The sequence below is a fragment of the Cyprinus carpio genome, chromosome B16, assembly GCF_018340385.1.
Source record: "Cyprinus carpio isolate SPL01 chromosome B16, ASM1834038v1, whole genome shotgun sequence".
In the NCBI taxonomy this organism is placed as follows: Eukaryota; Metazoa; Chordata; class Actinopteri; order Cypriniformes; family Cyprinidae; genus Cyprinus; species Cyprinus carpio.
The window spans coordinates 11358510-11430598 of NC_056612.1; the positions used below are offsets into that span (position 1 = coordinate 11358510).

Here is a 72089-nt window from a genome sequence, read left to right on the forward strand (position 1 = left end):
TGATTTGATTTGAGTTCTTTAATATATTTTGGGCTGCACCAACATGAAAGCTGGCAAGGTCATGCCGGAAACATTCAAAAATTCAAGATATGCATAACAAGTAAATAAAGGTGATGTTAAGTGATGCAGAAGCATTTACCTAAATACAGCATTTGACCTTTTTCCAAATGAAAATATGTGCATTTCTGAGTCTGCATATTTGTTCAGGCTTTACTGACTCAGACGTAACGAGAAGTTTAATAGTGACAGCACAAACAAGGTAAGCATTGACCTGAGCCCGATTGAAGTGATGGCCAATCCCACTGTGTTGCTTATGTTGGACCAACTTTCCAAGATTAGAATAATATAAGAGCATAAAGCCTGGGTCTGTTCCTCTCCACCTCTACTTTCAGCGCTTGCACCTCTTTATGTCCTCCCTCCTCCAAAAGGTTCAAAGAAGTATAATAAACAAACTTTTAGCATGCCAAACACTAATAAACATACAGTGGTGTAAAAAAGGTTTTGCCTCCTTCCTGTTTATTTTTTAATTATTATTATTTGTTTGCATATTTGTCACAATTAAAAGATTCAGATCATCAAACTAATTTGAATATTACACAAAGATAACCTGAGTAAATACAAAATGCAGTTTTGAAGTTATGATTTCATTTATTAAGGGAAAAAAGCTGTCCAAACCTGCCTGGCACTACGTGAAAAAGTAATTGTCCCCTAAATCTAATAACTGATCGTGCCACCCTTTGCAGCAACAACTGCAATCAAGTGTTTGCAATAACTGGCAATGAGTCTTTCACGTCACTGTGGAGGAATTTTGGCCCACTTTTCTTTGCAGAATTGTTTTAATTCAGCCACATTGGAGGGTTTTTGAGCATGAATGGACTGTTTAAGGTCATGCCACAGCATCTCAATCGGATTTAAGTCAGGATATTGACTTGGCCACTCCAAGACCTTAATTTTGTTTTTCTTGAGCCATTCAGAGATGGACTTGATGGTGTGTTTGGGATCATTGTCCTGCTGCATAACCCAAGTGTGCAGAATTCATGGTTCCATCAATTATGGCAAGTCATCCAGGTCCTGAAGCTGCAAAGTACCCCCAGACCATCACACTACTTGACTGTTGGTATGATGTTCTTTTTATGAAATGCTGTGTTGGTTTTATGGCAGATGTAATGGGACACACACCTTCTAAAAAGTCCAACTTTTGTCGCATCAGTCCACAGAATGCCCAAAAGTCTTGGGGATAATCAAGATATTTTTGGGCAAATGTGAGATGAGCCTTTGTGTTCTTTTTGGTCAGCAAAGGCTTTTGCCTTGAAACTCTCCCATGGATGCCATTTTTGAACAGTCTGTTTCTTATTGTTGAATCATGAACACTGACCTTAATTGAGGCAAGTGAGGCCTGCAGTTCTTTAGATGTTTTTCTGGGTTCTTTTATGACCTCTGGGTTGTGTCGTCATTGGGCTCTTGGAGTAATTTTGCTAGGCTGGCCATTCCTGGGAAGGTTCACCACTGTTCCAAGTTTTCTCCATTTGTGGATAATGGCTTTGACCATGGTTCGCTGGAGTCCCAAAACCTTAGAAATGGCTTTATAACCCTTTCCAGACTGATACATGTCAACTATTTTGTTTGTAGCTTTCTAAAATAATGTGGTTAATCACAGTTCTTGCATGATTTAACAGGAGGGGGCAATTAATTTTTCACGTAGGGCCAGGTAGGTTAGGACCTATATAATCTTTTAAAAACTGCATTTTGTATTTACTTGCATTATCTTTGTGTAATATTAATATTGTTTTGATGATCTGAATCTTTTAAGTGTCACAAATATGCAAAAAATAAAAACAGAAAGGGGCAAAAACCTTTTCACCGCACTGTAATACAGACAAACGCATCTTCTTGACTTTCACTGGAGATTGTATTAGACTTCTATTGATAAATGATTATTTTTGTGACATTGTGATGTTATGATTGCAAGACAAAGTGTAAGTGCATAATAGTACATTAGTGTGAATCCCATTTAAATTTGAGATAAAATCATTCAGAACAACAACACCACATGCACTCAGGATTGCATCATATTTGAATATTTTTTAATTAAAATACCATGTATCTTTAACCCACTTGTCATACTAAGATCAATAGGCAAGTCAGATTTTGGTTCAGTAGCAAAATTCAACAAGAGATTTGTTATACTGATGAATTGTTTTGGACAGTTTATTTAACTAACCGACTCTTAAGAGTCATTAATACAGAAATTGTAAACTATTGGTGCTTATGTAAAGAAGTATGTTCTATACTATGAATGTGTGTACTTTGACTTCTAAATCTGTCATGTAGCCATTTTCATGTGATCTATGGTGTCAGCTGCATCTTGGCAAATTAATTCATACATACGTATTATTTTGTGGGATCCTGTAATTTTATGTCCTCAACATTCAATTTAGACTTCAAATTTGTAAGTTGGATAAAATCTATCACAACCTTCATTTCTCCATCCCTAGCTTTCTTGGCACAGTGTTATCTGCTTATTTTGGTGCCTTCTGAGTGAAGGGTCTGATTTTTCACACTGAGTGGGCGATACTACCCACGGTTTGCTCCATATGGATTCTGTGACGCGCTGCCCTTTCAGCCTCCTCTTCAGCAGAGTGTGCGCTGTTGTACACGTATTCACCCCCGCCTGCCGCTCGCCTGCAGATGTTACTGAGTTTACTGTGAGCACAGAAGCCCCTCTCACACTCTCAACTGCCAAGTGAAATAAGTCTTCAAAAAAATAAATACACCTATGCTGGGAAGCTGAATCACTCCACTATAACGAACCAAGTCTTAAAGACTGGAGTAGCATGAAACTCCGCAAGAGGATGTGAAAGAGGCCTCAGAAGTGTGTTTTTGTATTCGATGTGTGTTGATTTATCTGTGTGGTCACTGTTAATCTGCTGAGCTGTCTCTTAAACACATAGAGTGTCTCTAATACTCAAAAGAAGAAAAATATTTAGCTTTGAAAATTATGGTTGTTATTGTCATCGTTTCATAGATACTGATTCTAAAATGTTTTATAAAGCACATATATTTTAAGACAGACTAAAGCCTCCCATAATCGGTAGCATAAAAAGAAAAGCAAGTTTACAATTCAGGATAAATGTAGATTCCTTTTCTGCTGCAGTGAGATGTTGAGTAATTAAATAACCCCCAAACTGCAGTTCAGACTACATGTTGCATCCATTAACTTGGTACTCTTTCACAAAATCTTTCAGTTCCTTGCAGAAACCCTTGTTGACTGATGCTCTGCATGTTGAGGGCGACAGCTTCTCCTCAACCCATGTTTTTGAATCCAACAGGTACTGCATGCTGAGAGAGAAAGAGTTCATGTCTATTAGCTTCAGGTCATCTATTGTCAAATATTATCATCAAACCATCATACTATTTTAGTATATTTTATAATGTAATTTATTTCTGTAATTATGAATTTTCAGCAGTCATTACTTTTGTCTACAGTCACACGATAACCTTCTGAAATCATTCTAATATGCTGACTTGGTTCTCTAGAAGCATTTTTTGTTGAAAACATATCAATGTTGAAAACAGCTGTGCTACTTAATATATTTGTGCAAATGTTGATACATTTCCCGCCCAAAAAGAACAACATTTTTGACCTGTGCTGGCAAAATGAGCAACATCGAGGAGTTTAAAAAAAAAGTATTTTCTCCTTCAGGAGAACTTTAAGATGATATATGATTTGTTGGAATCTGAAGTTGACGAAGTCAGCAAAGTAACTTTTAGAAGAAAAATCAAGTTAATGTTTTCTGAAGGTTCCAAAGCAAAATCACCTTGCAACATTGCATCATTTCCTCCACTTCCTATCTTAATATTAATTACTAAATTAATAGTCACAATATAGCCTTTTTTAAACTTTGTTATTAAAAATAAGAATAGATAGCATAAAAACAACAATAGAACAAATAAAAAACAAATAGTACATACTTTTTTTTCATTTTACATCTAAACAAAAGCATTTAAGAAAAACAAATAATCAAATGTAAAAACCACTTCAGTGTGTTTATTAAAAATAAATCGATTATTAAAACTATAAAAGAAAGCAGTATTCCAATTCCACCTTTATGTGTACGATTCATATGTCAGTGGCAGCGCAAGAAGGAAGCAGAGAAAAAGGTACTCCTCTTAGAAAACATACAAATAAAGATAATTTTAGATGTATAATTACTTATCAGGGCAATGGAGTTGCTAGACGAGGGCTTAAGGAACTCATTTTTGTGAATTAGTATTATTATTATTATTTTTTTTTTTTTGCCTGTAGCTCAAAATTAGCTTGTGCGTACTCCAACTCATTTTCCCAGCGCGGATCACATTTATTTAGCTTATATTTATCTTTTTTTTAACACTGTCTTAACTGCAATTGTTTATCAATTGAATGCATCTTTGCTGAACTTTTACACACTTTTACACCGAAAATAGAGCCCACAAATCCCAAATAATGTAAAAGACAAAAAATATGTGACAATTTTATTATTATCATTATTATTGTTGTAGTTGTTGTTCTTTGTATGTTGTCTTTCTGTAAAATGTAGGACTGTAAATGCAATAAAATAATTGATTAATCTTGTTTTTCTTCTTCAGTTAAACAATAATACTACCAAATATTATTCTGTACTACTAGCAAATAGCAAATCATAGTTTCTGACAAGAATACAGCCTATATTTAAAAAAAAAAAAGATTCATTCAAACATCCCATTTCAATAGGACATACATTGACTGTTAAATGAATCCATGTAAATGTACTTACTTTCCATTTAAGTCTTTGGTGGGGCCATCATTGCCCATGATGAGGTACGTCTTGCCCTCTTTTAGATCACTCTTGCAGTGCTTTCTCTTGGCAAACACCCGTGTACTGTCTGCGCTCACGCTCAAGTCTCCCGCTGAGGGTCAGAGATTAAACTCTTAATTTAGAGAATATCTAGTAGATTAATAAGCTCAGCACAGTGTCCTCTTTATCTAAAATGTATTTTAAAGTGCTCATGTCATGGTCTGTATTGATCATTACTACAATGCATATGACACTATAGATAAAAGTATTACTTACTATATCGGAGGACCACGGTCACATTTGCTGAATATAACATGAAATTGCTTTCTTCAGTAACTGAATTCACAATGACTTCAAATGCTGTCAGGGGAAAAAAAAAGGACAATAAAAGGTAAGATCTGCCTCAGCCACAATTTCTTAATGTTTTATTGAAAATATTTGACCATCTTAGGGTTTGTTAGTGTTTGTATAAATATGGAATCACAAACCATATTCAATGTTGGTGTGGAAACAAGCATATTCAAATCTTTTCTTTTTGGTGATTTCCATGTCAATTGTTTTCTTCTCTGTGAAACAACCTCCTGATGAAACAGACATTATATTTTATGATGTGTAAAACTCAGAGCAATTCTACAATAAATGATCATTGGTTAGTGTAGATATGCTCACTGGTTTTTATATGGGATTGTTTATTTGAATGATAAATGATTTACTGAGAACCTACTTTCTGCACATTGACACACATCATCTGAGCACAGGACAGAAACCGCCTTGCTCCTCTTGGGGGCGCTGTACAGCACTGAACATCTCCTGTCTGTGAAAATGATGGGTATTGGGTATCAGTGACAACTCAGGTCGTCCAAGATAAAGAAAACAAGTTTAATTTTTTTTTTTTTTTTTTTTTTTTTTTTTTTAGTTCTTAGGAACTTTAACCTAGTCACAAAGTTTTAAACGTTTATATGAGTTTAAAAGTTAAACTCATATAAACGTGACATGCCATTAACAAGTTCAATTGTTATGGTCCTGTAAAATACATTTTCTTATATAAAAAGAAATTAAGGAATAGCTTGCCTGGCTCATAGTAATCATAAAAGGTAGCAGGAGCTGGTTGAACTAAACCAATAGCCACACTTTGCTTGGCTCCGAATGCTATACACGCCTTACCTTCTTCTATCTGAGGGGTGACAGAGAGACAGCTTCAACTACTTTGTACGTAAGGGAGTTATGATTAATTATGACTGTGTTTGTGCTCATTTCACCTCATTGAAGTACAACAGCACTCTTCCTCGTGTGAGCTCATAGTGAGATATATACCTGTCCACCAGATCTTTTAGCTGTTGGAGAGAATGTTAGAAAAACAACAGAAATAATGGAGTAAAACAAAAAGATGAAAGACCTATCATAAGATACAGAAAGATAACTATTAAATGGATAGTTCACCCTCATGTCATTCCACACCCATAAGACATTTGTTCATCTTCAGAACACAAATTAAGATATTTTTGATGAAATTTGAGAGCTTTCTGACCCTCAAAAGACAGCAAGGGTACTACCACGGTCAAGGCACGGAAATGTAGTAGGACATTGTAACATCATTGGTTTAACCCTAATATTATGAAGCTATGAGAAATCTTTTTGTTTGCCAAGAAAGCAAAAACAAGAAGTTTATTCAACAATTTCTTCTCTTCCGTGTCATTCTTCACTGCCATTCACTAGAGTATCATGACACATGCGTGTGCATTCCTCTGTTTGAAAACAAGGCGAAACATCTTTTCTAGTCCTCCTTTGATTGATTGCACTTTATTCTCGCCATGAATATAGCCTTAGAAGCTGGTATGGCGTTTAAAAGAAAAGAAAGAAAGAAAGAAAGAAAACAAGGCGCAGCACATCCGGGTTCTATGTCAGAATGCCAGCTTCTGCAGGGAATGACATGGAAAAAAGAAGAATTGCTGAATGTAGTCGGTTTTTTTATTTTTTATTTGTGAACAAAAAGTATTCTCGTAGCTTTGTAAAATTACATTTAAACCACTGATGTCACATAGACTCTTTTAACGATGTCCTTACTACTTTTCTGGGCCTTGAACATGGTAGTTGTGTTGCTGTCTGTGAATGGTCAGAAAGCTCTCGGATTTCATCAAAAATATCTCAATTTGTGTTCTGTAGATGAACAAAGGTGTTACGGGTTTGGAACGACATGACGGTGAATAATTAATGACAGAATTTTCATTTTTGGGTGAACTGTCCCTTTAAAACAGAGGATAAAGACTAGGATTACACATTTTATATAATAATATTATAAAAATAAATATTGTGAATACAATTCCTCATTTATTAAAATAAAAATAATATTAATAATTAGATAAGTTTATGGCAGACCTTTTCTAGATCTGTACTGATTGCATCAAAGCCGCTAAGTAGAGTGATGTCAGCGATGGCCATTCCAGAGAGGTTCCTTCCCTGTGTGTGACTGTGAGAGAAGACATGATCCTGATAACCTCCAAAACAGCAGATTATGATTAAGATGACAAATGTTTGTAAGAAGTACATTCTCTCACCTGACACACACTGTATAGACTACTTCATCTTGTGTGTTTTGCGTAGTGTCTCTTTTTTGTCTGCTGCGAGCATCAAACCACTCGATTGCTGACCGGGGGAGATCTTCCTCCTCATTCCTCTCTTCATCTTGTTCATAGTCCTCATAGTAATTGTAAGTTTGTTGTACATAACCTCGAAAATATTTTTGTAAGAATAATTGCACATAATTCTGAATATTTACAGAAATAAGGTATGAATTATATGGATAAATGTGTTGTTAAATTAGGCCTGAATTTTGGCATGGATATAGTTCACAACTCACTTGTGTATTCCACTTTTCCCTCTACAGTCACATTTATTGACAAGTCAGCGCAGTTGGAGTCTTCCTTATGAGCATAATAAGCCTTTGCCACCTACAGTAACAGAACCGAATAAGATTAATAATAGAATAATAATAATATTGCTGTGGAAATTTTTGACCTCATGTATGCACACTGTGGAAATATTTGTTAAACTGCTTACTTTCATTTTAATTTTTCCTTTACCGGAAAGGTTTACATCTATTCCCGTTCCCACTAGTCTCTGAAAAGACAGAAGAAATACCATTACAAACAGATAAACTAAGATAACTAAGTCATAATGAAACACTGTTGATAAGAACTGTAAACTTACAGCGTCACCTGGAGGACAACATGCAAAATTACAGTAGCTGCTCAGTGTCCTCATCTCAGTGTATATGGACCCCCCTATTTGTGTGTGTGTGTGTGTGTGTGTGTCATGCCACAGTAGTTTAGATTTAGGACAGGACTTCCACATCAATCCTCATTCTCTTAAGCCATTTTGTTAGATTTCTGTCAGTGTTTTGTGTCACTGCCCCAGCTATTTAACCACCTTTTTGAACCTACATTTATTTTAATTTAAAAAGAATAATAATTAAAAACCTTATAGTTTTTCCACACATGATTTCCCATTAATATAAATGTGTTATATATCTAATAAAAAGCCTATAATTGCAGTACTCTCATTCATACATTTGTGACATTCTGTTTACCTTTAATTCAGTTTCCACTTTTTCACTTTTGTCCAAAGTCAGCTTTTCCATCTCAGACCTCCCTTGAATGGTGAACAGTGCATTGACTGTACGGAAGGGGGCTTCAGGTACACTCAGTGCGTACTCTGATAGGGCTTCCAAAGCCATGATAGTGTCCTAAAGTGTGTTTGAATAGTATAGTGTTATCATATAATTTTTAAAATATTGTTTGGAATTAGATTTAATGACATATAGTAGGCACCATTCCGTCTCATTAGACCCACCTGTGTTGATTTAAAACCTCCTTCATAATTCTCTTGTGAAGACAAGAAGCATGCGGCAGCATCTGCTGTTATTAAGTCATTCTGTACAAGTGCAGTCAGGAGAGCATATGCGGTGGTCTCTACTGTTAATGCCACTCCAGGGGGCACACGGTTAGTTTTTGCCTCATTTACCAGCCGAGCATTTTCATCATCTTGCCAAACAAGACACTCTTCCGCTAATCAGTTCAATAATAACAATAATAATAAAAAAACTAATATTAATAATGAATGACTAATATAGATATTTAAAGTTTACAACACTTCCATAAAGTTGTCAGTATGTGGTAAGATACCTGGTTTTGCAAGACTTTTGAGTTTCCTCCAGGCTGACAGTGACTGAGTTCGGTCAGTGAGGCAGACAGATAAACAGTACGCTGTAATGGCCAGTGCATAAGGTCTTTTAAGATCACCGACCCGTTTAAGGAGGAAGTTGGTGGCACGAGAGATGCTTTTATTCTAGTGAGCATAAAAAGACAGTGTTAGTTTTCCTTTATTTATTAACCCTCATAATGCATATTTTATTTTATTTTTTATTTTTTTGGACAATAATACAATGTCATAGATCATTATAGAAAAAGTATTTTTTGGCACCTAATGGTACTCCATACATATCCGGGTCCAAAATTACCCGGACACAAAACACTTAACAATTTTTATTTATTTCTTCTGTGTCAGAAAAGACCCGATTGCATAATGGGGGACAAAACATTCTTTCAGCAGTGCCTCTAACAGGCTTTCTATAAATATTATAGATATACAGTGGTCCCGCAAAGTGGACACTTTGGACACTTAAGTCACATTTTACAATGTCTGACTTTAAGTGCATTACATGCAAAATAGCAAACCAAGTGGCATCTGCAAACAAATAATGCTAAAGCTTGTCTCACAAATAAACATGTATTTATTTATTTAACTGCTCTTAAGGTGTTTTTTTTCCCCATGATGTTCACACAGGTGTCCTACAAGCAGTGTAGCTCATTACATCTGCAGTTTGACATTGTCTTCACTTTGACATTCTTTTTTCATATTTTGAAACCGAACAGAATCTTCACAGAAGTTTACAGTGCCCCTAAGTGGACATGTTTCCTTTATTACTTTGTCATCGGTTGATGTAGATACTTGTGTTCCCTGGTTCTTGTTTTCTGTTTGTTTCATTTATGAAATACTCCAGCATTCAAATCCTCCATTTCTGCCTGCGTTCCTTTTCTTTCCACTTTACAATGTTAGTTTGTGGAAGTTTAGCATTTTATGAGAGAATGATGGAAATAATGCCTTTTTAATGCTTTTGTGAATGAATGGAGATTTTCTCGGGGGAACACAAGTACTTTTGTGTTTGAAATATAATTTTTCCTTCCATATTTTTTTCGATCACCATGTCCCTTTAGTGGCTCTGTAAATTGTGGTTTAAGTGGCCATATAATTTTTGATGCCAGTGTAAATGATGCAATCGCTGGTTCTTACCACATCCGTTATTTCTTCATCCAAGTAAGGGAGGGAACGATAAAGAGCTATCGTGATAAATGCTGTTAAAGAGGCATCTTGCTCAACTCCTCCAATACCTCCCTACAACAGAAACACATTTATTTTAGGAATGCAATTCCTGTTTATACTATTTTGCAATGTTTTATGTCATGTGTTTGACAAGATAAAGCTTTTTGCAAAACCCTTTGGTGTACTGACAAATAATGGAAAGCATTTAGACCTGCATTTCCCTGTGAATAACTGGATTAGTATCAGTGAAAGACCCATCAGAGCTCTGTGTTTTAATCAGATATGTGACTGCGTGGCGAATGTCCATCTGTGAAATCATCTTCTCTGTTGTTCCTTGCTGTTCAAGAGTTTCTATCTGTCGCTCAGCCACAAGAGACAACACTTTCACCACCAGTGCAGTCAACCTAAGGGAAGTGAGAAACCAACTGATACTTTAAAAAGTTTGGGATTCTAAATTTAAACATTTTATCGGATAAAATAATTATTGGATGTAGAAAGTGCATCACAAAACAAGTCACATTTGTATGACTCTGCATATTGTTGGCATTTTTACCAGGTACTTGTGGGATAGTTTAGCCAAGCTCCATAGGATCCATCAGGCTTTTTGAATGTTAAAATCCGTTCATATGCTGCCAGAATAAAAGGTGTAGAAGTCAGAGCAAGGTATCACCTGACACATTAAAATTGTGTTAAATCATAGGCCTTGGTCAGGAAAGACAAAATATGAATTAATATTAATGCCAACAAGGCCTCACAGCCTCACTTTGATTTGAATTAAAATGACATCTACCCTGACTGTGGTCTATTGTATTGCAATTTTATAATTTAAAAAAAAATTCTTATGTGGCATGCAGATATACTAAACCTTGCTCAATGAAATCCAGTGCTTTGTCTCTGGATCCTGCTTCCAGTTCCAACCAACGTTGACTTTTGTCCAGGTAGCGGATTGATAAGGCAGTAGGAGACATAAAGATCATAGTCTGCTCTCCACAGCCTTTAGGAGCCCGGATCAGATTTTCCACTTTGGATGATGAGAGTAATGGAACAGCAGTGGACTTGGCAAATGCTTCTTCTGCATTCAGAAAAAAAAGGGGGGAAAAAATCAGTTTATTCTAAGAGAAAATCACAATAAATATTATTAGGCATGACCATGACCAATAAATGAAGTTACATAAGGATTATCAGTAATAGAGAATTTGAAAGCATTCACAACAACTTTAAACATGTTGCTTTGGACCTTCTAGTTTGACAAACAGGTTGACATCTGTTTCAGGAACGGTGTTGTTCGGGAAAAATCCATTGATAAAGAAGCGCCGGTCACTTCTACCTGATGAGCAGAGTTCAGGTTTTTATACATGGTGAGGATACTATGTCGCAGACTTTGTCAGATATGAATATGAAGTAAATTAAACGGGCAATTAAATGACAGCGAACAATCTCACCATCAAGATTAATAAAAAATGTCAGCTCTTCTCTCATTTCCACTCCTTCATTCTGAGACATGAGAAGAAAGACAAAAGATAGATATTAGAATCACTGAAATGATATGAGATAAATTTCCGATTCCTGTACCTTGACCAGAAGCATCTTTTGAATGGCATCCACTCTCAATTTTTCTTCTTCTTCAACTTCATAAAGTTCAATACTGATAGGGATTTCACCTATTTTCATGGGAACAGCAGGGAAAGTCACAGTTTGAGATGACTGTGGCTCCAGACTGATTTGGACAGCAGAAGAGGAGGATGCTGATCCCGGTGAACAAAGACCATCCACTTTTTGCATTTGCACAACGAGCTGACCAGGAAAGTGATGAAGAAGATATATTAATCTCAGTAATCATGAATCTACTGTATTACAGTGTATAATATAACAAATAATGTTATGATTACTTTAAATGAACAGGTTATTTCATAAACAATATGATATAATATGACTGAATCAACCTGACTACACCACTGAAGTAATTTTTAATAGACAGGCAGAAATATATTACTTCAGGTAACAACTTTTTACAGGTTGAAAGATAAATTTTAATTATTATAAATATTAATTTATAATAAGTTACATTTTTTAATGCATTACTGTAAATGCATATACTGTAGCAGCAATTATTACTAAAGTGGTATTTCAGAGAAAAAAAAACAAAAAAAACAAACCTCCCTTTCCATCTTGCCATAATTAAAGATCACTGCAACTATAGACAGTTGCTCAAAGCGTTTAACCGAATAGGGAAGCCTCAAGGAAATAAACAATGACTTAAATACAGTAAGGTCAATTGGCTCCGCCACACAAAAACCTGCAAACAATAAAAGTAAAAAGTTTAGTACTTTGGTGGATTTAAATTAAATTTGATAGCAGTGAGAGGGAAAATTACCATGGGATGGAGAAAAACTGAGAGACTGGATCTCCCATGTTGTGATAGAGTGTGGTAAATGGATTTTATGCCTGGAAGAAAGACTTTGTGCAATTAAAACCATTATTCAAGACCTTTGTAAATCTTAACACTGTTTTAATGGAAATCCAATGGAAACTTTTACATTTTAATAATTGTATGTGTATTTCATTGTAAAAAATTATATTTAAATAGTATTTACAATATTATTACAGGAAATGTGTGAGCACATTTTCCTTTAGACTTTAATATTTTATGCACATAAACAATTGTATATGCCTACTTTATAATTACAGGCAGACAACCTACTCACCTAACTTTTTCTTTCACATCAATCTGCTGAAACTCAAAGCTTGGAGGGAAATATCGGCGAATTGTTTCTATCCCAAAGTCGGAGAAATCCTCAACTTCATTAGAATTAACAGCTGTGGGAATATAATGATGAAGAATCATTTGTGGAAAAAAATAAATCAGATGACTTCATTGTACTGATTACTGACTTGTGCATGATAGCTTTTTTTTTATTAAGATGTTATACTCACTTCTGCCATGCCCTGTTCTTTGGTCCTCTTTCCTCTTTTTGTCTCTTAGCTTGGTTGCAAACTCACAGCACTCTTGGAAGACTTTCACACATTCTTTACTTTCCGTCTTGCCTACTCTTTTCGCTCGTTCCTCACAAGTAAACTTCATAGGAATCAGGGTGAAGCCATGGCGACAGCATTTCTGCAATTCTGCTTTCTTAAATGCAGCTTCTACACAACAAAAGTGATGAGCAGGAGAAACTTACAGTAATTGGACATCTTCGAGAGCAAAACCAGGTCAAAGCTGTGTAAGTTCTCAATCTGATTATAATACATGGCTAAAAAAGCTCCAAAATGCCTCCATATTGACAAATGAAATATATTAATACTGAGTGCACCTTTAAATTACCAAAACACAAGCTATGAGAATTGACGCAAAAGGTAAACAAATATTAATACTGACAATACTATACCTTTTTTAGCCATTTCGGCTTGAATATCTATAGAACGTTTGTTGCGTCTAAAACCAGACTCGCAGCTGAACCCTAGATGCACAGTGAATTTAAAAATATTATTTGCATATTGTAACAGCTCTTTCATGTACAGACAATGAGCCCAGTAAAACCCATCTGATTGTTTCTTGAGCATTATTTGGTACCTTTTCTCATCATTGATCGAAATGAAGTTGAGTGGGAGATGAAGGCCAGGCCAGCATCATTAAAAACAGCAGCTGCGTTCTCTCCACTACCATAAGAACACCCCAGATCATAAGACTGCATGGCGGTGAACACTTCACACAGGAATATGGGATACAGTAAAAGAACTCAAGAGCAGATCAAAAGATTCAATATCCAATTTTTTTTTTTTTTTTTTTACAGTATATGTCTAATTGGTTCAGAGATTTTGACTGAAAAACACACCTGTTTTGGAGTGAGTTTGTTTTGAGCACCCAGGGCGTAAATGGCTTTGTCCACAACTAGTAAGGCCACTTTTGCATTCTTCTGTGTTCCTACGTCAATGTCAAGCTCAGCGGTATCATCTGGTTGATAATTATGATTGCCATGCAGTTTTATCTCAAGCTAAATAGGAGATGGGACAGCAGAACTGTTAACATTTGGCTTTTTTTTATTTATTTTTTACCATACTGAATAACTTTATTATAAACTTACAAAAACTGTTAAAAAAGTGAAATGTGTACCTTTCCCTCACACTTGTCTTCTACATCTACCCATACTGAGTTTGCAATGGCGTCACCATTTGTGTCATAGTAATAGGCGATCACTCTGAAGGATGGAATCATCTCTGGACTGATACGAATGGATATTTTTACTACAGAACCTGATGCAGCCGAGCTTGCTGATCTCAGCATGCCTCTACTGAGAATCTGAAGAGACACACACACACATTTCATAAGAGTTGTCATGTTTATAAAACATTACTACAAAATCTTAATCAGTTACTTAATGAGAATTTTTTTCCAGTAAAAATATCTAAACATGCTTAAATCAGGATAAATAGAGAAGCAAGTGTGTGTGACATTATTGTTTTCAGAGAATATACTTTGTTATTTTTAAGCATAATTTTAACATATTGTGAAGTTTATGAAAAAAAAAGAAATAAAATAAAATAAAAATAAATAAAATAAAATACTGGAATACAAAGCAAAGATGTTTTATCATATGCAATGGAAATTCACTTCAAAATTGCAATATATTACTTACCATATAATATATTTGCCCATCTTCTGGATTGCCATTGACATAAAATGTAACATCCAAAAACTCTTCTGCTGACAGGACTTTATCAGTCACACTAATATGCAAGAAGCTCTTTGTTGAGGATTTCATTGGGCGCACTTCTTTTGTTGACATGAAACCATCCACTGTTGCCTGTTGAAATTAATAGATCAGAAATATACAGCTTACACAATATGGGACTTATTGGGATTTAAAAATATGGGAGTATTTTTAAAAGTAGACCTGTAGGCCTGGTAGGTATTGAAAAAGCTTTATTTTGGGATGTATTAACCTGAACTGAAACTGAAGGCGGTGTTCCTTCCAAGTTGAAATTCTGAAATGCGACTCCCTCTTTATTAGTTATAACATTATACTTTTCTGTGGTGCTTGAGACACGCAAGTTCACTTGAACACTGGCAGCTGGGGAACCATTTGGCTGACGGACTGTGACCTAGCCAAAAACAGAAACCACTGTTATCATAGCAAAAAAATCATAAAAAAAGTTTATTAAAGCTAACATTATGAATTATTGCAAGCATGATTCTTTATGACTGAATGGTATCATTATGATGCATTGTATTAAGAATAAAGATTTGACTTTATCAAATGGTGTTTTCTTTACCACTGCTTGAAGGGGGAATGTAGGTGTGTAGAACGATCTTGTTCGAGACAGATCCACGATGTATGGGCTCAAAACAATGGGAAGGAAAGCTTCTGATTCCTGTACCTCACCACCATGAGAGGTGCACAGTCATTTTAGTTTAAGAACTATCTTGTCAACTAAGAAATGTTGTACATTTTAACTAGCTAATCTTGGTTGAATTTTTTAACTCAATAAACATAATCTTAAAATATGATTACTTAAAATATCTGTGACAGTGACAGCAATGTAGAATTGGGCCTGAGTTGCTGCTAATTCTTCTAATGATGAATTCAGTTTTTGACTGAGGTCTGAGATTTTAACTGTAATCTTGGCATGACCTCCTTTCACCTAAAAAAGGGAAAGACACAATATAAAGTGGTATCAATGTGTATAGTAATCTGTTAATGTACTTATTTGTCTTGGAGACTCAAAAGTGCAATTTCTACTCACAGATCCAGTTTTCTCCAGTCCCTTGATGAATTCGATTTCTCCAGCATTATTCTCTGACTCATCCTTTTTTATCCCAAATCGACAGTGGAAACCACCATCAATGGTCTTGCCATATGTGTATCTTTCAAATGATAATAAAAAAAAAAAAACTTTTAACCTACTGTCTCAAATTTTGTAATTTCATACATACAGGTTTACAATATATAACCCCAATTCCAGAGAAGTTGGGACATTTTGTAAAATGCAGTAAAATCAAGAATCTGTGATTTGTTAATTGTCTTTAACTTATTATAACTTATTATAATTAATTGATAAAAGTACAAAGAAAAGATTTTCAAAGTTTTCACTGGCCAACGTAAATGTAATTTGTAAATATGTATTTTGTAAATTTGCAAAAACAAATTTTGTTTTTGATGGCTGCAACACATTCCAAAAATGTTGTGACAGAGGCAAAATAAAAGTGAAAGGTTATAGAATATCCATGTTAAACTGTTTGAAAAACAGTTCATATTAAGCAGGTGATTGGTAATAGGTCAGGGTATCATGAAGCATCTCAGTCTTTGCAAGCAAAGCTGGATTATGGCTCATCTCTCTGTGCCAAGTTTTACGAGAGACGTGTCAAACAAATCAAAAATCACATTTCCTAATGTAAAATTTCAAAGAATTGATGTCTTTAACCAAGTACCATACATAATATTGTGAAAAGATTCAGGGAATCCAGAGAAATCCCAGTACACGTAGGGCAAGGCAGGAAACCTCAGATGAATATGCTTGACCTTTAGCCCTCAGATGGAATTGCATAATAAACTGTCATGTTAAATATAGCCACATGGGCTCAGGAGTACTTCAGAAAACCACTGTCATTTACCACAGTTTGCTGCAGATAGTCAAAAAGACTATTGATTAGTGAAAATGTGTGTTGTACTCAGATGAGTCAACATTTCAATTTGTTTCCGGGAAAAATGGATTTTGAGTTCTCAGTCCCAAAGACCCACGGGACCATCTAGACTTTCATCAGCAAACATCTGTCATGGTATGGGGGTGCAGCAGATCAAACAGCATGGGTGACTAGCATATGTACGAAGGTACTATTGACATGGAAGCATATATTGGGATTGTACAGAGATATATACTGCCATCAAGATGATGTCTTTCATGGGAAGTCCAAGGTTATTAGATCAAGACAATGCCAGCTCTCATTCTGCATGTGCTACAGCAGCGTGGTTTCATAGACAGAGTGAATGTGCTAGACTGGCCTACCTGCAGTCCAGATCTGACTCCTATTGAAAATGTATGACCAGTCATGAAAAAGAGAATCAGACAATGACAATCACAGAGTGCTGAGCTTCTAAAGTCTTGTTTCGAGAGACTGGACAAAGATTTTGCTTGCAAAACTTTAATAATTAGTATCTTCAACTCCCAAACAATGAAACATTGTAATTAAAAGGAAGGTTGATATGACACAGTGTTAAACGTGCCTCTGTCCCAACTTTTTTGGAGTGTGTTGGAGCCATCAAAATCAAAATTTGTTCACATTTAAAAAATGCATTTATGCTGACCAGTGAAAACTTTGGAAATCTTTTCTTTGTACTTTTGTCAACTGAATAAAAGTTAAAGAGAATTAATAAATCACAGGTTCTTATTTTATTGCATTTTACAAAATGTCCCAACTTCTCTGGAATTGGGGTTTTAATACAGGTTTGGAATAGCATAGGGATGAGTAAATAATGACACAGTTCATCTTTTGGGGTGAACTATCTATTTAAGACCATTATTTGATCTGAATATGAACTTACAAGGCTTTAATGGTGAATGTATATGTCTCAGCACTCACAAGCAGAAAGGTTTTCTCTGAATGAATAGAAACCTCAAAGCTGGGAAGAACTGACAAAAAATGCATTGTATTTGAGTTAGATGCAATACAATATCTGTAAATAAAGAGATAATTATTTTATAGATATTATATATTTATATATATATATGACTTACCAAACTTCTGGACCTTGAATTCACGCACTGCAGCATTTTCCTCGTCACCTTTGTAGTGTGCTGTAATCTTCCATACACCAGGTCTAGAGAGATTGAATTAAAAGTCTGATATGGACTGAAATAAATACTGCAGATTCACAATGGTGTCATAATAGAGCGAAGAGCATGTTAATATTTATTTCCATAAACAGCACTTGTTTATGCTACAAGGTTTTGATATTGACTTGATATTGAGATTGAGATTGAGATTGACTGTACTTTGAGATATCAGGGATGTGGTAGTCCTTGGACAGAACGCCACCTAAAACTTTGTATGTTGATTTCTTGATCTTATTCCCCTCAGCATTCTGGGGATACAGATAAAGGTCAGACAGGTTAGAGAGGACACTCCAGTTTCTTGATTTGCTCAATAAATGATGGCAAGAATTTAAGCTGAAAACACTTTACTTTACAGTGTTCTTATTACACATGTACTTGCTATAGTAATAACAGTAAATGATGCATAATTATGTGCAACTATCCCTAAACCAAAGCGTAACCCTAATGCTAGTAAGTACATGTTGTTAATTAATATTATTCAGTCCTTAAATGTACAATTAGACTGTAATTAGGACAGTATAAAATAAAATGTAACCATACTTTCTTACTTACGTATATATAGACATAAACTATCTCTGACTTTGGTCGCATGGAGTGGTCGAAAGTGAAGATCCTAAATGAAACTGGGAAACACACATAGGTTAAATATAACAGTAAAATGCACACAATGGAACAATGACATGCTAAACTCATTTTATGTAAGAGGCTAAATAGAAATGTTTTCATCATTAACACCACAGGACTATTTGAATTAGAAAAGGAAAACAGATAAGAATTGTGGATCAGTCATTTAGAAACTGTCACAGCTATATGACAGTCACAAAAAATGACTGATCTTGATGTTGATGAAAAGAAAAAACCATGGATACTTTGTCATCTACACCAAAAAAGAAAAATCCATGGATTTGCTGTGTCAACTACCCAAATAGTTTTAAAATTGCAGTCTATGTAGACAGTTATTAACTCAGTAAAATGTAGTTTGTAGGGGAGAGTGTGTTATTCCATTAAGTTAGTGATGTTATTCACATATATAACTTTTATGAATCCTTTTGAGAAACTATGAGAAACAGGCAAATAGAGGACAACTTGAATATTCAGGAAGTATTATTTAAGAGATTTGAAGCATTTTTACTGGCTTGTTTATTTGTCTGCTGATTTGAGAGCTGTATATGTGTTCGGCTCTGTGTTTTTCTGAATATGTGTTTCTTCATCTGTTTGCACACACTGTTTTGCCATGTGTTTTGTGGCATGTTCATTTACTTAAAAAGTAAGTAAAATTAAAAAAAGTAATTCTTTTGTATAAAAAGATAATAGTATTTTGTTGACAAAATATTTTAGTCTGTCTTCTATTTGTTGATTCAATTACATAACATTTTAAGCTGTCAAATGGTCATGCTACAACATGCCCCTCACCTTTAGAGCATGTTGCCACATTTCACTTTCATTCTTTTGGGGTAAATAATGAAAAGTATACACTAAAACATATTTGTACTAGACATATACTGTACAAAATTAATGTGGAAAAAAAAATACATTGAACCCCAAATGGATTTTCACAAACTGAGCTTGCACAAACTTGTGCCCTGCTCCCCCTTACCAGTTATTGTGACAGCCCCAGGAATTGTGCAAACAGCAAGGAATATTACATATTTTATTGTAACTTAAACTAAACAAAATGATACTGGTCTTGGAAAAAAAGTCTCATTCTTATGCTATTATAAGGTGGAGACTTAGTGTCACTGATATTATTTTTCACGCACATTTTGAAGATGTCACATGTTAATTGTACCTTTCTGTTTGGGGTTGTATATAGGTTGGTTTGTCTGAATAAAGATGTAGCCACTGTGTTTGGAGACCAGGACTCGGGTCTGCCGTTTCTGACCATCAACTTCACATGCCAGGTTGAGATAGGGAGGCTCTCCATTGATTGATTTCAGTTCAGAACTTTTACTTTCAAATATCTTGAAGAGGAAATACACAGAAAATGAACTTCATAAAATTTTACTTATTTAAATGAAAGGATGAGTATAGAATAGATGCTTATTCAGTTTTTTGTCTATTTTGTCTATACATCTACTGTAACTAATTTCAAAATGGTGTTTAAACAGCTACAGCTAATTATTCTGTGCATTTATAGATAACGACATCCTGCTAAAAAAAACTTATGGTCTTGGTATTAAATTACATGAAAATGTTTTTTATACATTTATTTTCTTTACCTCAAGGTTCACTGCTTCAAACTGCCCCTTTTTGGTGATTGTTTTGGTCTCCCGTGTAGACATGGGAACACGCATCTCTGTTTCTAACTGACAGGACACGGGTTTGCCAAGCAATGCCCCTCCCACCTGAATCCATACTGGCTCTTTCACACCAACATGAAAAACACTCGGAGCGGTGATTAAGAATCTGACACACACACACACAGAAACCATTTAAACCAAATTCAGTTTCTTTAAACAAATTATTTATAAACATGGGAACGGCATTCAAAAACCATCTCATATCTAATGTGTTCACTTTTCTGAGTAAAACTACATAATGAAAGAGAAAATATGTAAATCATGAAAAGTTTTCATTTCATGGTATAAATGAAGCTAGACCTGAAAGCAGGTTTGGGTTTGTTTCAAGGTGACATTGTTACAGTGTAATTACACAGGAACACTTAAAGGGTTAGTTCACCCAAAAATGAAATTTAAGCTGTGTTTTACTCACGCCTGTGGCATCCTAGGTGTATATGACTTTCTTCTTTCAGACGAATCCAGTAGGAGTTATATTTGAACAAAGGCCTCCTGTAGCGAATCGATACGCTTTTGTAAGAAAAATATCCATATTCTAAATGTAATAATCACTTTAATCTAGCTTGCGCTCACTGTTGTAAATGGAAGCAGCTCCGAGCAGATGACGTATGAGGTCCACTTTGCGCATGCACCGCTCAGAAGTGATGCACGCGGAAATGCAGCGGAGAGATCAAAGCAAAACAACGGTCACTAATTAGAAATACAAAACGAGGATTTGTAAAGAAGAATGTAAGAGGATTTTGATATAAGCCAAGAGGAGACTGTTTTCTATTGCTAAAGTAAGGAAACTTGCTTCCTTTGATCCTGTAAACAAATGTTTGTTTTTACGAGTCTCACCGGCGCAATGCATACTTCATCAGCCTGGAGCTGCTTCCATGTTGGTGCAAGCTACATAAAAGTGATTATTATGTTTTGAATATGGATATTTTTCTTACAAAAATGCATTTTTCCTTTGTTCACCCCCCCGGAGCCGTGTGAGACACTTTTTATGGATGGGCGCTTTTTATTTAACTTCTTTTGGACTGATTAAACAGCTTGAAAGATCAAAGACAGTTTTTACTATAACTCCATCTGGATTCATCTGAAAGAAGAAAGTCATATACACCTAGGATGACACAGGGGTGAGTAAAACACAGGCTAATTTAAATTTTTGGGTGAACTAACCCTTTAAAATAAGGTTTGTTAACATTAGGTAACTACATTAACATGAACTAACAATGAAAAATGCTACAAATGCATTTATTAAGTCTTAGTTTATGTTCATTTCAACATGTACCTTACTAATACATTATTAAACTCAAAGGTTGTATCTGTTAATATTATTTAATGGACCTGAACTACAATGAACACTGAACAGCTGTATTTTTTAAATTAACATTAACAAAGATGAATAAATGTACTGTAACAAATGGTATTGCTGTTTGTTAGTTAATTAATTTACTAATATTAACTAATAAGACCTTACTGTAAAGTGTTAACAATTACACAAATTTGTACTGGGTAATATTAATTAATTAAGTACTTATTATAGGGCTAAGGTTAGGGTTAACTACAAATTGTTTAGGCTTAGTGGCTTGTAATTATGTATAATCTACTGTTATACTATAGTATGTAAATACATGTAACTTGATGTACAGTGTGGCAAAGCCTCTTCAAAAACTGCTATTATGGCTACAACTTTTATTACATTTAAAGTCAACTGCCATTAAATTGTATTAATTATCGGCAAGATATTGGAAAGGATACATTATGTACAACAGTAGCCTAAAACAATACCTAAATACCTACATTGGTATTGGTTAACATTATTATTATTATTATTATTATTATTATTATTATTATTATTAAGGTGCACAGCCTAGGTGTCATAACTATTACTACTGTATCTACTCCTACAAGTTAATATGGTAACACTTTGTTGTTTTAAGGTGTCCTTGTTACATGTTACATGTACTTACTATTATAATAACAATACATTTTGCATAATTACATGTAAGTAACCCTAAACCAAACCCTAATCCTAACCCTAACCATATAGTAAGTGAGTGCATGTAGTTAATTAATATTACTCAGTACTTAAATGTATCATTAGACTGTAATAAGGACACCTTAAAATAAAGTGTAACTATTAATACTAGTAAATAATAATAATAATATATAATACTTGCCTCTTTCTATTCTCTCCCTGAACAGCAGAACACATACACAGCAGCAGACAGAGAAGAGGACGCATGTGCACCTCCATGGTGAGTGTATTATTCCTGTGTGAGCAGTGTGTGAGGATTCCAAGAAGATTTTGGTCTCTCAACTCTGCTAATGTTGCACAAGAGCAACTGAGTGAATGTTATTATGGAGATTAATGGGGGTTATCAAAGTTCTGTCATTGCACAACCAGGGTCTGTGCTCTCTCATTGGATACAGACTTAAAATGTCTTCTCCAAAGTCATGTGATTTAAAAGAAATGTAAACAAATGTGGCAAAAATCAATGCTTTGGTGTGCTTTGGCTCAATTCTCGTTTGGATTAGTGGTACATTTTGAAAATGTAGTTCAAAGTCAGTATTATCTAGGACCATGGTCTTTCATTGGATATAGTTGAAACATTCTTTAAAAGAACATTTTTATTTTCAGAGAAAGGTTTAGGATTGTACTTTTTTTTTTAAAAGAAAACAAAGAAAAACTTAAAATTGAGAAATGTTGACCTGAGCATCACATTAATTTCCCAACTTCTTTGAACAAAAGGTCAGATGTTCTTGCTCTTTTGAAACACAAGATGCCCTTTGGAATTATTTCAAATTAAGCTGGATAACATGATCATCAGGTCTTGCACAGTTTATAGGAAACATACAGAAATATAATTAAGCACCCTGTAAAAGTAATGTATTATTATTTACTATAATTGTATTATGTTTTATAAGAAAACAGTATTTGAGTCTTTACATTCCAAAATTTTGATCCAAGTCCCCCCTCCCTTGTGTGTGTGTGTGTGTGCCTAACAGAGATTAGCCTGGTCAGTGGGCCTGTTGTGCTTTGACCTGGTCATTTGCATTTCTTCAATAATACTATTCTCTTTATCTTCTATTTTAAATCTTCTACACAAGCTGTCCTTACCCCATTCTAGAGAAACTCCCCCCTCGTAATTAACTGAACTGTTTCTCATAGTTAAATAACAGATCTTTCATACAATTTCTGTTTTCAGTAAAAATAAAATAAAATAAAATAAAATACAATTCTTAAGGAATGTGATTTTTATTGAAATTTCTCTCATAATGTATCATCAGGATGCCTTATGGAAAAACATGACTCCAACAGAAGGAGGGTTCTGTTAAAATTTACACAATATCCAACTGAACGCTAAAAGTCAAGAACACTTCTGTTGAAATTTTAGTCTTTCCAGAAGGATTTTATTTGATCCCAATAGGATATTTTAAGATTGGTTCCCAAATATGCTCTTTTACACGTTCCTTTAGAATGATACAGCAATACCCTGCATTGCGTCTTTTTTCCGTTTAAAAGGATAGGCAACAAAAAATAAAAAATAATAAACAATTCTAAACTCTGTCATCATTTAGTCACCCTCATGTTATTCTAAACCTGTATGGGTTTCTTTCTTTTACTTTGAAGAATGTGGGTAACCAAAAAGTTGCTGGTAGCCATTGCCATCCATAGTATTTTTTCCTCATACTATGGAAGTCAGTGGCTACTGTCAACTGTTTGATTACCAGTAACCTTCAGAATAACTTATTTTGTGCTCAACAGAAGAAAGAAGCTCATACAGGTTTGAAATGACATGAGGGGGACTAAATGATGACTGTTTTCACTTTTGGGTGAACTATCCCTTAAGAGCCATATTCCAGACCGATGAGAGCGGCTAGCCAGAGGCGTGATGTCCATCCACAACTCCTGCACAATGATCAGGAAGACACAAGAATTGCGTTTGGACAATCAGTCTCTGACTGCCAGGTTGTAGAGGACAGGAAAAACCTGGAGAAGGCCACAGAAATCCAACACAGTCCAACTGCTACACAGATAACAGGATGACACCAAAAGTCTTCTGAAACAGAGAGTAAATCATACATATTAATCATAAAGTACATTATAGTATATTATATTATAAAAATAATATTATATTAGAATATATCAATCCTTAAAAAAAGAATGAAGAGTTTCTCTCTAAATTCCCAGTTATCATAATCATGACTCGGTATTAAAATTTTTCCCAGTGATGCTAAACCAGTCAGATGAAGTACATCCAGTTAAATTACTATATTGTTTAATTTACTGGAAATCCCATGATACTGTGATTCTTTTCCACCTTACCTTTAGTTCCATTGTCCAATTTCACCACTCATGAACTTCAAATGTTGTTGATAAATCCATACAGGAGTTCTGTGGTCAGTGACCGTCTTGGTCAGCGTCCTGTTCTGTCTCTGTCGGTATCTGTGTGTGTCCACATCTTTCTCTCCCTTTCCTTCTATGCATCTCATTACATGCAGCAGTAGGGTTGCCTAAGAGACCAGGCCTGAAAAGAGAACATCTCTTGTACTACAATACATGGAGTAAGTGACACAGGATTGGGGGGTGGGGGGTCGAGAGAGAGGGAGAAAGAGAGAGGGAGAAGTACTGACAGGTGGATGGATACAAGAATAACTACATTGGTTTGTCTGGCTATGCTGCAAATAGTCAATCAGTTGGAGAGAGTGTCTCAAGCCCTTGAGTCGGACTTATAAAATATGACTTGATGATATGCTGAGCAACTTTTTCCAAGACCTTATATTGAAGTTGTTAATAAAATTAGCTTTTACAATCAAATCGGAGTTGATCTCTGACATATTACAGATAACAAAGAGAACACCTCTGATTTCAAGAATCAAACAATCTATCTATCCATCTATCTATGTATAGGCCTTATATATATATGAATATGTATGGATTACTTAGGTTTTCATGTAATGAAGTAAATTTCATGTCAACAGCACCTTTAGAAACATATGGTGACGTGTTCAATACTTATTTTACCTGCTGTGTACATATACATACATACATACATACATTTATATATATATATATATATATATAATATATATATATATATATATATATATATATATATATATATATATATATATATATATATATATATATAGTGCCCTCCCTCCATAAGTATTGGAACAGTAAAGACAAAATTGTTTTGTTTGCTGTGGACTCAAGAAATCTGTAAATATGATTAAAAGATGAATATAAGACAAAACTACAGAATGTCACATTTTATTATTGGCTGCACAAACACAACGATGTTTTTACCAGCTAAGAAGATCAGCACTTTTAGAGTTTCATCTCCCTATCTGATGTGAGCATAAGTATTGGAACAGTTGCCTCACAGGTCTTTCTAAGTGTTCAGCTGTGTCCTGTTGCATAAATTCTTCAGATATTAAAAGCAGGGAATGTGTCTTATCAGTTATATCCATTGCTTCTGCATTCTTAGTCTTGCATTCAATGATGACACACACAAACCAGGATGAAGATGAGGAAACCGACAACGAAAGAAAAGCAAGCAATTTGGATGCTAAAATAAACAAGGAAGTCAATTAGAACTATAGGAAAAACAAAGGGCATGGAGAAATCAAGAGTTTGGAAACTACCGGCGACATCAGCAACCAACGACGACCTGATCGGCTGAGAAAAACAACAGTAGTTGATGACAGACAAATCATAAAAGCGGTGAAAATGAACCCTAAAATACAAGTCTGTAAAATAATCTACAGTCTGCAGGAGAATTTGACACAGAATTACAGAAGCTACACAGCAAGATGCAAACCTCTGATCAGCACCAAAAATAGAAAGGCAAGATTCTTCACAAATGTGAGCCAGTAGAGTTTTGGAAAAGAGTTGATGGACCGATGTGACAAAGATTAACCTTTATCTGAGTGACTGGAAAGCAAAAGTGTGGAGAAAAAAGGGAACTGCAAATGATCCTAAGCATACAACCTCATCTGTAAAGCTTGGTGGAGGTGGTGTCATGGCATGGGCATGCATGGCTGTCTCTAGAAAAGGACCTCTTCATTTTAATGATGACTTAATGTATGATGGCAGTAGCAGAATGAATTTGGAAGGGTACAAAATCATCTTGGCTACCAATATTCGAGAAAATGCCACCAAACTCATTAGAAAGTACTTCATATTGGATCAGGACAATGACCCAAAACACCCTGCCAGTTCAGTCAAGGGCTTTATCAGGGCAAAGAAATGTAAAGTCTTAGATTGCCCAAATCAATCTCCAGATTTAAATCCGATTGAACATTAATTTCACCAGCTGAAGAGGAGACTAAGGACATAAACTCCCCAAAACAAGCAACAGTTGGAACTGGCTTCATTAAAGGCTGGGGAAAAGCATTTCAAAGCATAAGACCAAGAGTCTGGTGATGTCTATGGGTTGCAGACACACTGCTCTGATTGCATGCAAGGGATTTGCAACTAAATATTAGCTTTTCATCTTTTACATCTGCCTTAAATTCAACTGTTCCAATACTTATGCTCACACCAAATAGTGGGATGAATTCTAAAAGTGCTGTCCTTTTTATTTGGTAAAACATTTATGTGTCGAAAGACCTAATAATAAAGTGTGACATTCAGTAGTTTTGTCGCATATTCATCTTTTAATCATATTTGCAAATGTCTTGACTCCACAGCAGAGAAAGCAATTTTGTCTTTACTGTTCCAATACTTATGGAGGGCACTGTATATAATTGGTTTGATAAATAAAATATATGTAGTATGTAGGTGTATTTAAGACAATCTGTGTGAATTTCACTTTTACTGTTCTTCAACTTAAACATAAAACATGTTATAGTATATATAAAATATGTATAAAAAATAGCATTACATCTTTGATCCAACTGCCTTGGCCACTAACCAAATACAGTAAAAATTTAGTTTTAATGTTATTCATTCATGCTTGATGGCAGCACATGACATTATAAATTAACATGAATACAAATACATTTCTGGGAACTTGGTATCTGTTTAGACTGATTAGATTTTAAAATGTTTTTCTTTATAGTGGACACTCTTATATGTCGTTGTCACAAGTAGTCATTTGAACAGACCTTTAATTGTAAGTATTACACTTTGGTGCACAATGACTTTTAAATGATGCCTTAAATCATGTAGCTTATTGAGAAAACGTCATTTTAGTTCTCTGAGCTTTTAGGAATAAAATTTGAATCTGGCATATGATAGAATGAGCAGAAAAACACCTTGACATACATTGAAGAAAGGACACAAGCCATATCTAGTGTCCAAAATATCAGAGATATGGACACTCTTGGGCCGGTAAACAACCACCTAGTGATGCCTTAGAACCCATTCAGAACACCACAGTTACGCCTTATCAAATACTGGAAGAATATACATTAAAATATACTTTAAATGTTATTTTCTTCACTTGAATTGTTGATTTCTTAACTGTATTCCCAAGCTCCTCTAGTGTGTTGACTCGTTGGGGTTAGTGACTCTAAGTCAAATCACTTCCTTTATGAAATGTTCCTTTAGCAGGACAGCACATATATTACCACTGACCACTGTGTTGCCATGGCAAATTTCACACAAAAGGGTGTGGCGTGGGAAAGACTCTCCGAGGTCAGGAGTGAGGGTCAGGAGGTCAGGGATCACCAGCAGCTGGACAACACACAAGAGGAGAGGAGGGTGAGAAAAGAGCAGGGGGCGGTGGGACTGCAGCTGCTGACACAGGGGCTTCAACAAGACATTAACATTGAACTGCGCAATAATAAAGGATATTGATGAGGGTTTGTGCGAAATCCATGGAGCGGTCTTTAGTTGACATGCCCAGATTTGCAGAAAACCCGCTAATGTGTAACGGTCCATGCCTATTAACAAGAGTGATTTTGTGACATCTGTTTCGAACTCTTATTGATATTATGTACCATGTTTATGTGAGATCCAGGGCATGCAGGATGTCCCAGGATTGCTTCCTGAAAGCAGTGACAAAAATCTATCATGTGGAATTCAATTCAACATATAATATTAATTTATAACAATTGAATATATAATATTTAACAAAACAGGTTTGTTACAACAACAAAAAAACAAACAAACAAAAACAAAAGAAAACAAACAAACAAAAAATATTTTTTTTTAAAAGGAAGAAATTGTAATATCTGAAAATCCGATTTGGATTTTAGGGATTAAAATGTGTAAAAAAAAAAAAAAAAAATGTTTTACTCTGCAAAATTCACAACCATTATAATTCAATTCAAATCAAAATGTAGTAAGGGAATTAATGTTGTGGCAGGATTGATTGTGCATTCCAGGCAGAGATGACTGTGGTCTGAAGTACAAATGCAGGGCCAGGTTGCTTTCTTTCAGGAAGGAGTGAAGGTGAGGTCAGCCATGCTAAGGTCAGGTTGACATATTTGTGGGGTTTGTCCTTGGGGGTCAAGGGGAATCAGCCAAATGAACAACTGAGGGGAGAATGGCAATATGCAAATGAATAGCGAGATGGTCCATTTGGCTGCTGATTTACATTCCCATATGTCCTCCATGAGAACCTGCATTGTCTAAGAGTAATCAGATTTCTATGAAAATGTCAGTACACAATCCTAACTCAGTTTTTATTGAGAGTTTTAAAAGCAAAGAACATCTCGTGCAGTGGATTGTAGAGATGCTAGAAATGCCAAATAAATAAATAAATTAATTTAAAAAAAAAACTTTTAGATGCAATTAAATGGACTTGAATGACTGCACTTATGTAAGACAGAGTTAAATTACAGAGCAAATATCTAAAATTTAGGGCACAGTATTGGCAGAAAAGGACAATTTTGTTTTCAGCTCATACTCATTTTATTTCCCATCTGTCAAAATTAGCCATATGCATTTTTATTTATTGTGGAATGTCATACTCTAGTCAAAAAGTTTTGGATGCAAAGAACCTATGATCTTAAATAAAATTTCTTAAGTGAAAATATGTAAGAAAATATGTACACTATAAAAAATAAGTTTCATTTTAACTGTACAATTTTGTAAAAATGCTACGGAAAAAAACTATTAATAGGTTAACAGTAAGTTTCCGTACTATATACAGGGAAAAACTGTAAAAGATCTAACCAGACATTTCATGTAATTTTAATTTTACAGTTTTTAGAAGTAAAAAAGAACAAATCAATGTATAATATACAGTCAAAAACTGTAAACTGATATTTTATCACAAAAAAGATTTGAGTTTATCACAGACCCCAGTTTGAAACTCTAGCAACTATAGGTCTCTTGTAATAAGCATTAACCGTTCTATAATTGCATAGATGAATTTATATGAACCATCACGCATTGCAGGTCTCAAAAGCCTCCAGAAACTATGCTAATAATGTAGAAACAGCTATGTTAAAAGATTAATCTGAGTTTAAGTACCTCAGTTTTTTAAATTTTGAGTTGTTCATATAGTATAATGACTTCTCAAATATCAAAATATCTGGGAAAATGTAATTTTTGATTTGATATAAGTAAATAGTATGGAAGACCGTTTCTAGCGTATAAGTGCCATGTAAAGTAAAATGAAATCTAAGATTACAAGATTAAAAAAAGTCATATTATTTTGAGAATAAAGTCATCATTATTATCAAAGTATTTTGATGTTAATGTTGCATCTTTGAACCATGTGTGACAATGACATTATATGATATGTTAGTTCTTATCTCTCTAGGATTTAATGTTTGTAAAATGTGAAAAAAGAGCACAAATTGCTGGTCACTGCAGTGCACGATTTAAAATTAGGTTTTATTCTGTTCATTACAAAATAATAATAAAAAAATAAAAAATATTAATAATAACTGGGAATACACTTCTAAAAATGCACACCAATAAAACTGTAATTTATTTGTTGAAATCAGGAAGCCATAAAAAGAATTCCTTTCTATTTATTTATTTATTATTATTATTTTCCTTTATTCAATAAAAATTGTTATATCATCACCATATGCAAAAGTCACAAGTCCTTAAACTTGGAAGCCGTAGATAGAACACATATTTATTTTCATTAAACAACATGAACTATAATACACTATTTTAAATGACTCATGTCCTTTATTCATTAAAATGTATTGTATCAACATAAGAAACACGGCAGTCATTAAAATTTAAGGCTAATTTCAGGGAAAACCTAAAAACCAAAGGGAAAAAAGAAAGTAACTGATATTTTAACATCTATTATTAAATAGCAATGTAACACATTTGCTGGTAATGCTGTAAGTGAGTACTTCCAGTCGTGACATTCTCTACTCTGTCTTAAAAATTACATTTTTATCAAGGTAAAATCTACATATAGTTCACAATGAAAATATTGTATAGTATAAAACATGTTGAAGATTGGCAAACAGGCTGTTAATTCATTAATTGATCAGCTATTTCCTAACAAAAATTGTGCAGGATAAGATTTGAACTCATTTGTATTGTGATTAAAATCAGAATTTGTTGTAAATTTATTTGTGAATTTACAACATAATTGCAAGTATGGTTTTGTAAAACAGAAATTGGTTTGATTTTCTCTGTTTTGTCAGGTATGGTTAAACAGCCATTAAACACTACATCATTTTACAGATAACTTCAAAAAAAAAAAAAAAAAAAAAAAAAAAAAAATTAAAGAGTTACTTGAGTGGTTTATAAAAACACCAATATCCTCTTTTCTCCATAAGCCTTTGCTACTGTATGTGGGTGACATTGAAATTATCAGTAATAGCTGTCATTTTCAGAATTACTGGGTGAGTTGCATAAAGCCAGTAATCCTCCAATATTCTCCCTCAAAGTATTTATAGGGCCTGGTGCACCATCACTATAGAGGAGCCGATTCCCAGCAATATTTACAATTGCCATCATCACATCTTCCATGGACTTTACTACAGGCTGCCAGAGGATGAAACGCTGTGTTTGTTTCTCCAGTACAGAGACTCTTCCACTAAGAACACTCAGAAGGTTCACAGTTCTCCTGACCACTGCCTGAATTTCAGCTGTGCCTGTTAGATGCTTTTGAACCTCTTCAATATTCCTCTCAGTCCTCTTCAGTGCTTCATTGGCCTGCTCAAGTTCAGCCTGTGTCTTAGAGATTATTCCCTCGTAATGAAACACTTTTGCAGTCCAGTTCCTCACTTTAGACTCACAGTTTTGTTTCTCCCATTCAGCATCTCTCAAGGCATTTGAAGCTTCTTCAAATCCCCGCTGTCCCTCACTTATCATTATTGGACCTAGAGAACAGACATTTTTTGAATACATGTCAGCAAAAAAAAAAAAAAAAGAAAAAAAAAATTCACAAATTGTTCATTTCAAAATGATGGTAAGAGTAATGTAATACTCACCAGCAATCCATCCAATAATTGGTATTGCAAGCAGTGCTGCCCCTGCAGTTGCTACATCATCACATGTGTTCATTCTGTCTTGATGTGCTCTTATGGCATAATTTGCTGATTCTACACTTCTTTTAGCCTGCTCCAAAGCTGCTTTGGAATGCTCCAATGATTCCTTAGCTGACTTCTTCTTTATGCACAAATTATCCATTGCCAGACTTTTCTCCTTTTTCTGCTGCTCAATATTTTGTTTCTCTCTAAAAAGCTGCTCCATGCTTTCATCTAAATATCCCAGTTTTTCTTTAATCATTGTCTCTGATGTTTTCAGGCACTGCTCAGCATCCTCAATATGCTTCCTAATCTGGTTGTAACTGGAGCATGTGTCAGTATTGGGGCTGATATGTGCTTTCTTGAGGGACTCGATGATGTTACAGATAGAGTCAATTCCCTCATTTAGAGGCCTAGTAACTGCCTCCATAGACTGTACATCCTTCACACTGCAGGTACTATTGTAAGGGGAGGCAAAATATTAAGTATTAATACATACTTAACCAAAGTTAAAACAGAATATTTGAAGGTTTGTTTGCTTTGCGTTATAATGCATAATAAAGTCTAAAGATGCAGCAATTAATAGATAATTATTATAATGTATTATAAATGTGGTAACAATTATTCATGAAATCATACAATGCATTATAAGTGCTATGAGTAAAATAAAATAAAATTAAATAAAATAAAATAAAATAAAAATAAAATCCTGAATATTTTCTAAGCCCAAGGCCATCCAAGATGTATATGACTTTCTTTCTTCAGCTGAGGAAGAAATACACATTGATCAAATCCAAGGCAAGCATATATATATATATATATATATATATATATATATATATATATATATATATATATATATATATATATATATATATATATATATATATAATATATTATCCTGAAAATGACTGATCATTTTGCTAGAAAATACCCTTTTTGTTGGCTGGGGTCATGTGAATGGTCTCACTTTATATTAGGTGGCCTTAACTACTATGTACTTACATTTAAATGAATCATTTGATACAATGCAGTTATTGTGTACATACATGTTTTTACATTATACTTAGATTTTAACAAATACCTGCATGTAATTACATCTGTAATTACATTTACACTCTTATACCTACCCATACCACCCAACCTGCCCCTAACCTTACCCGTATCCCACCTCAATAGCAGAAGTGTTTTGCAGTATGAACACAATAAGTACATTGTACTTTTTTTCTTTTTTTTTTTTTTTTTAATGTAAGTGCATAGTAGTTAAGGTCACCTAAGTGGAACCATGTGAATTTACTGCCTAAAACTGCCTAAATATTTATTTTGGACCATCAAACATCTGTGCTGAGCCCTGTTCACTTGCATTAGACAGAAAAAAAGTCTTAGAATGTTTACCTCCGAAACCTTAATTTCTCTTCAGCTGAAGAAAGAAAATACCATATACAGGTGCTGGTCATATAATTAGAATATCATCAAAAAGTTGATTTCACAAATTCCATTCAAAAACTGAAACTTGTATATTATATTCATTCATTACACACAGACTGATGTATTTCAAATGTTTATTTCTTTTAATTTTGATGATTATAACTGACAACTAAGGAAAATCCCAAATTCAGTATCCCAGAAAATTAGAATATTACTTTTTAGATTTTTAGAAATCTTGGCCAACTGAAAAGTATGAACATGAAAAGTATGAGCATGTACAGCACTCAATACTTAGTTGGGGGTCCTTTTGCCTGAATTACGGCAGCAATGTGGTGTGGCATGGAGTCGATTTCTATGGGGTTAAGGTCAGGCGAGTTTGCTGTCCAATTAAGAACAGGGATACCATGGTCCTTAAACCAGGTACTGGTAGATTTGGCACTGTGTGCAGGTGCCAAGTCCTGTTGGAAAATGAAATCTAAATCTCCATAAAGTTATTCAGCAGCAGGAAGCATGAAGTGCTCTAAAACTTCCTGGTATATGGCTGCGTTGACCTTGGACCTCAGAAAACACAGTGGACCAACACCAGCAGATGTCATGGCACCCCAAACCATCACTGACTGTGGAAACTTTACACTGGACCTCAAGCAACGTGGATTGTGTGCCTCTCCTCTCTTCCTTCAGACTCTAGGACCCTGATTTCCGAAGGAAATGCAAAATCAGAGCACATAACTTTGGACCACTCAGCAGCAGTACAGTCCTTTTTGAAGCAAGACGCTTCTGACGCTGTCTGTTGTTCAAGAGTGGCTTGACACAAGGAATGCGACAGCTGAAACCCATGTCTTGCATATGTCTGTGTGTAGTGGTTCTTGAAGCACTGACTCCAGCTGCAGTTCACTCTTTGTTAATCTCCCCCATATTTTTAAATGGGTTTTTTTTCACAATCCTCTCCAGGGTGCGGTTATCCCTATTGTTTGTACACTTTTTTTCTACCACATCTTTTCCTTCCCTTCGCCTCTCTATTAATGTGCTTGGACACAGAGCACTTTGAACAGCCAGCCTCTTTTGCATTGACCTTTTGTGTCTTGCCCTCCTTGTGCAAGGTGTCAATGGTCGTCTTTTGGACAACTGTCAAGTCAGCAGTCTTCCCTGTGATTGTGTAGCCTACAGAACTAGAGAGAGACCATTTAAAGTCATTTAAACCATTTAAAGGTGTTTTGAGTTAATTAGCTGATTAGAGTGTGGCACCAGGCGTCTTCGATATTGAACCTTTTCACAATATTCTAATTTTCTGAGATACTGAATTTGGGATTTTCCTTAGTTGTCAGCTATAATCATCAAAATTAAAAGAAATAATCATTTGAAATATATCAGTCTGTGTGTAATGAATGAATATAATATACAAGTTTCACTTTTTGAATGGAATTAGTAAAATAAATCTACTTTTTGATGATATTCTAATTATATGACCAGCACCTGTATCTATACACTGGGGGTTAGTAAATAAATTAGGAAATTAAAATTTTGGGGTGAACTATTCCTTTAAAGACATTAATCCACATTTAAATGCTATATACAGCACAAAGAAATACTCATGGAAAACTTACTCATGCCTGTGGAATTGGGTCATTTTTCCTGTTACACACGAACACAAAAGGGACTATCAGTAAGCTTTTTAACAATGAGTTATGACACAACAATGAAAGTAATAATAATTGAACTTTTGTTGTCATAGATTTTATTTTCTAATCAAATTTAACAATTTAAGTGCAGCATTCAATATCATTAAATAAAGTGTTATTTATAGACAATTTTAGTTTTAGGACTGACCTTGAGTAAAAAAATATAAATGTAAATGTATATTTAAATAATATAAAATAAAATATAAACAAGATAAAAAAAAATTATTTTTTTTTTGTTATTCAGAACTAAAGAATACAGCTATATTTATTTTGCATACATTTTTACTTAGTCATTCCTTCATTCAGAATTTTATTTATTTATTTGTTTGTTTTTACTTCATCAGAATGGTATGGACTTTTGTAGAATTGGAAAAGGCTAAACCGTCTAAAAACAAACAAACAAACAAACAAACAAACAAACAAACAAACAAACAAATGGTTGTTTGGTCTCTTCTGAGTATGATTTTGACTGTGACCCATAAACGAAGAGCACCAGAGGACTAGTACAAAAACTCATGATTCTATAAATTCAGTGCATATCTTATATACTGTTGGTGATCTATTACCAGAGAATTTATAGTATATAAACATGCTGAAACATATTTGGCATTCACACAACCAGTACATATATAAAGTCCATTCAGCTATTTTTTAACTCCTAGTGTTTCAGTCAATTTTACATCCTTTCAAAATCATCATTATTGCATGGTTTTAGCTATAACTACTTTCAATATTTCAACAAACCTGATAATATAAAGACTGCAATTTAAGTGCTCACCTCAGTTTGACTCCTAATGACCTTAGACTCCTAAAGAGTACAATAAACCTAACACTACAGTTTAAGCACCATTTAAATTTTAATTTAAAAAAGTTTTTAAATTGTGTTGTAATGTATTTACACAGATTCAATACATAGTTTTGGTGCTGTTATATAATCAGTTAATTTAGATGTTACTATTTGAAGCATATATTCATCTACAATTTTTTTTGTTATAATTAAGTGATTTATTGTAAATATATTGTTAACATATACCATATAGTCACTTAACAATAAACGTGATACTTCAAAATGTCTGTAAAGAAAGTAATGAAGCAGAATTTGTATGACAACCATCCATAGCATATTTGATCAAATTCATATTGATCAAACGATCCTAAATGCAATTGCCTTACCCTGTTCAAAAGTGAGAGCAATTTCGTCAAGTCAAAAGCTCTGTTAATGCTGAATGAATGAATGCTTCCGTTTTTGTGCCTTGTAGTTCTACAAAAGATCCCACTCACAACCACTGTTGTGTAGCCACTCCCCTGCTCTTAGGCACCCAAACTGGCAGCAATGTCTCTTATGGCCACATGGGGACAGACTTTCTGGGGACAGACTGGGTTCATACATTTCATGAACTAAGCAAAAATCTTTTTTTCTTCTAGACTTGTATGGGCAAAATTAAATTTGGCTTAGGCCCAGTTTCACAAATGGGGCTTAGCTTAAACCAGGACTAGGCTTTAGTTAAATTAAGATATTTAAGCAACATTTACAAAAATGCCTTAGAAGAAAACATTACAGGTGTGCACTGAACAATGACACTGAAATATTTTAAGATATGTCAGAGCAAGCTATTTTCAGTTGAGACAGCTCAAACAGCTCAATGTTAGGTCAGGCCACACCTGCTTCACCACCATCACACTCAACACCAGCGTACCACAGGGCTGTGTGCTGAGCCCATTCCTCTACTCCCTCTACACCCATGACTGCAAGCCTATGCATGGATCCAACTCCATCATTAAGATTGCAGATGACACCACAGTGATTGGCCTCATCAGAGACAACTATGAGACTGCCTACAGGGAGGAGGTACAGCACCTGGCCTCATGGTGCACTGACAACAACCTGCTCCTTAACACCAGCAAGCCAAAGGAGCTCATTGTGAACTTTAGGAAGAAGAAAGGAAGCACGCATGACCCCATCCACATTAATGGGATGGTTGTTGAACGTTTCTCAAGCTTTAAGTTCCTGGGAACCACCAACTCGGAGGACCTGTCCTGGACCACAAACACCTTCAGTCTGGTCAAGAAGGACACTGAATAAGGACACTGAAGAAGAACCAGCGGTCTTCAGCCATCCTGGTGATACTAGTTGTATCACAGCCTGGTGTGGAAACTGCACAGTTGCTGACCGTGCTCACACTACACAACAAGATTTATTTTCATTTATGTGACCGGGGAATTTGATTTACCACCAGAAACACATTTAGCGGGTTCACTTACTTTGTAGTTTATTCATTTAATATTTGATTTGTTCTGAAAAGTTTTCCAAGAGCGTACAAGAAACTGTTCCGGCTCACCACTTTCACAAAATAGACTGGAAAAGAAGGAAAAAGTAAAACAGATCTATTTTTGAAAATAAAGGAAACAAAACAGAGAAGGATACACAGAGCTGGGGATGCAATTTAAATCTCACAGCTCTATATTTCTCAGTGTATACTTATTCCTGATGTACTAGACGATTTTGTTTCACAGTCCAGTTGCTGTAAGCGAAAACAAAACTCTTAACCATCAAAACATGGCACTACAAAAATACAGCTGTCACACAAAAATACAAAAAGAAAATACTAAAATACAAAAAGAAATACTACAACAACGAAATGTTGTGATACACTACAGAGAAACTACCACACTAAAAACGCATGTGGTATCACACAGTACTATACAGCAAAATAAGGCACAATACGGCAGTGATAATACAAAAAAAAAAAAAAAAAAACAAATCAATAATATAATAATACCAACAAACAAAACATCAATTAAAAAAAATAGAAGGAAATAACACACACAAGGATGAGCTCCTATTTCACACCTCACATTCACCTTATGAGGGCTGAAATCCTCAACATAATGATATACACTGTGTAAATAATCAGATAATGCATCAAACACACATGAAACATTTGCAAAATGTAAAAGTGTAAGACATTTTGTAATACCACAGTTGAACAGGCTTACATAACGTTATAAATATGACATCTCTTAGAAACCGCACAACAACATATATCCAGGAATGATATTTAACAGGAAGATTAGCAGGAAATACTATATTTACCATTGGATGGCCTTAAATATGTCACCGATTACGGAGAGTGCGCATCTCCCTCTCGTTGTTCACTGCGCATCCCCCAAAAAGGTCTAACGAAGACAGCACATGCGCATTTCCCATGCATAATGCACACAATACCAGCTACTGACAACGAGGAAAATACAGGTATTCACTTTTTCTTCTGACTTGGTAATTTATAGAAAACAGCAAATAAAACTAAAATAAGTTTAACTATGCAAAGGGGGAAATAAACTTCTATACTTTTTACCACTCGGTTACATTCCTCCTTGCAATAAGTCAGCATCCTTGATGACTCACTCAGTTATAAATTCAGTATTCATGGCATCTCGTAACGCCTTCTCAAACAACGCAGTGCCAATACTGGTCAGCACTTGAGACACCATATTTGTGCTGATGCTTACTGCATAACAAGCAGATCTGGGTGCATGGAAAGGATTTGTGTGAACACCCACAGTTGCACGCTTACGTCTGTGCTCAGCTGGAACTAGTACTTCTCTCTGAACTCTGTCACACATTTCACCAGTTTTGAACTCCAGAGACTGGACAATCTCATCTGCAACCTCTACATTTAAGGCTACATCATCAGTTTCTGCTAAATCTCTAACAGTGTCAGATAGTACTGGTACCTGGTTACCTTCAGAGCTGTCACCTCCCGACTCCAAAGTACTGGGTGCCTCTGAGTTAACTTGAGTGTTGGTGGCCTCTCTTACAGAAGGTTGCACCACCTCCTCTGCAATATCTGGCTCAGAAGTGTCATTCTCAACCATGGTGACCTGCTCTGTGTCTGGCTGAGATCTATCCTTACTCCTAGGCCTAGGAGTGGGCACGGCACCTGGACACAACTCTGACCGGTGAAACCTTTTTGAGGGCCCTCCCTCTTAAGGTTCCACATTGTAAGTCGTGCCTATTACTTCCACTACTCGGTACATGATTGGGCTCCAGGCATCTTGAATCTCGTTCCTGCCAGGAAACCACTGATGCAAATACACCCAGTCACCCACACCAACCTGGGGACAAAATGGCTTCTCATTCAACCGAGTCACTCTTTCTAGAGCTTTTTCCTCTTCTGAGTACTCCCTATTTTTCTCATGGGTATACCTCAACCTCTCCTGATGAACAGATAACTAGTCTTGTTTCCCCTCAGAGACTTCCTCACCACCCAGCAATGCATCAATGGGCAGATGCGGCTGTACCCCAAAAAGAAGATAATAAGGGGAAAAAAACGGTAGTAGCATGCGGAGTCACATTATATGCATGGACTAACTCTGGCAAGTACTCAGGCCAACACTGTTTTCGTTCCGGGGTTAGTGTACCTAACAGGTTGTGAAGCGTTCGATTGTATCGTTCACATTGGGCATTTCCCTGTGGCCTTTAAGGGGTTGTACGGGTCTTTTTCACCCCATAGAGTCTGCACAGCTCAGCGATTACCTCACTTTCAAAGTTTTGACCTTGACCGGAATGCAACCTCTCCGGGACGCCATACTTCATAAACCACTCCTTCTTTTGGTCTTTGGTGGGAAATGCCTGTGTAAACTTAGTGAAAACGTCTGTAACAACCAGAACATTTTCACGCCCATCAGAAGCAGGCTCTAGGACAGTAAAGTCCACCTCAATCACTTCAAGGGGCCTGGAAGCCAAAAATGCTCTCACAGGGGCACGGATTTTGGGCTGCGGTATCTTTGTGAGAATGCACCGTTGACACTTTTTTACCCATTCCTCCACATCTTCATGCATAGACCCCTGCAATGTTTGTAAACATTCGGTTGCTAGGTTATGTGCGCACGTAGCATGGGGTCAGAAATAATGGCGCGGCTAATATACCGACATATTGTGTCAAGTTATGCACGGTCTTTGCCACCACAGGAACGGGAACAGTCCCATAAAAAACTTGTTTTAGTTAATGCCAATTGTCTGCCTGATCCCGAGCTCATAACAGAATGGGTAGACAACGTCAGCAAGTGGCCAGATATTCACTGGCCCGCCATATACATCTGGTAGACAGGCCGAGTGTTTACACGCGAGAAAAACTAAGAGCCTACAAATCGCTACACGCTTATAATTACGTAGTCTGTGGGCATGTCCAGACGGTTTTATATAGTGATATAGGTGATGACTTTTGTGTGTTAAAAGCAGAGGTTTTACCGAGCCAGTGCCAAGGGAAAAACACCTCTATGTACCAAGCCTGGGTTGTGATCAACAAGCGGGAAGGCTACATCCATACAGCAAATTGCACCTGCATGGCAGGGTAACGTTAAGTATTTACCATTGGAGACAGATGCACTGTAGGCTGATTTCCTTGACGTGATGGTTTCATTTCCCTAGAAAACTGTCATGACTACTAATCACTTATACCCTGCATCCATCACCTTTCCTCTAGGGTACCTACTGCTAAACTAAACGTGTGTCTGTCATTCCACCAGTTAGCTCGGAGATGCGTGGAAATCGCGTCAGTGCGTGATGAGGTCCAAAAAAAAAAAAAAAAACTCGGACATTTCATTAAGACACAAAGCACACGGTTAGAACAGACATAGATAGTAGCCAACTTAAAAAAAAAATTCATAGTAGACATGTTAATAGTATTTAACATTAACACACTATCTAATTCTCCACTACACAACAAACTGCTGAGAGCAAGTGTTTTTTTTATTTTTTTTTATTTTTTTTATTTTCACTTTTCACAAAGAAATAACATCCTTACAGAATTGTGATAATATAATGACAATGACAGGTAAACAAAAACAAACCAAAAACAAAAAGCAGAAAAAAAAAAAAAAAAAAAAAAAACACCACAAAATCAGCTCACACCCTAAAAGTAAGGGTTACATACTTTTATACACATACATGGGAATTCACTAAGTCAGGAGAAAAAATATTAGAGATTATAATACCCTCAGATAAATCCTCTTGTCAGGATGGAAGCAATGTCAAATTCAACATATGTCATAAAAGGTTCCCAAATTTTATGAAACTTTCCAGTCTTATCATGTACAATACAAGTCAGGTAATCTAACGACAGATATTCAAGAATAGTTTGATGCCACATCCTGATGAAGGGAGCCTTATCTGATATCCATTTTAAAAGTATACATTTCTTTGCACTGAAAATCAGAATATTAAAAAGCCTAATTTTGCACTTATCAAGACCCAAAGGAGGAGACACTCCCAGCAAATAAGTCCTTGGATCTGGAACCAAAGTAACCCCCAAAATTTTGTTCAGTTCTTCAGAAACTCCCCACCAGAACCTCTGTATCTTGTTACAAAACCACAAACAATGAGTAAGACTACCTATTTCTGTCTTACATTTGGGACAGAAAGGAGAGCAATCAGCCCTAAATCTGCTACGCTGGGAAGGAGAAATGTGAGCTCTGTGAAGAATCTTGAGCTGGATAGCTCTTACTTTATTACATATACTCAGACTCTTTGCATTTTCCCAAACCGTACACCAATCTTCCTCTGTTACTTGTATATTAAATTCCTTTTCCCAAATTATTTTAAGAAAATGAGTGGAAGTGTCAAGATACTCTGATAACACATCATAAAACAATCTTATAGATTTAATCGAGTGCATTTCGAAAAGCTGCTTCTCGATTTGCTGAAGAACATACATTAGAAAGAAGTGTTTGTATCCTTTTGAATATAATTTCTTATTTGTAAATAGCGGAAAAAAATCCAGCCCATCTAAGTTGTATTTTTGGGAAATCTGACTAAAAGACATAAGAATATTATTATCAAAAAGATCTTTTAGTTTAGAAAGCCCCTTAAGAGCCCACTGTCGAAAACGTGAATCACTGATACCTGGGGGGAAATCTAGATTGTTACATATTGGAGTATAAAAGCGATGTTAAACATGATTTGCCCTCAAATCGCCTAACAGACTGCCAAGCTTTCACAGAATTTACAGTAATTGGGTTTGTACAAGCTACTCTAACTGTCTTCATTTTTTTAATAAAAAGCAAATTTTGAAGAGGGACTTGTGATTGAAAGGACTCTATATCCAGCCACAATGAAGTTGGGTCTTCAGAAATCCAGGTAGTTATATAACGTAAATGGGCAGCAAGTTGATATCTTCTAATATCCGGAAGACCCAAGCCACCCATATCCTCTGGTAAACGCAATATATTAATCCTAAGGCGAGGTCTTTTATTAGCCCATATAAAAGAACTGAACCATCTGTCTATATCTTTTAATGTTTTCTGTAAGAAAAGAACTGGAATCATCTGAACCGGGTATAATAATCTTGGGAGAACATTCATTTTCAAAAGAGCAATGCGCCCCAGCCAAGAAATAGGTAGAGTATTCCATCTTTCTAGATCAAGCTTAATACGATTAAAAAGAGGAGTAAAATTTGATTTAAACATCTGGTCAAATTTAGGGGTTATATGTATTCCCAGATATACAAAGCCCATCGTAGACCACTTAAATGGGAAAGAAAGTGAACCTGAAGGGACAGTTTGTAGGTTACCAAGTGGCATAGCTTCAGATTTACTAAAATTAATCTTATAGCCTGAGAAGACGCTAAAATCTTTAATGACACTTATGAGATTAATTATAGATATGTCCGGTTTAGATAAGAAAACGAGCACATCGTCAGCAAAAAGATTAATCTTATGTTGCCTACTGGCTATAGCCAAACCATGTATACCTGGATTTGACCCAATTGCCTCAGCCAAAGGTTCTATTACTAAAGCAAAAAGAAGGGGTGATAATGGACAGCCTTGTCGAGTGCCCCTACTGATCCCAAAACTGGAAGAACGTAAGCCATTAGTTATAACAGCAGCAAGAGGGCCTGTATACAACAGCTTCACCAAACTAACAAATTTTTCACCCAGACCGAATTTAGATAATGTATAAAACAAGTAAGGCCACTCAACTCGATCAAACGCCTTTTCTGCGTCCATTGAGACAACAAGACTGTCCATTTTCTGCTCATGTGAAAACTGAATAATATTTAATAGTCTACGAATACTATTTCCAGAGTTACGTCCCTTAATAAGACCAGTTTGATCTTCTTTAATAAGTTGAGGGAGTAAGTCTTCAAGCCTTTTAGCAAGAATTTTAGAAAGAATTTTGAAATCACAATTTAATAGGGATATTGGCCTATAAGAGGCACAATCTTCTGGTTGTTTTCCCTTTTTAAGTATCAGAGAAATATTAGCTTCCCATAAGGAAGGAGGTAGAATACCATTCTCTAATGAATAATTAAACATTTCTAAAAGAGGATCTACCAAAACATCTTGAAACTCCGAATAAAATTCAGAACTTAGTCCATCTGGACCAGGGGCTTTCCCAGTGTGCAAACTCCCGATTGCTGATAACACCTCCTCCTTTAAAATAGGACCATTAAGAGCAAGCTTCTGATCCTCCAATATAGAAGGTAACTCTATTTTAGAAAAAAAACACATCCATAAGGCTTAATGAGTTACATGGGGACTCTGCTTTATATAGTGTTTTAAAAAAGTTAACAAATCTATTGTTAATTATTGTAACATCAGAAGAAGAATGCCCCTGATCATCCTTGATTGAAGATATCATTTGTGAGTCTGCTTTTTTTCTTAGTAAGATAAGCCAGGTATTTCCCTGGCTTATCACCATGTTCATAGAGCCTTTGCTTAGCGAACCTAACTTTTTTCTCAGCAGAACTTATATGCAAGGACTCTAAAGCAGAACGTAAAGCAGTAATTTCCTTTAATTTTGCTGACTTCGGATTTTGAACATAATCACTCTCTGCTCGTTTAAGTTTTGTATCTAGAATGTTCTTCTGTTCTATTTGCCTCCGCCTCTTACTAGAGGTGTAAGAAATTACAAGACCTCTTGAAAAAGCTTTAATCGTTTCCCATAGCAGAGACTTATCTTCTGTAGAGGGAGAATTGATAGCAAAAAATGATTGGAATTCTGACATAAAATAAGAACAGAATTTGCTATCCTTAAGAATAAAAGGGTTAAATCTCCAATACCTCGTTTGATTAAAAGGACTCTGCAACTTTAAATGTAAAAAAAACAGGAGCATGATCTGAAATTATAATTTTTCCAATAGCGCTGTAATCTATAAATTGTAACAGTCCCTTAGGAACAAAGAAAAAGTCTATTCTTGTGTGGCAACAATGTTGTTTAGAATAGAAAGTAAATTCTTTATCAGCTGGATGCTGTGCACGCCATACATCAACAAAATCCAAATCTTCACATAAAGAATTAATAAATTTAGCCTGAAACGAGGGAGTCAAACCTGAAGGTAATTTGTCCATAAGTGGGTTCAGTTGACAGTTAAAATCTCCTCCCACAATAGAACGAGTAACCTTGAATTCCAACAATTTGACGAATGCATTTGTTAAAAAATCACATTGATGACCAGGGGGAAAATATACATTCATAATGGCGATTTCTTCGTCTTGCAGCAAACCCTTCACAATCACATAACGCCTATTTTTATCTTTGATACAATTTATCAGCCTGAAAGGTAAAGATTTTTTTAACAAAATGGCCACTCCTCTACTCCTCGATGTAAATGAGGAGAAAAAGACATGACTAAAGCCCAGCTGTTGCAATTTAAGATGTTCTTTATCATCAAGATGAGTTTCTTGTAAAAGGGCTATATCAACATTCTCCTTTTTAAGCAATGTGAGAATTGACTTCCTCTTCACGGGTGTATGTATCCCATTAACGTTCCAGGAACAAATTTTAAGCATACTAACTGACATGTTTTATAATAAGGGAGAAAAAGAATAAGAACAAAAACAAATCCCGACAAAAATGTTTCCTATAGCAGAAATACAGTCCCATGTTAACATCAAAGGTGAGCTGAAAAGTGCAAAACAAAAACAACAACAACAATAAACACGTAACTATAATACAAGAAACAGTACAAACTGTACTCAGATTAGAACCAGTAATTACTCTGAAATGGTTCAAAAAACGCAATTCAGTGTAAAAGGGACCCTGAACGACAAAAGAAAGTTGGTTACCCCGTACCGCTGACAGACCTGCGGACCTTAAACGCACACAGCATGTCCATGTGACAGAGGGCCTAATTTAACCAAAGCCGAAAAGAAGAAAAAGAAAAAGTGTATCTGTCTACATATTGTGGCGTACACATACCCAAGTCCTTTTCATTGCCAGCATGACGAATGAAAACATTCACAGGGATATTCCCTCCTGCGACGACAAGAATTTGTCCACCTCAATTGGATCCTGAAACACGTTGGTAGCTCCTCGATATGTGACTTTGAGAGATGCAGGATAAAGCTGCGCATAAGTGGCACCGGCTGCCTTCAGACGCTTCTTGACCTCGTCAAATTGTTTGCGTTTACGCAAAACCGCGGCTGAGAAATCCTGAAAAATTTTCACCTTGGAGTTTCCGAACATCAAAGCCTTCTCACCGTTACCCAACTCTCTCGCTGCTGTGATGACCCGTTCCTTGTCTACGTAGTTATGAAATCTCACCAAAACTGCCCTTGGATACGGGGATGCCGTCTTGAGAGCTCTGCCTGGAACGCGATGGGCTCGTTCAATCTTCATGCAGCCAGATTCATTTGAATGCCCAGAGAGTTCGGCAGCCAGGATTCGAAAAAATTAACAGGGCGATCACCTTCTGCATTCTCTGGGAGCCCAACAATACGTATGTTTTTCCTTCTCCCTCTGTTTTCCAAATCATCCACATGTTCTGTTAATTCCCGAACTCGTTTCGCTAGCGTCTCCAATTTACCCTCGACCGGGGCGGCAGCATCTTCCACCGCGGAAATTTGATTCTCAGTTTCGGTGATTCGTTTTTCATGATCATCTAGCTTCTCGTTCTGTTGTTGCAAGAGCTGTGACAGTGGACTTAACTTTTCATCAATCAATTTCGAAATGTTTTCTGTGACTTCCTTAATAATCTGTCGTGGGCCCGGTTCGGAAACACTAATGCTAGCATCTGAACTAACAGTAGCATTATCTTCACCCTCACGGTTATGCTCTGTCTCTGATTTGCTCGAATTTTTAGTGTTCCTTTGAGGCATGTTGGTCGATTGCTTCAAAAAGTAGGTGTCTAAACTCATAGCAAACTATGCAGCCAGCAACACAAAAAATAATGAGCTCCTCCGCCGAAAATAATGATAAATGAATGTAATAGCCCGCACCGTCTGAATAACGCGACCGTTCTCTAAGCCGCCATCTTGAATCCCCCAAGAGCAAGTGTTAATTTCATGAACCACTCATGAAGGATAATAGTTTGACATGTAAATTATATGTGATTTAATTTGAGGCTTGGGTCATGCTGCAGTCATGCAGCTGCAATTTTATTCAAAATCGAAATCTGTGTTAGAATTGGTTTGACAGAGAAACCAGCACTCACTTCTGGAGAGTGCAAGTGGAAAGACTTAAGCAGGAAAGAAGTCGAACCAGCCCCATTAAAGAAAATCAGCTTCCACAAACCAAAGAGGACAGGCAGGCTAGACAGGCAGCTTCCAGAAACGGTCAGGAGTAGATCTAGTTCCACCGCCAGAGCCACAGGCATGTAATAGTTGACAGAGCATAGATAAGATTCCTTTTGCCAAAAGTTAATTTTATTTTCATTACTCCTCATAAGTTTTTTGACATTGTAATGTCACATAAGGATTAAGTTTGTTCTACAGCCATCTTACACTGCAATGCATAATTGCATGCCATGCTGTATAGTGTTATGGTAGTTTGATTGTGTAAATCCCAACATTCTGGAAATAAGAGTATCTAGATCTAGATTGTGCACTAACCATTTAAAATGATATATCATTATACAAACTGAAGGAGAGACAGATACACACACAAAAAAAAAATATTGTGGAAATGTGACAATACTGTTGTAAATGTCCTATAGTGTTATAATTGCCTTGTTCTCCTTTCACAGTGTTGACAGATGATGACATCAAAGAGTTGCAGATTATAGCCCCTGGTGCTGCAGTACTGACAAGTTTAGAAAATAGTGATACAGACACAGCATCCGATACTGATACAGAGGAACACTCAAACTTACCCGAGCCCTTGACTGTTTTATTTGATGGAACACTCAGGGAACTCTCACCACAAGAATTACAGGTTAAAAGTGAGGACACATTTCACAGACTGAAGAATAAACTACAACCTCATCAGTGTGAAAGGCTGGAATTTGTCACATGACAACAGTCAAGCTCAAAGGATTGGCAAACCTACAGGGCTGGTCGAATTACAAGTACTAGGTTTTATCGTGTGGCTACAGCTGACAATATCAGCAACACCTACCTGAGTGAGATAATGCAGTACAACCACACACAGCTAAATGTCCCATCTGTTCTCTGGGGTAAGTCCATGGAAGAAACTGCAAGACAAGCCTACATGTCCCTTATGGTCGAAAACCATCAAGACTTCAGTGTAAGTTCCTTTGGCCTAATAGTGCGGCCTTCTGAGCCACACCTCGGATCATCACCAGATGGCATGGTAAGATGTACCTGTTGTGGCAAATGTTTGGTAGAAATAAAGTGTCCTTACAAATACCGTGATGGTCTTCAGGGAAGCGCAGAGGACAGGCAGTTTTGCCTGGACAAGTCTTTCAATTTGAAGAATTCACACCAATACTACTATCAAACCCAACTACATATGTTTGTAAGTGATGTCAGCTACTGTGACTTCGTGTTGTGGATGAGAAACGAGGTAATAGTGGAACGCATCCTTAAAAAACGCAGAGTTTCTGCAGGAGAATTTGCCAAAGGCTCAACATGCCTTCATTTCAACTGTGTTGCCTGAGATCCTAACAAGACATGACCCTTCCTTCCGGGCACAGTCAGTCTGCAAAATCTGTGAAAGACCAGATTTCGGGAAAATGATCAACTGTGCCAGATGTAATTACCACTTCCATTACAGCTGTGCACAGATCAAAAGGAAGTCAGCAACTTGGTTATGTAGAGAATGTCAAAACAACTGACTGTTTTCTTTGTTAATGCCAGAAGCCAGGTGTTGACTAATGAACTACCATTTCACTTATGTGTTTGTTGTACTTCTTGAATGTATTTTGTTCTTTGTATACAGATGCACTTGTAATTGTTACTTGTTCGTATGCAGATGCACTTGTTATTGTTAATTGTTTGTATGCAGGTGCACATCAATTTAAGACATGTACAATTCCATGTCATTATCCAGTAGCTTAAATAAACAAGTGACAGTAAATTATTATATGTAAAATATGATTTTCTTTATTGGAACATGTCCATAAACAATGTTACATATTTTGACAATATACAAAAAAGTATAAATTGTAAAATAGCATTAATCATTAAATATTTCAAATTAATGACTTATTTGGGAACCACACTTTTACAGAGGTTTGTTAGAGCACCGCACACAATCACTACATCATCTAGCATATCAACCTGAGACACAGGAATAACAGTTTGTAAAATCTTGAAGTTTTTCCACCGTCCAATGACTCGTTCAACATGAATCCTAACCCGAGACAGTCTGGATGTGTCTACTTCCAGTGCAGACAGTTGCTTTTTGCCTTTAGTAAAATGAGGAATACGAAGAATGGCACCGCAAGCTGCAAGCTCATCCCGTATTAAAAATCTCCTATCAGCTAAAACCTCGTCCATAGGCTCCAACAGTTCCAGAAAACCTGACTCTTTGGTGATCTGTTTATCAGAAACCCACCCACCCCACCCTGGAGACAAAAATGAAATTGCCCCAGCAGGTGTGATGGCAATCAAATATTTTAACATATTGTTGTGTTTGTAATTAGACCAGGTCTGTGCCCTTGCAGTCAAATTGCTAGGTCGAGCTATAGAAATTTCTGTACAGTCTATTATGCAGCAGCATTTTTTTGAAGTGACGTTTGAATGTTTTGGGCATATTTTTTAAGTATAGCTCCCTTATTTGGCCATTTGATTAATGGCTTGAAGACGACAGACATAACAGAGATCCAGCTCCGATAAATATTTGATACGGTGCTTGTTGTTACATGAAATCTATATGCCAGGTCAGTGTTACTGAGGCCCATCCTTAATTTCATCAAGACCATCAACAATTGGTCCTCTAGAGGAAGGGCTTGGTGACCTATCTCAATACTGCCAGCTAATTTTTTTAGGAGCCATTCGAAGATTACAGAGGTCAGTCCAGTGAAAAACAGTAATAGTTGAATGCTACTCCTAACATTGCTGTATGAAAATTTGAATTTCTGTAATTCATTCCTAAGTTCTTCATTCTCACTGCGTAATTTAAAACAGTCCTGCTGCAGGTTGATGTATTCTTCCTGCAGTTGATGATGTGTAAAGCAAAGATCATCATGTTCCTTTCTCGACATTGGGCAGTCCCCTTCAGCTTCCTCCTCATCTTGAACAGAAAACAAACAGAAGATCAGTGAAAAATTATGACAACTTTGGAGGGTGTAGCTTGTGGGGCCACAGGGCTGGTGTATTAGACTGCATTAGTTTTAGCTTTATGTTTAAAGCTACAGTCGACAACCCTGGAAGATTGAGTGGACTTAAACAAAATTTTGAATGTTTATAACTCTCATGCCCCTCCCCCACTCCCACCGAGCACCCTCCCATCGAGTTCATGCTCATCAGTGCGTGTGTACCAGATGTTCTGTGAATGCGCCCGTCTCTTCAGCATCGAAGCATCACTTTCTTTTCCTTGCTTGGATCTTCTAGCTCTGGTTGTTGTTAACCGAGGAATTGGAAGCTTGTTAGTAGATTTTCTCTCCGCCATCACGCTTCGTACAATCCAACACACCAGCGAACTTCAGGCGTGTGCATGTGATATTGTAACGTGCACGAGAGGGGAGGGGGGATCTGTGGCGTGGGCACGAACTGTGATTGACAGCTGTCACACAGTCCTGTGTAGCGTGAACCAGACAAATTAAAGATTTGATCGGGAGCCTGGTTGAAACATGAGCCGAATTCCACAGAAAGGCAGGATGTTGTAAATCAACTCCCAGCACCACAGTCTGATAACCGACCAACTCTTTCACAGAACAGCTTTCAACATTAACACCATTAGAACAATTATTGACAATTTCAATTCGAAGAAGAGATTGTCTAATTTGGGGCAAGTAATCGAAGAGATGGACAGTCTGACACTCACATGTAAAGCCATGACAGAGAAAAACAAGATCGTTGGATTGACTTCCCCCCACCTAGCAAAACCAGACTGAAATTCCTAAGGAGACCTGTTAACCCCTCTGGTCTCCACAGGACATATCCTTACTCCCCAGAATGGCACAGAGAATGCCTTCCAATGCATATATGCACCAAAATGAACTCAAAAAAGACTTCTAAATGGATATCAGTCCATTGCTTAACTCCATATCATTTATGTAAACGACACATTTGATTTTAATGTTTCTAATCACTTATTGTGTATGTCTTTTTAAATAACTCTTGAATAGCTTAAGGGATCATATTCATGTTTAGTATGAGTGTGTTCGAATATTCTTGCTTGAAACGTTTCTGACCATTAGTTATTTGTCAAATGTATCATATTCTTGTTATAGGAATCATGTCCAAATTATACCCTGCAAGAGCGGGAAAATTCGGACCACGAGCTTGATAAGATAACATATGATTTATGAATGGGTGGGACAGACAATGCAACACCCTGAGAAAAGACAGTATCTAATTGGTCAAGACAACATTTGAGGTGTGGCCAAAAGGCCAGTTTAAATACTCAGGACACCATCAAATTTTGCTTTTTAGCTTTTAGCTTTGCTTGTAGTTTAAGCTTTTAGTCATGCTTTTAGCTTTTAGCTTTTGTCAAGCTTTTGCTATCAGTCATGCCTTTGCTTTTAGCCTTTGCTTTTTAGTTTTTTTAGTTTAGCTTTTAGTCATGCTTTGTCATCACTTTTAGCGTTCTTCGAGCGCCGTTCCAGCGTGCTTCGGCCTGCACGCCTGCTGCTACTTAGCCACGATGAGAAGAAACACCACCTAGTCTCGTCAAACTTTACTTCTTTTCTTTTCCGTTTGAGAGTTTCGTGTTCTGAGTTAAGTTTTGTAACGCCGTGTCTCCGAGTCTGACCTCGAGTGCCAGTCTGAAACTTCAGCCAGCCCACAACTCTGCATCTTCAGCCAACACCCAACCACGGGCTTCCCAAGACATCACTTCAACGACTACTGAACTTCCAGCCAATCAGCAACTTCGGGAAACCCCCTTTTCAGCGACAACAAAGGGAACCCCGTTAAACAGGCAACGCAAGTAACCTCCAGACTCACATCTGTACTGGTGTTATCTAATATAATTTTAACCTCATTGAGGAACTCAGTGCGAGGGTTAATTAAGTGATTAAATGGTTGTTCATGTCTATGCAATTTCACGTATTGCTGTAAACTTGGGATTTCACATTTTCATTCTCTTAAACTCACTCTTTCCTAACGTTATATCCTCCTGCAACTTGTGTGAATGTGTGAGTGCGTGTGCTTATGTGTTAGATTAGTTTATATGTCTTAGATTTATCTAATAAAGCCTTATTTATATTGAAAAGAGAAGTATCTTGTGTTTTGTGCTCACAAGTTAATGTCTTAAACTGCCGATCTTGTTACTGTGCTAATTAATAGTGTTTTCACTATACTTTGGATATTAATATCCAGCGCAGATTTGATGTTAAACGGCTCGTTCAGTGAATCGCTGGCCGTTTCAGTGATCAGCCGTGAAACAGTGATTCTGTTCAAATTCCCTTTAAAATCTTAAATGATTCCCTTTGAGCTAAATTGACCTGTTTCCCTTACAGTATTATGGTGGAGAATGCGGGCAGTTTAATCTAAATTGTGAGCATAAACCAAGTTATTTAATCTTTTCTGTTGCTGCGGATGAAAGATGAGAAGCTTCTGAGTCTAGACGTGTGTGTGTGTGTGTGTGTGACCCGTGACGTAAGCAGCGCGCGACCGCTTGAATAGAATGAACGCAGAGGAGCCTGTAACTCAAGTCCGCCTCTTCATTGTTAAACGGCAGTAAGTGAACTTAAAGTTAACATCTGAGATCGTACAATAAGGTAGAAATTGAGCGTGTTCCTCATTTTTGTAATGCCTTGTTTATAGCTAAATTGATTTCACTGCGTGTTCCAGTGCCTCTCAAAAGCTATACTCCCGGCAGGGAATCTCAGTCACCGTTCGCTGAACGGAGCTAAACTGCAGTAACGTTAATTCAAAGGGAAATAAATCGGTGAATAAAGAATAGTTTTGAGCGTGTTCCTCAATCTATTTATCAAAGCCTTGTTATTCATAGCTTGATTGCCAGTGCGTGTTCCACTGCCGAATCAAATGCTATTCGACTCCCTGGGTTAATATTAGAGAATAATGTTTCCCTGTTCACAAAGTGAATGCAATCTCGCTTAACACTGCGTGTGTCCCGAGTGTGATGGGATTGTTTTAAAAAGCTTGATCAAGTAAATTTTAACTCTGTACCAACAGCGAAGAAAACCTGTTGTGTTTTACGTGTCCAGAGAAACTGGCACGGAGATTCAGATCCGCCGAGATCGCCCTCACATTTTTCCCTTAACTACAGCACGAAGCTGCTATTTGAATTAAGTTAAAGTTAACTCTGTACGAACTGAGAGTTTAAGCGCCACATCGCAAAACCAACTAAATGCGGTGTTGTTATTTGTACAGTGTTGAAATGCGCCGACATTTCATGTAACATGCTTAACTGTACTTGCAATGCAATGATTCATGTGCTAGTCCACTAGAGTTTGTTTTGGTTGCCACAGTTACGACCGTGACACGGAAGTCTTAACATACTTCCGGAGCAACTTTGAACCGCGCACGCGCAGCGCATCGACGCTAATGTAAACAAACTCCACGGTGTTGCTAAGCTAACGAAACAGTTGTATTTACATTGAAGTCTATGCTAAAGCCACTAGCCTCAAAGGTTAGCCGTTAGCATTAACATCCAGTGGTTGAATAGTGTCTGTTTGTGGAAACGCTGAAGTGATTTAACCCTTTAAACATCTCAACCAACACTTGTTGGTCTTTCTCTCTCTCTTATTTCTCTCTTATTTCTCACGATACCATTTATTGGCATTTTACTAGAAAGGGAAATACTAACTCACAATTATTAATTGTGTCAAATCCAAATTTAATTGAAACATTACATTTATTTGGAATCATTCCAATTTTTCCCTTAGATCATTTCATATGATCATTACTTCTAGTATTCTCTTTTGGGCCTAATTATTTTAGGTACGAATAATACTTGAACTTTGAAAGTTTAAACTTATTCTACCTAATTTATTTATTACCCATCTGAATATATTCTATTCAGACTTGTACTTATTTTATTGCGTTTTACCCCTCTTTCTTCCTGTTTTGGTTATACACTTAGCCACTATTGTTTTATTTATAGATTTTCTCCTTTATTTTAATTAAATTTTTTTTGCTTATTTTACCATTTATTACTTTTTTTCTTCTGTGTATCCTAGCTTGGGAACGACACACCTGAGCCCTAAAAGGAGACATTGTTATCCCTCACTACGAGTTCAAATAAATTAGAAAGACAACTCTCTTTCACTTAAAGTTTATTTTGTTTGATTAGTTGTGCAGCAACTAAAACAACGCTCTCCTCGTAGTTAAGATAACCTCTACTGAGACTTACCATCTCCGTCCTCTCTCTCCTTTCCTTTCCTCTTCACTTTTAACATTTGTAGGGACATGTAAGAACCATCAATCAATTCTAAGTGAATGAAATACGCAATCTTGTCAAAGAGACAAATCACCCTTATGAATTTGATTGTAATCAACCTCTCCTTTGTTCTTCCTAACCTCCCTACATTTGGAAACGCAATCCAAGTTTTAGCATCTCATCCAACGCTGAGATCAATTTAATAGAGATACGTGTTGAACAACTATCGCCTTCGCAGCCTCCCTGGTGAGCGGTCCAACTGTAAGGTGTACGGTGTCAATCCTGTCAGACTAAGGAAAGAGATATCAGCATTATTATTGTATTCTTTTGTCCAAAACAAGAGATTTAATAATATTGTTTACCTCCTTGATAACATTTAATTGGGAAAATTAATTTTCCTCATTTGAAAAACAGAAATTGTTGCTTGTCATTGAATTTGTTTTTCACCTCTTTCTCTCTTTTCCTCTTCCTCATTAGAGTGACAAAGTCTTCGCATCTCTAGTCTACTTAGACACCCTGAGACCAGCACAGTCATCACCACACTACACTAGTGGTTCACAATCACTGACACAACACTTAGTTGTCCAACCACACATAGGCTTTTACTCCAAACAGATCTGTGTCAGTCTCTCTTCTCCCCAGCGTGCCAACATGCCGCAGACTGCAGACCCCATCACCCATGAGGAAGAAGTGAACACTTGGCTGAGAGGCATGACCGACAGCCTCACCCCCAAGACATTTGAACTGTTATTATTTTTAATAATAATCCTAATCCTGAGAAGATTCCTGACACAAGATTCAAGCCACAACAACAACCACGAGGAGCTAGTCAAGATCACCAGCTCACTAAGCTATGCCTTCACAACCCAGCTGAAACTGAGCGACAAGCACATCACCCACCTTCAAGAGGAGCTGACACGTGCTCAACGTCGCATAGACAAGCTGGAAGTGAAAGTTCAAGATCAACTCAAAGCACCCAACGAGAGGGAGCAGGAAACAACGGAACAAGTTAAGAAGCTCCAAGCAGCCCTGGCAGCAGCTCAGCTCGACCAGCAGCATGCAACGGCTGCCCAGAAAGACCTGGTAAACAGACTCCAGTATGCCGAACAGCTACTAGAGAAAACCAAGAATGACATCAGAGACAAGAATTCTGAAATCAGTGCTTTGAAAGACCACCTTGAAAGGTACAGAACTGAAAAGGACAATCTGACCCAACAACTAGACGATACCAACGATGAGCTCTACATGGTCAGAAAAGAACTCCAATATGCTTACAAGCAGAAACAAGAGCCAAGGAAAGAGAAACATCTCTTAGCCTCATCACTGCTGAGCAGAGCAGAGTCCCACGTCCAAGAACTGGCATATGACGAAAGGAGCGAAGGGCCACAACCTAAAACCTCACCTGCCTTCGCCACACAACCCTTTCCTGCCAACGAAAGTAAACCTCCCGTCCAAGACCTTAGAGCTGCACACGGGATGACCATCAAAGACCTCAACAAGCTGTCTGAAAACATCAGCAGGTTCAACCCGAACTCCACAGAGGGCCACGACATCCAGGCTTACCTGCAAGATATCGAATTTCATCTGGAAATGAGACCTCATGTGACTGACAGAGACAGGTTATAAATCCTTAGAGCCACTTCCAGTCCAGAGGTACGAAACTTCCTAGATCGACAGCCCAGTCAAACAAAGTCAAACTACCAGCGACTTCGTGAGGTCCTGATTAAAGAGTTTACAGACCCAGAGTCTGAACATGGACTGTTGACTGCCTTGGAAACCAAACAAGGTCGACAAGAGACTCCACAAGCTTACTACAACCGACTCCGACAAGCCTACTTTGGTGCACACAACAAGCCTGACCTTGAAGAGGATGTGAACTTCAAAAGCCTCTTCCTAAAGAATCTGCACCCTGGAGTCAGCCACCATCTAGGCGTCATGGCCTGTCCACACTCCATGACCATCCAACAGTTATGTGACCTAACACAGAAGGCCTATAACAAGCAGAAGATGGCCTCAAAGAAAGGTAACAAAACATCCACACTCTTGAACTCTGTCAACAAAGACTCAAGCCTTGCACTGGACGACACCAAGTGGCATCACAACACCAGAGTCTTCCATCAAGAGCACAGAGAACGTGACACCCATGTCCACAACCACTTTCAGCCCAACCGCTGGAAAAATCCATGCGACCAGCCACGCTTCTCTAGAAACCAAAAGGATAAGAACAACTGGAAACCTAACCAGACATTCCAAAGGTAATCACCTGACTCATCCAAGAGCAACTCATGTGGGTAAAGCGACAACGAAACCCACCTCAGCACCACTCAAACATGCACAGTGCTGAGTATTCACAAGAACATGACAGCTTACCATCAGAAGACATGGAACCAAGTCATGAGACAACTGAAAGAGTTCCTTCAAGACCAGTTTCACACTTATGACCACAAAGTTGAGTCATGCTTGCTGTGACCAGCGACAGAACGGAAGGCCGGTGATCACCTGGTGCGCCACATCAGAGATGACAAGCACCTGTTCAACAACCACCCGGAACGAGCAAGTCTTTAACGACCAACCATTGATGAAAAATCTGAGGTACTAAAGAACATCACCTCAGTCACCCAACGCTCATTAACAAACTGTCAAATGAACTCCAACACCAAGAACCACATTCCTGTCTGTGCAACAGCAACCACCAGAGCACAGAAGGTCAGAAAGTCTGCCACAGCCAGAAGGCACCACAAGAAGAGTGCAACATAGGAGACAAAGTTTTGCAACCCACCTTCACACAGCCATGCCAAACTACCTCCGACTGTCTGCTAAAGAACTTCCTGCCTTGCTGGACTGAGCCCCCATTAGACCATGGACACACCCTCATCCAAGCCAAGGATGCAGAGAGCCAGTCTTCAGTGACATACAAGCAAAGGGGGGAGACAACACAGACTGAAACAGATCTGACCACACATACACTACACCTTTAACACACACAACATTACCTACACCCAGAGGTAACCACATCTACTGATAACACATTCAACAAACATATTCTTCCCACAGGTAGAATGTCCAAATTTTAGTGTAACAAAGTTACATATACCCTCCATGAAGAAACATGCAGCCATCCTCACAATAGGTTATAACATCTGACACTAAGTTAAGGTACATGACACACTAGCTGCACATGACATCCTAGCTCAACAGCAGTTGTAAGCCATGCTAGGAAAACCCACAGCAGCTTTGTTTTGTTTGTTTTGTTTTGTTCTTCTTTTACCTATCCTGAGTAGGTGAAACACCTAGACACCCTGCAAGGGTCAAAGGTCTGATATTAGGATTGACTCACCACACCTAATATCCGCCAGCCACTCTAAACTGAATGGAAGCCAGAGAGCTCCATGCACGATAGGTCAACTCATTTCATTGCAAATGATGTTACTAGAAAATTAACGGTAAACGTTTAAATTAAGACAACCTAGAAGAACCAAACAAAGTTAACCACAAATTTGATTGTCGAATCAAAATAAAACAATGATTTCCAAAATGATCTAAATTATCCTCAATGTACTAAACTACATTGACTAATTGAACTTAACCACGTGTACCTAAATAACCTGATGCCTGCACCAGTACAGTAACTGTCATGGAGGTGTTGTCTTGTTGTTTGCTGTGTTTGTCTGCTTCTTCTGCCTTTGTTTCTCCAGCGATCGACGATGTCTTCAGCTAAACACCTCGCCGATCGAAGGGGGGTATGTAGCGTGAACCAGACAAATTAAAGATTCGATCGGGAGCCTGGTTGAAACATGAGCCGAATTCCACAGAAAGGCAGGATGTTGTAAATCAACCTCCCAGCACCACAGTCTGATAACCGACCAACTCTTTCACAGAACAGCTTTCAACATTAACACCATTAGAACAATTATTGACAATTTCAATTCGAAGAAGAGATTGTCTAATTTGGGGCAAGTAATCGAAGAGATGGACAGTCTGACACTCACATGTAAAGCCATGACAGAGAAAACAAGATCGTTGGATTGACTTCCCCCCACCTAGCAAAACCAGACTGAAATTCCTAAGGAGACCTGTTAACCCCTCTGGTCTCCACAGGACATATCCTTACTCCCCAGAATGGCACAGACAATGCCTTCCAATGCATATATGCACAAAATGAACTCAAAAAAGACTTCTAAATGGATATCAGTCCATTGCTTAACTCCATATCATTTATGTAACCGACACATTTGATTTTAATGTTTCTAATCACTTATTGTGTATGTCTTTTTAAATAACTCTTGAATAGCTTAAGGGATCATATTCATGTTTAGTATGTGTGTGTTCGAATATTCTTGCTTGAAACGTTTCTGACCATTAGTTATTTGTCAAATGTATCATATTCTTGTTATAGGAATCATGTCCAAATTATACCCTGCAAGAGCGGGAAAATTCGGACCACGAGCTTGATAAGATAACATATGATTTATGAATGGGTGGGACAGACAATGCAACACCCTGAGAAAAGACAGTATCTAATTGGTCAAGACAACATTTGAGGTGTGGCCAAAAGGCCAGTTTAAATACTCAGGACACCATCAAATTTTGCTTTTAGCTTTTAGCTTTGCTTGTAGTTTAAGCTTTTAGTCATGCTTTTAGCTTTTAGCTTTTGTCAAGCTTTTGCTATCAGTCATGCCGGCTTTTAGCCTTTGCTTTTTAGTTTAGCTTTTAGTCATGCTTTGTCATCACTTTTAGCGTTCTTCGAGCGCCGTTCCAGCGTGCTTCGGCCTGCACGCCTGCTGCTACTTAGCCACGATGAGAAGAAACACCACCTAGTCTCGTCAAACTTTACTTCTTTTCTTTTCCGTTTGAGAGTTTCGTGTTCTGAGTTAAGTTTTGTAACGCCGTGTCTCCGAGTCTGACCTCGCGTGCCCGTCTGAAACTTCAACCAGCCCACAACTCTGCATCGTCAGCCAACGCCCAACCACGGGCTTCCCAAGACGTCACTTCAACGACTACTGAACTTCCAGCCAATCAGCAACCTCGGGAAACCCCCTTTCAGCGACAACAAAGGGAACCCCGTTAAACAGGCAACGCAAGTAACCTCCAGACTCACATCTGTACTGGTGTTATCTAATAATTTTAACCTCATTGAAGAACTCAGTGCGAGGGTTAATTAAGTGATTAAATGGTTGTTCATGTCTATGCAATTTCACGTATTGCTGTAAACTTGGGATTTCACATTTTCATTCTCTTAAACTCACTCTTTCCTAACGTTCTATCCTCCTGCAACTTGTGTGAATGTGTGAGTGCGTGTGCTTATGTGTTAGATTAGTTTATAATGTCTTAGATTTATCTAATAAAGCTATTTATATTGAAAAGAGAAGTATCTTGTGTTTTGTGCTCACAAGTTAATGTCTTAAACTGCCGATCTTGTTACTGTGCTAATTAATAGTGTTTTTCACTATACTTTGGATATTAATATCCAGCGCAGATTTGATGTTAAACGGCTCGTTCAGTGAATCGCTGGCCGTTTCAGTGATCAGCCGTGAAACAGTGATTCTGTTCAAATTCCCTTTAAAATCTTAAATGATTCCCTTTGAGCTAAATTAACCTGTTTCCCTTACACCTGCGCTGATTGGACCAGAAGAACCGGGAGCGGTGGATTTTTGCAAAACAAATAACACGCTCCAGGTGGAGGTAAAAGCTCTGTTTTTTTTTTTTCTAAAACTGGCTGATTTATGTTGTTCTGAAGGATCATAGTGTCGGTTTCACTGAATATGATCAAAAAAATCCTACCAACGGCAGCTTTAACATACCACTGCAATGATCAATGGTACAGTCTTGTTCCATCTCAGCCATGGAAGAAGCAGGTTGCATGTCAGTGCGTTCATCTCCCTTCCTTTTCCTCTGATACCTAAAGGAAAACAAAAGGAACAATTAGTGCTGTGTGAAACCATTTAATCATTGTCTAGTTAAATTAAATTAGTTTAATTACATTTAAATTTAATTAATAATAATTTATTAATTATTATCTGTGATCACCTCAAACCAGGACCCAAGTAAGTAGCCATGAAACTTCTCGACTACTGCCCACTTAAGGACCAGTAGCTCAAGCTTCATGCTACTATAATTGCGATCATTACTCTCTGCATTATGCAACCTATGGCAGAATGACCCTCTTCCCGTCACCCTGTTTCTGATATAAGATGGCACCTAATCCATTCTGGCTCGCTTCAGTTCAAGGATGAAAGGACAACTGAAATCTGCAAAACCAAGTACAGGGGCTGTTGTCAGTTTATCCTTTAACTGATTGAATGCACGATAGGGATATGTCGGTATCAAATTTTCCTGTTGTGATTAATTTTATCACGGTATACGGTATTGAAATTTAGTTTAAAAAAGTGGTCATAACACAGTATAACAGGTTAAATAACTTTTTTCTTATAACAAAAATAACTGAACATTTAAATACAATAAAGCAATACAGAGAAATATATAAAGATAAAAGTTTTACGCAGATTAAAGTGCAAAAGAACTATAAAGACCAATAGGTATCACTTTACCATAAGATCTCATTAAGTTAACCTTAGTTATTGCATTAACATTAACAATGAGCAATAGCTACAGAAGTTATTAATCTTTGTTAAAAAATACAATCCTTAGTTTATGTTAGCTTATTAAATAACACAGTTGCAACTTTTGATTTTAACAATGTAATATTAAATATTGGAACACCTAAGATTAATGAATGTTCAGAAGAATTTTTCATTGGCAGTTTATGTTAACTAATGAATTAACTAATGTTAACTAATGAAGCCCTAATTTTAAGTGTGAATGATCAATAAAGAATCAAAACACTTTCAAACAATATCTAGGGCATGTTGTAGTCCGGATTAAAATGAAAAAAGAAAAAAAAAGTTTGAAAACAAATAGCCTATTAAGTCTAAATATTTAAGTATTTGGCTCTGTGATGAACACCATAGCGAAAACACAAATCTGAATGGCTATTTAAAATTATTTAAATATGTTTTAGAAAGTAGCAGCTGCTTTATTTATGGGCTTTCCAGGGTAAGGGCTGCATTTTCTGCAGTTTAGCGCCATCTGCTGTCAGAGAGTGAATGTGATTTCAATCAGCAATACTCTCACGTGTTCCACCATGTGCTTCTCATGTGTGCTTGTTTACATCAGAACACACACGCTCTTTCAAGCAGCATACAGCAGTGTTGTGCATTTTGACCAGTTGATGAGGAAAGTATTCTTAAAATGTATTCCAAATTCTGAATAATTAGTAATATATAATTATTCATGGTATTTAAAAGTGCCCATGATAACAATACCGTGCATATTCATTACCGCGATATAATGCATTACCGAATACCGGCACATGTCTAATGCACGATCACATTCATTAGACCACAGAGTACTTAAGTGACGACCACTCTTGGCACACCTGCCTTCCCTCAAACACGCACTGACCAGTTCATGTAAGGGTCCAGCTATCTTTGAAAATCCCTTAATAAACTTCCTATAATAGCTGCAAAACCCTAAAAATGACATCAACTCCTTGACAGTCTCCAGAATCCTCCAATTACTAACTGCAGCAACCTTGCCAGGATCAGGAGAAATCCCCTGCACTGACACATGATGACCAAGGAAACGCACAGTGTCTTGGATGAAACAACACTTCCCCAGCTTCACCTTTAAGCCGGTCTCTGCCAACCGCTTCAGCACCATCTCCAGTCTTTCTAGATGTTCTTCAAATGTTTGTGAAAACAGCAAGATGTCATCCAAGTACACTATCAACACCTGAAAGATCAGACTGCTTATGACAGCCTGCATAAGCTGCTAAAAGTTCGATGGTCCATTACAGACCCCAAACGGCATCCTTCTGTACTCAAATAAACCAAAGGGTGTCGTGAACGCCATCTTGGCTCTATCCCTGTCACTCACTGCAATCTGATGATAACCAGAGGCCAAGTCCACAGTTAAGAAAAATTTTGCTCCCCGGAGGGCATCAAAGCTCTCGTTAATTCTAGGTAGGGGAAGTTCATCATGCCTCGTCTTTGCACTGAGCTTCCTATAATCTATGCAACAACGTAGTGACCCATCGGTTTTGCGCACCAATACCACCGGCGAGGCATAAGCACTCACAATCACTTGAATGACAACCTTCTTCAGTAACTTCGTGATATGCTCTCTTAACCTCTTGGTACTGATTGGGTGGAATGCGTCGGTAAGGCTGATTCACTGGTTCGTCACCAGTCAAGTGTATCTCATGTTGAACCTTATCTGAATAACCCAGATCATCATCGTCCAAAGCAAATACACCTAAATATTTCTCAAGAACCGCTTTTAACTGAACCTGCTGTTCAGGCGTGCCTCCCATGTCAATGTCAAGCTTCATGTAACCCAAATAGGGAATGTCTAAACCGTTGGCTTCTGTAATCTTCAGACAACCTGAAGTTGACAACACATCACTCTCATTACCAAACAAATGCTCTCCGAACAACCCCTCTGTGATAGTACTGGGGGCAGCTGTGTCCTAATAGTTAGAGAGTCGGACTTGTAACCCGAAGGTTCGAGTCTCTGTGTTGGCAGCAGTTGTAGGTGGGAGGGAGTGAATGAACAGCACTCTCTTCCACCCTCAAGTGCCCTTGAGCAAGGCACTGAACCCCCAGTTGCTTTCCGGGTGCTGGATATATTGCTGCCCACTGCTCCGGGGGTGTGTTCTCTTCTCACTGCTGTGTGTGTGGACTTGGATGGGTTAAATGCAGAGCACCAATTCCAAGTATGGGTTACCATACTTGGCAAATGTCACGACTTTCTTTACTGATTTGATTACCAGTGTCGAGCAGACATGACACTAGCACACCCCTGATTTTCAAGTCCACCATTGGGCATGCTCCAACTGCCCGTTCAAGAAAACTGTCTCGACTGGTTCCCTCAGGTGGTGAACCAGGAACTACCTCTGACTTAGCACCATGGAAGGACCTTGGTTTTCTTGCCTTTCATCGGTCCTGGCAGCACTCTTGGATATACCACCCTGTCTCATAGTGCAGCGCCTAGCGATATACCCAACCTCATTGCATCTGAAACAGATAGGTTCTCCCTCCTCTGTAAACCTGGGAGAAGACTTTGACAAGGGCACACAATACTGCGGAACTGACACTGACCGTTGTGCAGTCAACTCCTTAACCGCCTTAGTGAGCTCTGAAATAATTTGCTTTTGCTCACTTATTCACTTGTCCTTCCTAATCACTTGTAAAATTTAATTTAACATAGTGGATATTTGAGCCTCAGACCCGGCAGCATTATTCTGAGTTTCACTAAGTACTTCTGAATGGACTGGTCGACTATTTTCAACTCTAGTCGGCCGGCTCTCTTCCATTGACCAAAGAATGGCTTCATTATGAATCTCAAGCAGGGTCAAGTGGGGCTTTTCTCTGATTGTTTTACGCAGCACTCGCCTTAATGCAACGTAAACGCACCTCTTGCAGTGCAGGCCCCCTCAGAAGTGAAATAATAAAGTCCAACTGTTCTTCTCGGGTCTGATCTCTGGCCCGTAGAACCCTTTCCACCTCCTCAATAAACTCTTCTACAGACCTCACATCTTTGTTGTACTCCACGCAAAAGGGTTGAATCTGACGTTCACGAAGGACAGAAATGTAAGAGCGAGTTAAATTACCCCCACCAACCGCCCTATTGGCCAGAGCATCGTCCCTCCAATCTCTTAACTCTTGAATATGACCCCTCATTTGCTCTATAACATCATTACCTCCACACTCTGGATGCCTCGGTAGGGCTGGGCGATATATCTAACGATATGATCATGCGCATCTAGTCAGTAAATCTGGTTCCTTGATTACCGCTAAATCGCCATCACCTGCTTTCAAATGGAGCGGCATTTAATAGACAGAGCTGTAGTTCACTGACAAGGTACGCAATATCGCGTTGATTATCGAAGGCGATTCATCTGGGATAATGAACTCGATATTGCGTAGCTTGTCAGTGATCTACGGCTCTGTCTATTACATGCCGCTCCATTTGAAAGCAGGTGATGGCGATTTAGCGGTAATCAAGGAACCAGAATTACTGACTAGATGCGCATGATCATATCGTTAGATATATCGCCCAGCCCTACGTCTCGGCAAAAAAATTCACCACTGCCGTCTTGCCCAATCGAACACGCCGCTCGTCACAAACAAATCAGACTGAATAAACTACCACACTCCTGGTACCAAAAATGTGTGAACGGGGAATTTGATTGACCACCAGAAACACATTTAGTGGGTTCACTTACTTTGTAGTCTATTCAATTAATATTTTCAAAAGAATGATTTGTTCTGAAAAGTTTTCCAAGAGTGTACAAGAAACGGTTCCGGCTCACCACTTTCACAAAATACGTAAACCGGAAAAGAAGGAAAAAGTAAAACAGATCTATTTTTGAAAATAGAGGAAACAAAACAAAACAGAGAAGGGTACACGGAGCTGGGGATGCAATTTAAATCTCACAGCTCTATGTTTCTCAGTGTATACTTATTCCTGATGTACTAGACAATTTTGTTTCACAGTCCAGTTGCTGTAAGCAAAAACAAAACTCTTAACCATCAAAACATGGCACTACAAAAATACAGCTGTCACACAAAAATACAAAAAGAAAATACTGAAATGCAAAAAGAAATACTACAACAATGAAATGTTGTGATACACTACAGAGACACTACCACACTAAAATTTATGTGGTATCACACGGTAATATACAGTCGTGGCCAAAAGTTAAGAATTACATAAATATTAGTTTTCAAAAAGTTTGCTGCTAAACTGCTTTTAGATCTTTGTTTCAGTTGTTTCTGTGATGTACTGAAATATAATTACAAGCACTTCATACGTTTCAAAGGCTTTTATCGACAATTACATGACATTTATGCAAAGAGTCAATATTTGCAGTGTTGGCCCTTCTTTTTCAGGACCTCTGCAATTCGACTGGGCATGCTCTCAATCTACTTCTGGGCCAAATCCTGACTGATAGCAACCCCATTCTTTCATAATAACTTCTTGGAGTTTGTCAGAATTAGTGGGTTTTTGTTTGTCCACCCGCCTCTTGAGGATTGACCACGAGTTCTCAATGGGATTAAGATCTGGGGAGTTTCCAGGCCATGGACCCAAAATTTCAACATTCTGGTCCCCGAGCCACTTAGTTATCACTTTTGCATTTTCCAGCATGCTCCATCATGCTGGAAAATGCATTGTTCTTCACCAAACTGTTGTTGGGTTGTTGGAAGAAGTTGCTATTGGAGGGTGTTTTGGTACCATTCTTTATTCATGGCTGTGTTTTTGGGCAGAATTGTGAGTGAGCCCACTCCCTTGGATGAGAAGCAACCCCACACATGAATGGTGTCAGAATGCTTTACTGTTGGCATGACACAGGACTGATGGTAGCGCTCACCTTTTCTTCTCCGGACAAGCCTTTTTTCCAGATGCCCCAAACAATCGGAAAGGGGCTTCATCGGAGAATATGACTTTGCTCCAGTCCTCAGCAGTCCATTCACTATACTTTCTGCAGAAGATCAATCTGTCCCTGATGTTGTTTTTTTTGGAGAGAAGTGGCTTCTTTGCTGCCCTTCTTGACACCAGGCCATCTTCCAAAAGTCTTCGCCTCACTGTGCGTGCAGATGCGCTCACACCTGCCTGCTGCCATTCCTGAGCAAGCTCTGCACTGGTGGCACTCCGATCCCGCAGCTGAATCCTCTTTAGGAGATGATCCTGGCGCTTGCTGGACTTTTTTTGGATGCCCTGAAGCCTTCTTTACAAGAATTGAACCTCTTTCCTTGAAGTTCTTGATGAACCTATAAATTGTTGATTTAGGTGCAATCTTAGTAGCCACAATATCCTTGCCTGTGAAGCCATTTTTATGCAACGCAATGATGGCTGCACGCGTTTCTTTGCAGGTCACCATGGTTAACAATGGAAGAACAATGATTTCAAGCATCACCCTCCTTTTAACATGTCAAGTCTGCCATTCTAACCCAATCAGCCTGACATAATGATCTCCAGCCTTGTGCTCATCAACATTCTCACCTGAGTTAACAAGATGATTACTGAAATGATCTCAGCAGGTCCTTTAATGACAGCAATGAAATGCAGTGGAAAGGTTTTTTTTGGGATTAAGTTAATTTTCATGGCAAAGAAGGACTATGTAATTCATCTGATCACTCTTCATAACATTCTGGAGTATATGCAAATTGCTATTATAAAAACTTAAGCAGCAACTTTTCCAATTTCCAATATTTATGTAATTCTCAAAACTTTTGGCCACGACTGTACAGCAAAATAAGGCACAATACGGCAGTGGGAATACTACAAAAGAAACAAAGCATCATAAGTACATGGTAATATTACCCACTTACATATCATTGTAAAACATAATGCTGTACACTGTGTAAACAATCAGATAAAGCAAACACATGAAAAGACATGAAACATTTGCAAAATGTAAAAGTGTAAGACATTTTGTAAAACCACAGTTGAACAGGCCTACACCGCATGGTGTGATGTCATACCATCGTACACGATATAACGTTATAAATATGACATCCCTTAGAAACCTCACAACAACATATATATCCAGGAATGATATATATGTTGGATATACATTTAACAGGAAGATTAACAGGAAATACTATATTTACCATTGGATAGCCTTAAATATGTCACTGATTACTAAGAGTGCGCATCTCCCTGTCGTTGCTCACTGCGCATCATCCCCCAAAAAGGTCTGAAGAAGACAGCACATGCGCATTTCCCATGCATAATGAACACAACACCACCTACTGACGACTCGAGGAAAATGCAGGTATTCACGGTTTCTTCTGACTTGGTAATTTATAGAAAACAGCAAATAAATAGAAAATAAGTTTAACGATGCAAAGGGAAAAATAAACTTCTAAACTTTTTACCACTCGGTTACAAATAAGTAAATAAAAACACTTCAATGAACTCAGAGTACAAGCGTAGCGACAAACTTCTGCTGTCGCCAAAAGTCTGGATATCTGTTATGACCCAGGCCTCTGTGGCTCTCTCCGACGGCCACCGGAGGGCACCTTCACCTGAGTACTGACATTCTCATGGACTACATTACCCAGCGGCCCCGTACCTCACACTAATCACCACCAGGTGTTCCTCATTCCACGCTCTGTATAAGCTGAAGCCAAACACTCACTCCTTGCGAAGTCTTGTAATTCTGAGCGTTTATCCATGTCTGGCTTGTATTACCTTGAACTTTTCCGATTCTGACGATCCTCTGCCGCCTGCCTTACTGACCCTCTGCTTTGTCTACGACCTATCTACTGTCTGCCGCCTGCCCTGATTCAAGCCTGGTAACCGACCTTGATATTGACTGTCTCTGAAATCTCTGACGCTGTTGTCTGAACCCTGCCGGTTGTCACTACGAGTTCATAATAAACATTGCACATGGATCCGAATGTCTCTGACTCCTCGTTACAATATCAGTTTCCGGTTTACATTAAATGTTGAGATGATGGTGAAGGTAACGTAAATTAAAAAATATGGGAATGCATAATTTAGTATTTAATATTGGATGTTATATGCACAATAACGATGATAAATAAAATAAAAACCTCTATTATTTTTTTTCCATCCAGGTGAGATCCAACAATAACTGGCTCCGTCCAGCCCTAAATCTTCTTTGCCCTCTAGGTTTCCCTCCAGCCCTGAACCTCCTAAATCCCTCAGACTAGTCCTTCAAGCCTAGACCTTCTATTGCCTATCACTTTCCCTGCTCACTCTCTGCCAGCTGCTCATCAGCCTCAAGTCCCATCATCTCCACCATGGACTGTTATCGAACCTACTCCGCTAGTCTTCCTCGTCCCCCAGGCACCACTTTGGGCAAGCATCCATCTACCATCCTGAATTCTAGCAACAGCAGAAGTTCGTCGCTATGCATGTGCACACAGTCCATACCCCAGTAATCATGCTGAACAGAAAGTAAAGTAACCCACTTTGATCAACATTCTGAGACCTAGACTGCAGACAGTAGTCTACTAAACAATAAAGACAGTTCATTCACAATGCTTAACAACATTTAAGAAACATCCTTTGCACCACTCTCAGGATCTGGGCCAGTAAAGACAGTCAAGCACAATCGTCTTAGAAAACCAGCAATAAAAAATTACATGAAACAACACCTAGCCCTATCAGGCCACATCTGGAATACAACATATTTTTTCTAATGACACACACAATTGTTATTTAAACTGAATTACAGCCATGGGAAAAAAGAAAAATCAGCGCACAAAAAGAAAACAGTCAGATTGACTCTACTTCTGATACAAATTCACTGCCAGAAATGCATTAAAACACCTTAATTACAGGAAATGACAACTCATTTTAGTGCAAAACATATTTAGTGTTACTAATCAAACACTTGACGCAGCTCAATCAAGGAGAAGAGGTACAAGTATGCTCTATGGCAAAGAACTTGATACTACAGCATGTCTGCCTGTTTCAGAATAAATTATATAGATTAATACTTGCTTAAGTATAGATTAATTTTTTGCTCAAGGACATAACCTGTTCATCTATCATAAGTCCACATGTCACATTAACAAAAGACTATTCTTCTAACCGCAGGATGAGAGCTGTAATCACAACTTTGCAAAGGTGTTTGCAAGTTCTCACTGAAGCTATGGTATGTGAGTAACAATGAAACTAGTGACTATAGTGAGCTAATGCTTTTGGGAAATGCACCCCTGAACTGTGAAACTAAAGTGGCAATGGCTAGTCCAGGGTTTTTTTAAAACCTGTCCTGGAGGCCCCCAGCACTGCAGATTTTGTCTCCCTCTTCTAATACATCTGTTTCAACTCATCAGCTCATTAGTAGAGACTGCAAAACCTGAATTGGATGTGTCTGATAAGTGAGACGTACAAAATATACAGTGATTGGGGGCCTCTAGGACAGATTTGAAAACCTCTGGTCTAGAGTCTATAGTGAAATCAATATCCTGCCTCATGTTACCCAAAATTATTCATTTTAATATACAACAACAGCTGATTTGTTTGCCATTTGCGTGTAGTTGATTATGGTTGTTGAATAATTGCTTAAAGGGTTAATTCACCCAAAAATGAAAATTCTGTCATTAATTACTGACCTTCATGTTGTTTCAACCCCGTAAGAGCTTTGTTCATCTTCATACAAACACAAATTATGATATTTTTGATGGAATTTGAGAGCTGTCTGACCCTCCCATAGACAGCAACGTAACTGAAATATTCCCAAATCCAGAAACGTAGCAAGGAGATCTGTAAAATAATCCATTTAGCCAAAAAGGTCTTCACAAGACTTGAGAAATATCCCTTAAATCTTACTAACACTTTTGTTTGAAGACCACTTCTGACTATTAAATATTTGCTTAACATATTACTAGCATATTGGCTATTTATGTCACAAGCAACAAGAGATGAGACACAAGGATGAACTGAGCAGGGGTTTATTTCAGATCAGCAGCAGAGTAAACACATGTATGCAAGTAGTTTTTGCAGAAGTAATGAGAGACACACTTGACTAACACAATCCTTCTCTTGACAAGTATGTTCAGAGAACCCACGGAGAAGACTTCAGCAGCAGGGTTGTTGAATCAGACAAAGAAGGTAGGTAGACATACAGGTAGGTAGTCGGGTAAGTACACTGACAAGAGCCTGACAAGACTGGACAACAGATAAGATGTGTTGGGAGTATTTATTCAAGTCCTAAATGAGAAGTGACTGGTTAGAATTCTGGTGATAGTGAATGAGTGGGCAGAGTTGAAGTACCTAGTGGTGAGGATATGTTGGTTGAATTGTTCATGCTCAGGGTGGAATGGCTGTAAGCGAGTGTTAGCGAGAGGGGCTATTAAAAGACCAGCCACACTAAAGTTTTCTGTAATATCTTCTTAACAATATAAATATGAATCAGCACTTAATTATAAATTGTAAAACCACAAATATATTGAGTAATGAAACATTTAGACTTGATGATTGTAATGTAAAAATGCCTGACCAAAAAAACTAAAAACAAAAAAAACCCCGGAACCCCCCAGGGTCAGAACTGGGTTTCACAACTGTCGCTAATTGATGTTTTCTAAAACCATAGTGGTCAAACTTGCAAACAGCTCTGCAAAGGTGTGATTAGCTTGAGCTTCCATCCTGTGGTTTGAAGCATAGTTTCTTGTTAATATGACATGTGGACTTATAGTATGATAGATTAATAGCTTATGCTCTTGAGCCAAATAAGCAAGAACTATTCTATATTGTTCAGGAATGTGACCCATATGGTCCTAATAAACTCAGCAAAAAATAATTTCTTAATAGGTATAAATATTTCTATAACCATAAAAAGTTCAACAACTGAGGCATAAAAAATTTGTTTATGTCAGTGTGTTGTTAACATTTATGCTTATTACACATTTTATATCTCATTGGCAAATGAGAAATAAAAAAAGTTAGATACTTTACAGTTACATTTACAGATGAAAAAGGATGTTTCATGTAAGTAAAGTATAAATTAATATACAATAATTTGTCATTTATATTCCTCGTATTGTGTTTTAAATAAAATAATAATGAAACAGATTATCTAAATGGCTTGCTATCAATATTCTGTAGGTGCATCTGTGGAAGCAACAAATACACATCTTCATAGACACATTTATGAAAACAGAATAGATAATTTGGGTTGAAGGACCTGCTTGTACACTCACATGAGTACACTTGCACACAAACATACGTGCAAAAATATAAACATTTATATCTAAGATTAAGCCCGTTCAGCTTATAGCCCGTTAGCATCACCAGTGTGGTTGCAATTAATGTTGTTTACATTGCTAAAATTCTATTCACACATTACCATTGTTTTACTCACCGTTACTTGCTTTAATGGCGGATGTGTGTCTACCTTTGATTGCAGGTGAGGACGCGTTCGAGCTGCGTTCAGAGCTGGAGTGCCGTGGAGAAGCAGGCCCAGCCGAGAGAGCGGAGAGCCACGCTGGAAACATCCAGGGCTGACGCTCACAAGACTGGAATAAGTGTACAGCGCACTGCTAACTCTCCCACCTCCTCTACTCCATTTACTTCTTTGTGTAGCACACGTGACTACAATCTGCAAAAAGCACTTTCTAATACCTTGGACCAAATCAGAAGTCTATGTTCGCTCAAGGGAAATGACGACAAGAGACGGAACTATGATTGAAAAGGTGAGTATTTTTTCTTTATGATTTCTTATATTAAATTGTTTCTTTGGAGAGGGAAAAACAAGGAAGAAAAAACAAAACAAAATGGCAGCAATGAATAAAACAACAAAAAAATTCACAACCACAACCCTTTGTTGAAAACTTCTTGAAATAAAGCTGTTTCAATTCATTGACTCTTTGTGTGAAAAAATAAAATAAAACAAAGATAACAAAATAACAGCAGTAGAGACATTGCCCAAGAAAATGTCAGATGACACCGAATCAGAGTCCTTTTCAATCAATTGTCTTTGAAATAAACAACTCAAGCAATTTAACAGGAGTTTAGCTCAATGTTTCTTCGTACTCCTGTTTCAGTGTTCAATTAGAGTGTAAAGAGCGCAGATACTCAACTCCAAGATGAAAAAAAATGCAAAAGGAAAAAATATAGTTCTTGTTTACGGAATAAGTGGGATCCTACCACTTCGAAGAAACAATGAAATATTGTCCAAGCTCGGGAAAAAGCAGGTTGGCTCAACAGTTTCCACCAATGTTGAGCACTACTCGTTGTTGGCAGAAACAGTTCTAACTCAGAACTCCTCGTTCAATTTCAAGAGAGATGTAGAAGGACCGGAAATGACAAGATAGAGGGAAAAGAGAGAAGAGGAAGAACCCCCCCCGCCCCAACCTTGCAAAGACAAGGCAGAAAAATCACAATTAATTCCCATTTAACAACATTAATATCTCAAATTATCATTTTCAGCACAATAAATGTTTTAAAATGCATCAAAGCACATTTCAACATTTCTTTTTTTTAAATCATGTTTCTCAACAGAAATATAACTATTAGTGAAGAATAACGTCATAAAGTGACGTATGTGCACTCAATTAGCTTGTAGATCTTAGCACATGGACTGCATGGTTAGCAAAAACTCCACGTGAGCTACGTTACACTCAATCACACTCAAAGTTAGAAAACGGACATAAACACTTTTAAACAGCAAATCAACAGCTAATTTAAGTGATAAATTCACATATGAACTCATTTCTCAACATATTTTACAAGAAACATACATCACAGTATCATTTAAGAACACTTGACTCCACAAAAGAATGAAAATGCACAAATCATAACTAAATAAGGAGATTTATGAGCTCACTTCCCAAGTATAAATCAACAACGATCAGAAATGATCTCGATGTATCAAGGGAATCTGTTTTATGCAGTTTTGTCAGACGAATCAGCTCAACTTCTCACTTAATCCTTAAAGTCAATACAAACGCAATTAAAACTATTTAAATAACATTTCCTTGTTAACAATGCTTCAAACTATGCATTTCAATAATTAATCTAATATTCCTCACTTACT

The 72089-nt window shown here is 37.2% G+C and overlaps 2 protein-coding genes across 2 annotated transcripts; both read right to left on the reverse strand.

Annotated features, from left to right (window-relative positions):
* Window positions 1–2058: 2058 nt before the first annotated feature.
* On the reverse strand, window positions 2059–22659 carry c4b (complement 4B (Chido blood group)). Its single transcript, XM_042740725.1, has 41 exons — window positions 22489–22659; window positions 20243–20429; window positions 19813–19984; window positions 18576–18646; window positions 18183–18271; window positions 17925–18007; window positions 17732–17819; window positions 15936–16056; window positions 15704–15833; window positions 15465–15577; window positions 15135–15293; window positions 14828–14995; window positions 14305–14490; window positions 14027–14185; window positions 13765–13897; window positions 13580–13651; window positions 13128–13337; window positions 12899–13010; window positions 12568–12638; window positions 12350–12489; window positions 11766–11987; window positions 11636–11687; window positions 11431–11520; window positions 11059–11265; window positions 10747–10822; window positions 10405–10597; window positions 10164–10265; window positions 8996–9158; window positions 8664–8878; window positions 8401–8556; window positions 7872–7931; window positions 7672–7762; window positions 7370–7541; window positions 7191–7281; window positions 6074–6148; window positions 5886–5988; window positions 5539–5628; window positions 5303–5395; window positions 5091–5174; window positions 4794–4926; window positions 2059–3339 (listed from the first exon to the last, which is right to left on the reverse strand). Exons 1-41 carry the CDS (start codon window positions 22563–22565, stop codon window positions 3198–3200), a joined length of 5151 nt encoding a protein of 1716 aa, XP_042596659.1. The 5' UTR covers window positions 22566–22659; the 3' UTR covers window positions 2059–3197.
* Window positions 22660–30970: 8311 nt separating this feature from the next.
* LOC109094382 lies at window positions 30971–36077 on the reverse strand. The gene is made up of 4 exons (XM_019108110.2): window positions 35995–36077; window positions 34747–34774; window positions 31679–32172; window positions 30971–31567 (listed from the first exon to the last, which is right to left on the reverse strand). The coding sequence occupies exons 2-4, from the start codon at window positions 34767–34769 to the stop codon at window positions 31056–31058; spliced, it is 1029 nt and encodes a 342-aa protein (XP_018963655.2). The 5' UTR covers window positions 34770–34774; window positions 35995–36077; the 3' UTR covers window positions 30971–31055.
* Between the last annotated feature and the right edge of the window lie 36012 nt (window positions 36078–72089).

Coding starts and splice junctions, on each gene's coding strand:
- c4b (XM_042740725.1), bottom strand. CDS start 22,565: ATGGAGGTGCACATGCGTCCTCTTCTCTGTCTGCTGCTGTGTATGTGT. Junction 14,491..14,827: donor ATGGGCAAATATATTATATG/GTAAGTAATATA, acceptor GTGTCTCTTCAG/ATTCTCAGTAGAGGCATGCT. Junction 6,149..7,190: donor TCAGTACAGATCTAGAAAAG/GTCTGCCATAAA, acceptor TCTCTCCAACAG/CTAAAAGATCTGGTGGACAG.
- LOC109094382 (XM_019108110.2), bottom strand. CDS start 34,769: ATGACCCAATTCCACAGGCATGA. Junction 32,173..34,746: donor ACCCAATTCCACAGGCATGA/GTAAGTTTTCCA, acceptor CCCTTACAATAG/TACCTGCAGTGTGAAGGATG. Junction 31,568..31,678: donor AATTATTGGATGGATTGCTG/GTGAGTATTACA, acceptor TCTGTTCTCTAG/GTCCAATAATGATAAGTGAG.